Here is a 72,089-nt window from a genome sequence, read left to right on the forward strand (position 1 = left end):
ATCAAAAGGGGGACGAGTCAAGGGTGTCCTTTTTCACTTATTATTTTTGAACTTTATATTGGGCCATTTGTGCAGAGCTTAAGACTGAATGAGAGAATAAAGAACTTTAAGGTAGACACATTCTCTAGGAAGATTGGGCTGTATGCGGACGATTTTATGCTCTTTACCTCAGATGTCCACTCTGCCCTCCCACAACTTGTAGCGGAGGTGAGATGGTTTGGCGCCTTAATCCAGGTTTAAAATTAATGAAGACAAACCGAAATAATAATCTGGAATCAAAACGGAAGGGGAAATAAAGAGCATTACAGAAATGAGATACCTGGGGATAAATATAATTTGGGATATAAAGAAACGTGTTGCATCAAACTTTGAGAAAACCAGCCTAGAAGTGGGAAAATTGTTTAAAAAAATGCTGAATCTTCCATTGTCCATTTATGGGCGTGTTAATTTGGTGAGAATGTTTATTTTACCTAAAGTTACCTTTCTGGCTGACAATATCCCCCTAAAATTCGATAAAAAAATATTTTAGCATTACAGGGGAAAATGACAACCTTTATTTGGGCCAATAAGGGCGTGCGTCTCTCATGGTAGAAATTGAGGCCAAAGGTGGGAGGTGGAGGAGTTGGGGCTCCCAGATTATCAAATATATTGTTGGGTCTTTCAGCTTAAAAATAGAAGAATGTTACTATCAAACCCTGATAAAACCATAGTGGGTGGAATGTACAGAGTAATGCTGGAAGGATTATCTAAGGAAGGCTTTCTTTATAAATGTGGGGCTCCCAAATACTTCAAGAAGATCAGATTAAAATGCCTTCAAGCAACGACCAGAACTTGGTTTGAGGTTAGATCCCTTCTAGGTCATGCGTACCACAGCAACCTGTCTCCTATAAGGGACTTTCCGGGTATTCTGGAATTCAAGTTTGACACTCCTATAGATCCCCTAAGACAGAGTGGAATAAGTAGATGGGGACAGATGCCAGATGGCGGACAGAACCTGACATGGGAGTTTTGGAATATGAAGACAAGAGGGAAAATCTCCAGATTTTAAATAATTCAAGTAAACTCATGACTAAGGACCCATAGACTGGTCAAAAGTGCAATCGAATCAAATGGAAATTGATCTCCAACATGCATGGCCCAAGAAGAAGGAGGTAGCATTATGGTACCGATATCTCCTCACAGCAGCCAATGTAAAGTTGAGAGCACCTTCTTCCACATGCGAGGGATACTTGCCAGATGCAGAGATGGAAGAGTTATGGCAATTATCTCTATCTACACTATCCACAATAGTTAAATCTGCTGCATTAAGGAAGAACCACTTTTATACCCTTTATAGTCTACTTGACCCCGAAAAGACTGGCGAAAATAAGGGGAATTTGGTGACTACAAATGTAAGTGGTGCGAAAGTAAGAGGCAGATGATATTAAAATTTTTGCTACTTGCCCGATGCTAGAGGAATTCTCTTTAGCTGTGGGTTAGAGCATTTCCGACATCTTGGGTTCGCCATCCTATGAATCCAATGAAAAGTGCACATTTAACAAATGTGGAGAAAATGTTCTGTACTGATTAACCTTTTTTCCTTATAAAAGATACAAAATTAAATGCAATAAAATATCTAGGTCCCTACTGAAACTCCTGGCCCCATACCATAATCAAAGTTATATTGGGAAAATTTAGCAGTCCTACAATAAGGTTGTGTTATATAATTTAACATTATTTTCCCTACTCATCGTATACCTTTGTGGAAGTAGGCAGCACTTCTTCTTGACTGTAGAACAGCGGTTCTTAACCTGAGATGCACAAACACCAATCAGTCCATGGCGCATACCCGTGACTGTTTAGCATATTAAAAAATGTTAGCAGATTAATAATATATATATATATATATATATACTACTATTATAAAGAGAGAACTTGCACCTTTTTGCCAGATAAACTTGGGAACCAAAGCGCCAATCTACACACCCGATACATCTATGAAAATGTCAGGGTGTGTAGATGGACATAGGCTATATAAATTTAAAAAAAAAAGTAAATTAAAAAAATTAAGTTTGTAAACAAAGTAGTCCCATGAAAGTAGCGCCGGCCGGGACCTAGCGCTGGCCGCGACGCGACGTGCGTGATGACGACGAAGGAGGAGGGCGGTGCAGTGACGAGCGTCTGTGCAGTGAGGAGCGGCGGCACAGGTAAGGAAAGGGAAAGTATGACTGTGTGAAGCAGGGGGAGGCAACAAGGAGGCAGCAGTAAATGAAAATGTCGGAGCGCGAGTGAGTCGGGGCGGGAGGGGGGCGCGAGTGAGTCGGGCGGGAGGGGGGCGTGAGTGAGTCGGGTTAGGAGGGGGGTGCGAGTGAGTCGGGGCGGGAGTGGGGCGCGAGTGAGTCGGGCGGGAGGGAGTTGGTGCGGGAGGGGGTCGGGCGGGAGCGGGTGTACTGCCCCCAGCCCCTTTCTGCCCCAGGCAACGCTGGGGCGGGCTGCTAGTATATATATACATAACAAAGCAAAATGTGAAATTAGATTCTCAAGTTGGGATGAAGTTGAGTCTTTTACTTTAGGGCAAGTACATGTTTAACCATATACAAAGGAGACAGTCACTTGAAGAAGATGCATCTCAACACATACTTTCCCTTATGTTTCATCACCTTTTGTGCACCTTTACTACTCTATACACTTGGAAAATGAAAATTAAGTTGGTATCCTTAGTTTTATTTGTGCAAGCACCTCAAACAGAATCTAGTATGGACAATAGGTGGCTTTGTTTGAAACATAGGTAGGCACCAAACAATTGAAAGAATGCATTTGGAGCAAACGAGCCAAAGTGATGTGCATATCACTTTGTCTTTTAGAAATAATACCACATTTTCAAAAGGTCTCCATTAAAACCTTTCCATTATGTTTACAATTATCCTTTTTGTACATTTTTGTTTGTGAATTTAATAAAACACTTCAAACACTTGATATATATATGTTTGTTGGATGTATATTCGTCCCTGTGTTTTATGTATTGTTTTGAGATGGAAATCATGAAAATTGCTTATTCTGGAGTACCTGGCTTCCAGTAGTGATTCAGTGCACAGAAGAACAAAAGTTAAGAAATGTTGCTGTAGAATAGTCTGCACTCTTGGCAGGAACTTCTGCAGCTGCAGGAGGCATCTCAGCATGGAAAAAGCTGCTGATCCTGCGTTTTTTAATCAGGGCTAGAATTGTGTTTGCAGAGCTCACATTGTTTTAACCCTCTTGGGTGGGAAGGTTTTTTGAAGGTAGTATATAATAAAGGAGGAAACATTCTGAGTGACAAGTCTAGACAGGTAAAGGAAGCTTCCGGTAGGCCCAGAATTACAACTTTTGAAGGATTACACAGTTTGCAGCAAAAAAGAGGACTTATTATTTGAATAGGCATTGCAAGAACTGATTTTTGCTGCAAATTGTGATTTCTCACAGATTAACTTGCAAACTTTCCTGTACCTTGCAATTATTGATCCTCCTGGTAATTCAAGATGTGGAAATAATAATGTAGTTCCCCTTAGCCACATAGAATAGCACGCATTGCATTTTACCACTCAAGGCATCCTTGACAACCTTACCCCACATGCTAAAATGAGTCGCACCATTTTCCAATTGTACTTGGCTCCGAGTGACCTTCATACACACTTGCCAGCATTACATGAACTTTGATAATGATGACCAGGCTACCAATTAAACAAGCATTTGAAAAGACTTTTGGCAATTCTTGTTTCGTTTTGTTTTGTGTTATCATGGTTTTTACAAAGCTTTATTATTTGTGAATCTATTGGGTGTTCATCAATCTGAATATATACATTGACTAAAGCCCCAAAAATGTTTATGGTCTCAACAAAGAACACGATACCATAGTACTCCCTGAAGGAAATACTTTGTATATAGATGTGCTTCTTGTGATAGGGAAGCATACAGTAACTTGACGTAAGCCATTGGCTGAAGTGGGCATTCTACCTTGATGCATGCTCGAGTGGGTTGGAGAAAAATGTGAATTACACTACCACAGACTCTCAATTAAGTTTGCCAGACTTGCACTGGAGCAGAGTGACAACAGTTCCCAATGCCCCTCCTGGAACACCACCTGTCCTCTATGTAGCGCTATTACTAAGCACAGAGGCGTCTCAAAGGGGGAAAGAGGATGGGGAGAGAAAGAAGAGACAGCCTGTTAACAGTGGTTTTTTCTCTGGAAAGGATTTTTCTTTCTTCTATTTACAAGAGTTCTGTAAAAATCACCCTTTCTTGAGGAGGTTCGGAACTGCAAGAAAATACAAACACAGGTTATGTATTCTTCCTACTTTACTCTAAGTTTAACTCTATTACTATTAGATTTAATTATTACTGTTAACTTGAAAACATACACAATCTGCCTAAGGCTATTGCTCCTCTTCTATACAGTGTGAAATGTACCTTCTTTCTAATTTCTCACTGAACTTCTGCACACTTTGAATAATTCATTTACAGTTGTTTTACTTCCAGTCCAGTAATAAAATGCAACTTACATTATTTGTCTTTCCCTTTCGAAGGAAGTACTTGAGTGACTCTGAATATTCGCCCCAAGCTGGGACTGGAAATCTTCTGCTCTCTCAGATAAAGCGTTGGTGACTGGATTCATATTGGTTTCTGTATTTGATATTTTGCTCAAAGAAAGAAAAGCAGGTGAGTAAATATTATCTTTTGTTCATTTTCTTGCACTTTGACGTAATGCAATGACATCTTAATTAACTCGCTTTACTCAAGTCATTTTCAGCAATTGCGACATTATCTACTGCAGTGTCTCTAAAACTCGCGTCAAAAGTACAATTCTGCGGCATAACGAAATGAGTAAATGCTCAGACTCAGAAAATGTAACATTACACTCTAACAGTAGAGCTCACTCTGAGTTGAGACACTACCTCCCATTGGACCGACTCCTTACCGAGACACTACTGAAGGAAGTAGACGTTGGTGAATACAACGCCTCTACCCTAACTAAACTTCTGTGGCATAGGACTTCAAAAGGGCTGCTTCTTCAGGAATTCACTCGGGGGAAGTGCTCATGCTTTTCCTAGCGCTCGCTTCACATTCCAATCTTAGTTGAGGGAAAGCTACAAGTCTGCTGTAGGGAAAGATGAGCTGGCAGACATCTTAAGTTTCCAGCGCTGCTACCTCAGTTTCCAATTATTGCTCCTAGTTATCTTTTACCTCCTTCTTTTAGGTTTATAGTTAATAATACTGGCCAGTATTGAGTTTTTACATAAAAGGTACCCTGAAAACTGAAATAGGGGGAAGACAACAGCAGGGGAAAAAACACAATTTCAAGCAAGAAAAGCAGCTTTCTAACATTCCTATAAAAGGTTTAATTCAACAATAGTCACTCTCAAAAAACATCTCTTGAAAAATATTATTATATTTTTTAAATACATATTTATTTTTATAAGACAATTTTATATAAAAGTATCTTGCGCTCTTCATCCTTGAATGCTTCCTTGCATTGGGGACCTTTCTCAATATATATATATGCCATAACTCCGTATTTAGAACCATAACTAAAATGGACTTGGGCTCCTTGAGTATATCTGTATTTGTGCTGAATGGCTTATGCCGCCATCATCATATTACACCTAATGCCCTGACGAAGGTGTCTTGATAAATCGGAGCCCTCTGTCACCAAAACGCGCATCGGCATATTTTCTTGAATTTTCTTTACGTCTGTCAGTAATTCTATGCTTATGAAGTTGATATATGTATAGGATGTATATTGGATGATATTAATGTAGTTCACTATGTGACACATACCAACACATAAACAGGTGTATATAATGTTATTTTGGAGTCTGAATTTTTTTTTTTTTTTTTTTAAACAAATTTTATTGATAGATCGCACACAAGACACAGCACTCCGCTCTCCGGAGAAAACTGCAAACAAGTAGACAGCATCAAATGAGTGGCAATCTATACATTATGTAAAACAGAACATTTACCCCACCTCCCACGACCCCGCCCCCCACACCCCTCACTGCCAACTCCCCCCGCCCGGATCCCACCCTAACCCTCTGCACAATATCGTCTCATTCTTGAAAAAAAAAATCACATGAATAGAACAGTATACACAATTCCTCAACTGTGGCCCCCTCACATCATTCCCGTGCAATCCTCTTATTCCACTGGTGGCTCTAACCATAGACCCCTGTAATCTGCCCATCTCTTCCATATTTTATAATGTTCCCTAGGGCAGCCCCTGGCCTCAAAGATAGGACGCTCCAGCACCATACAAAAATCTAGTCCCTTCTTCCACACCACAACCGGAGGAGCCCGTGGATCTTTACAGGCTCGAGCCACGTCTCTCTTGGCAACGGTAAGGCCCAACAACAACAGTTGCCTTTTATAAAAATTATCTCCCACCCCTTCCAATACATGCAGGAGGCCTAATTGTACAGTACGAGGAAGGTCCCAACCCAACACCTCAGACAAACAGTCCCATACCCCTTTCCAGAAGCTGACCAAAGCACTGCAGTTCCATACCGTGTGAAGTAAGGTGCCCACCTCTTGGTCGCATCTCAGACAGTCTGGAGACTCAATCAGACCAGCCGGCCACAGTCTCTCTCTAGTGTAATAGGCTCTATGTAGGTATTTGAATTGAATGAGTCTTAGGCGCATTGCAATAGCTGCACCTCTTGGGGCTTCAAGGGCTTCCCACCAATCTTCCTCTTCCAGCACTCCAACATCCCTTTCCCAGGATTCCTGCAATTTGTGAAGAGAGGAGGCACAGTGTGTAACCAGGGTCTGGTATATGCGGGATATTTTCTTTTCTTCCAGATCGCCCATAAAAACCTTTGCTTCTAGCGGGCTAAATTCAGGTAAGGAGTCCAGTCCCTCCAAGCTAGGCGCAATGACGTGGCAGAATTGCAAATATTTAAAGAACTGGGTTTGAGGCATGCTATACTCCTCGCTAAGCTCCTGAAACAATTTAAGGGCCGTGTCAGTCATAACATTTCCCAACGTTGAAATTCCTATACTATCCCAGCCTCGGAAGCCCTGCAAGGACGCCAGTGCTGGCAGATGACCATTATGCCATAAAGGGGTCTCCTCAGTTAGCGTACCCCACCATCCCATGCGACGTAGCGCCTGCCTCCAGATCTGGAAGACTACCTGGGTAACCTTTGGCAAACTCTTCCTTAACCTTGCAGAGTATAAAATTGTGTGCAGAGTATCGGACCCCATAAGGTATCTTCAAGAGCATACGCCCGGTCCCCCCTATCCCCATACCACCATTCGTTCAAGGAGATGAGACGCCTGATAGTACGACAGAATATCGGACGTTGCCAACCCTCCGCAATATGTTGATAAAAAGCAGGTGCGCAGAGCTACCCGCACGGCACCCCCCGCCCAAAGGAATTGTCCCAGCACCGAATTAACTTGCCAAAACCACTGCGGTGAAATCGGGTAAGGGTGGTTCTGCAATTGGTATAGCAGACGTAGGAGGGCAACCATCTTGAAAATAGCCGACCGGCCATAGATAGTGAGGGGCATACAGGACCACGTCTTTATCTCTGTCCGAACCCAGTCCCAGACTGGCACTATGTTGCGTTTCCAGGAGACCGTGGATGAGTCAGTTAAAAACACTCCCAGATACTTAAGGCCCCGGTCGCCACCTGCAACGTAGACGCCCATGATCCGAGTCCTGTGCGGTCTCGCAGTACCCATAGAGTCGATTTACGCAGGTTCAGGTAAAGCCCCGATGTTTCGCCAAAGATTTGCATTATCTCCAATACCATCGGCCCGACCTATTCAGAATAGTAAGGAAAAACAGGACATCATCTGCGTACAGCGCGATTCTATCCAACGGTCCTGTCTCCCATTCAAAGCCTCGCAATTGTGCGTCTATGCACACCCACGCCACCAGCGGCTCCATGGCAAGGGCAAACAAATACGGTGAGAGGGGGCACCCCTGTCGAGTACCTCGCCCAATGGGAAATGCAGTAGATGTGGCCCCTGCCATCCTCACCGAGGCTGTCAGATCTGTGTATAATAGTTTTAGGTACGACATAAAGCGGGGCCCAAAGTTAAGACGAGGGAGGAGTGCAAACAGGTAGACCCAACTCAATGAGTCAAAAGCCCTGTCTATATCCGCCAACAGGAGCGCCGCCTGTTCCCCGGTACCCCTGATCGCCTCCACCGCGATATGTGTGCGTCTAATATTGTGTCTCCTCGCCCTACGGGGCATAAACCCAGCCTGATCCGGGTGGATCAGCTCTGCTATATGGGGAAGGAGGCAGTTTGCCAACGCCTTGGCTAGTATCTTAGCTTCGACATTTAGAAGAGAAATGGGTCGATAGGACTCATGCCTGTCCGGGGGCCTGCCGGGCTTGTGGAACACCACTATTTCGGCATGCCTCCAGTCCGCCGGTAGGCGACCCTGCTGCCTAGCGGCCTTCAACGCTACCCTATAGTGTGTACCTAATTGAAGGTGGTATTTCTTAAAAAATTCACTTGGGAACCCATTAGGCCCGGGGGCCTTTCCGGTATTAAGCTCCCCGAGGGCCGTACCCAACTCCTCAGCCGACAGGGGAAGTTCGAGGCGCTCACGTATCTCCTCCAAAACTGCGAGGGCAGTAGGTCTGCGATAAATTTATCTACCACTGCCGCAGGGAGGCACTCCCGCTGGGCATACTGAGCTATAGTATAGTGCGAAGCTGTCCACTAGCTCCTTCGGAGCCGAGATCGAGACCCCGCCCTCATCTCTGATCCCCGGCAGTGTCTGCGCCTGAAACGTGTTTTGGCAGAGCCTATGAAGCATCGTGCCCGATTTGTCACCCCATTGATATATTCTGCTCCGCGTCGCCAGCCACACCTGCCTAGCCTCATCAAGTAGCAAGGACGCATAGGACTGCTGTGCTAATAGAAGCTGCCCCACCTCTACCCTCCCTAGTTCCACCGCAGCGTTCCTCTAGTGTCTCTACATGCGCCGCAGCCTTCACTAAATCCTCTCTACGCTTCCTATGGGCAGCCGCACACCAGGCGATATCCACCCCATGAAGTGTGGGCTTCAGAGCCTCCCAGAGTGTCACGATATCTGCCACCGAGCCAACATTGTCTTCCCAGTAGTGAGCTATGGCCTCCCCCATGTGCTTCCTATAGTCTTCCTGCTGCAGATGCCACGTGGAAAGGCGCCATCTGAAAGGCTGCCGCCCTTTATCTATCAAGAGGTCTACCGCAACTAAAGAATGGTCCGAAAGCCCTCTTGGCAATATACACGCTGATTCCACTCTTCCTACAGCTGCGCGGGAGACGAATATGTAGTCCAGACTAGAAAATAACTTATGGACCGCCGAAATATATGTATATTACCGGCTATGTGTGTGTAGGTATCGCCACGTGTCCACCCAGCCCATCCCCCGAAACATATCACCAAGTTTAGTGGGCGTGTCTGCAACGTGTCCTCCCACGGGTCTACAACGATCCATCCGGCCATTCATGACATCACTCCAATTGCCCACAACCACTGCCAGCACCTCTGGAATTTCCGCCCACACCGCAAACAACCTTTCCACCAGCGACCACTGTAGTGGGGGTGGGGCATACACACTCCCAAACACCAGGGGTTCCTCACCAATCATCCCCTTGATAAACATATAGCGGCCTTGCGGATCAACCCACTGTGTCGAGTGAACATAGGACAATCTGCGATGCACCAGTATGGCCACCCCCCGGGACTCCCGTGCAAACCCAGCATGATAGACCTGTTGGTACCCGTAGCGCTGCAGACTAGGTGTTTTGTTGCCTAGCAGATGCGTTTCCTGCAGTAGCAGGACATCCGCTCTTTCCCTTTTCCCCAACCGCAGGACTGCACCCCTCTTTATCTTGTCGAGCAATCCCCTTACATTCCAGCTTAGAATCCGTATGGACGTCCTGGAAGTCATCGGCCTGGTACCTTCAACCGCCATCCAAGGGCATGCAAATCAAGGGCCCAAAAGACGGGCATAACGGACGTGTACACACCAACTGTTGAGACCTCATTATCATTGTGCAGTTCAAACTAAACACTTCCCCCCAACTCCCGCTCCACCCCCCACGCCCCTCAAACACCCACCCCCATACCTCAAAAAGCTGAAGTACCTGTCGGGCATGGGCAGCCCCGGTCCCCAAACGCAGGACCCGAGGTCTTCCAAACCAATGGATCTCCATGAAACAACCCAATCACCTAACTCCCCCGCCAAATCAACGAGCCTGAAGCCCAGAGAAGTGGTCCGCCCCTCAACTAACCCCCCATCCTCCCGTTGCCCCACATCATCACAAGCACTGTCATTTAAGTGGCACATCTGCCCCTCTCGGCCCTACGGCCACTCCGGCGGAGTGCCCCCGCCATCTACACCCTGCAAGGATACATGTATATCAATGTCTCATCTCTCGCAGGTAGAAGTACTGTAGTGTAAATGTTTCAATCGCTCCTCTCGGACCCCTGGCCCCACCAGTAGATTGCCCCCATCCTCCCCACCCTGTAGGGGTACATGTAAACCAAAAATTCACCTCTCACAGGCCAACTATTCAAGGATCCGTTATTGGTTGTTCAGAGGCAATCATACTACCGTCCGCAGCGCCGCCCGGGGAAGAGCGCCTCCTGGACCTGGACCTCCAATTCCCTCTGCTCCTAGAGCTTTTGGCTGTCTGTGAATATGCTCCGTTTGTGGAGGAGTCCGAGTCATGACCCGGCGGCGTATGTGGCCTCAACTTCACCGTCTCATCTGTCCAGCGGAAGACTTCCTCTGGGGAGTTGAAGAAGTGGGTGCGAGATTGAAACACAACCCGCAGGCAGGCCGGATAGAGTAAAGCATATGGAAGTTTAAGGTCACAGAGGCGCGCCTTGGCAGCTGTGAACGACTGCCTCTGCTGCTGGACAAGCCTGGTGTAGTCCGGAAAGATCAGTATTCTCTTGTTTTCAAACAGGGGGGGTCCTTTGCCATCGCTTCACGCAGGATAGTATCACGGTCATGGTAGTTCAAGAGCTTAGCTATCACGGGACGAGGACAGGCCCCCACCGTACCAGGGCTCTATGCGCCCGTTCGATCACGAAGCATCGTGACAAGGAGTCAGGAGGAAGCCAGCTTTCTAGCCACTGGGCCAGGAAGCGTTCCATGTTGCCCTTCTCACAGACCTCCGGAAACCCCACAAAGCGAAGGTTGTTTCTCCGGGCCCGCCCTTCCGCGTCCTCCACTCTAAGTGCTAGCCCCTTCTGGACACTCTCCATATCGGCCGCTTTACACTTTAGGGTCGCCACATCATCTTCCACCCCCGATATTCTGGTTTCCGCCTCCGTGATGCGGGCCACGGCATTCCGCAGATCCTGGCGCAACAGTGTGACATCCGCGCCTACCGCTCTTATTTTGGCGTCCAGCATATCCCTTGACTGGGTAATGGCCGCCATCCAAGTTGCATTGTCGGACCCCGTGCTTTGATGGCCCACGGCGACCCCTGCGCCTCCACTCGGCCCCGTGTATTTATCAATGGGCCCTTGCTTCGCAGCTCCTCCGCCACTCCCGCCTATGGTCATTGTAGGCCTCGACCGAGGACACTCACCACGATAATCCGTCGGCTGTATGCTGTGATCCTGTCTTCAGTGTTGCAGACGGGCGCTATATATTTGGACCCACAGCGGTCACCGTAGCCCTCCACCAATGTCCTTGCACAAGTGTGACCCAGCTGCGCACCGATGATGTTCTGCGGGAGTGTTTCTTACTAGGCCCATGCCCTTCTGGGCAGTAGACCCACACTGCAGTGTCTTGCACAGGCTACACACTCCCCAATGGCTCACAGAGAGGCCGACCCACCTCTCAATCTCCTGCCAATAAGAGCCGTCCTGATGGCTTATGTCCCGAGCGGCATCAGACTCTGGGCCCCAGTTGCACCACAGTTCACCCGGCCACGCCAAGCAGTAGCCCTTCTACCACTGGCCAAAAAGGGAAGTCGTCACTGTTCAGAATGTCCCAGTGGCCCTTCATCAACCACCAACAGCCTCGTCCACGGAGCACTGAGCACCCCAAGGGGAGAGGCTCACTCCGAAGCTACTGACCACTATAGCCGGGCCTCACTGTCTGCCGTGACACTCCACGGTGCCCTCTGAAGGCGGATATTTCCCCCGAGCACCTGCCGGTGTAGTCCACTGCCAGGGGCACGTTCACCCCACCGATGCCAAAATCGAGATCCCGGTTGTGTCCCGGCCTCTAGGCCACGTCGCAGTACTTCTCCGACCCCACTCACCAAGGATCTATGCCGGGCCCCCAGCGGTGGCCCTCTGTCCATTGAAGTTGTCCAGGGGGGGCCCTCCGATGTCACCGGGCGCAGCCCCGCTTTCCGGTGTCCTCCAGCCAAACTCCACTGCTCGCTAGCGCTCCCCCGCACGTCTGGGTCGGGGAGTGCGAAACTCGAGGTGCCGGCTGCACTCCGCCGGGCCAGGCCGCAGACTGTCACTCCGCCTCCTCTGGCCTCCGGGACCATCTGCGCTCCACCGGTGACACTGGAGCTCAGCTATTCCACTCGGGCCACTGGTCCGTCCTTCTGGGTAGCGGAGGGAACGAGTGAAGACAGGATAAATTGGCAGAATAGTTACGGGCTGGACGGAGCTCTTCTAGGCGACGTCCGCCATTGTAGCCCGCTAAGCCACGCCCCTGAATATTGTTTTTAATGTGTGGATTGGATGTTTCCCTTGAATGATTGTGCATGAGTCATTTTCCGTAAGAGTCTGGTGTTTGATATGGGTTTAGATGATAAGGAGCCAGAAATTGCATTACAAAAATAAATATCTATTAAAAAAAATAAAAGTGTTTTTTTTTTCAAGAGGTCTGTCTCATAAGAGTGACTATTGTTTAAGTCACATAAAATGCGAGACGGCCGTTTTTCTTGCTTGATATCAGTCTGGATTTTTTAACAGGATCCTCAGAAGGATCCAGAGAAGATGCAGTGTGGCTGAAAACACGTATAAGTAACTATGTTCTTCACATAATTTTACTAAATTAAAAGGTCATTGCTAACACATAGGTAGAGATTAAAAGAAAGAAGGAAGGAAGGAGCGAACACGAAGAAAGAAAGAAAGAAAGAAAGAAAGAAAGAAAGAAAGAAAGAAAGAAAGAAAGAAAGAAAGAAAGAAAGAAAGAAAGAAATTAGAAAGTGAGAGAGAAAAAATGATAGAAAAAGAAAGAAATAAGGAAAGGAAGGAAGAATAGAAGAAAGGAAGGAAGGAAAGTAAGAAAGAAACGATAGAAGGAAGGAAGGAGGGAAGACAATAGAGAAGGAAGAAAGGAAAGAAAGAAAAAACAGACAAAGAAAGTAACTTAAGAAAAATATAAAGTAAGGCAAGAAAGAAATATAGAATGCAGTAAGGAAGGAACAAACAAAAAAAATGAAAGAAAGAAAGAGAAATAAAACAATTAAGGAAAGAAAGATAGAAATAGTGAAGTAAAGAAAGAAAAAGGAAAATAAAGAAAGATAGCAGACAGAAGGAAGGAAGGACAGAAAGGAATATGAAGAAGGAAGAAGAAAAGAAGGAACAAAAGAAGGAAAATAAAAAGAGAGCAAGAAAGAAAAATCATAGATAAAGAAAAGAAGGAAATACCATTTTGAAAAGTGTTCGAAATGTTGCAATTTAAGCACAATTAAGGCTGGGTTTCTTCCTAGGCAACGTTTAATAAAGCACTATTGGGGAAATTCAGTTCAGAATAAACCTGTTCTGAATAATTATCTGCTTATGAATTCACATCTGTAGTATTGAAGCTTTCGGTTGGTGTACTGCATGCATAGTAAAAAAAGAGGATACGTTAAAAAAAAAGAGCAGTTTCAAATGGACGCAATCTGTTATGCTGTAATACCAGCAGATAAACAAAGGACACATTCGAAGAGGAGTTTGCAACAATATTGACACGAGACTGGGACTGTGGACTGTGCTCACATCTGATATAAAGTGCCCTGCTTTCACCTCAGAATCAAATCACAAAGACAATTCTAAATGAAATATTGTGTAAAGACAAAAACACTAGCACTGAAGGGAACTACCCTGGATGCGGCCATTGTGAGAGAGCAAAATGCAGTCTCTCAAAGTGAAGTTAACCAATGGCTTAAGGAGGCTGATCCACTGCCACAGGCTGTATATTATTTTGGATGGAAGCAAAATGTAAATTCCACATCAGACCAATGGATGAAGAGAGGTGGCTGAAAGCACCTTTATGTTAGTATACTAAAAATAAAGGTTAGGCAAATCAAAAGATTTTGGCTGATTGCAAACCTACAAATGTGAGACTAGTGGGAAAAAATACACCAAAAGGCTACCTATATATTTTTTATAAAAAGTGTGATACCCTGCATCGAACAATGCTGTATTATTTCAGTTTTCTGCTGGCTACCCATCCTAAAATTCATGGACATCTGAAAGGAAGATAATTACTCAATTCATCTAACACAATCTCTTGCTAAGTCAGTTGCCCGTTGTTGCACCTCAGACTATTAATTTACAGCTAACAATATGTATGGCGCCTGCACATGCGATAAAACATATTTACAGTTCTATGACTAAAGAGTCATTTTAGCATGTGTAAGGTATAATGCTGCTCAACGCGAACATGTAACTTACAGTGCACACATCAATGAACCCATACACAGTAATAAACACTGCCAACCTCAGGGCTGCTTCAGAGTGCGATAATCAGGGCCATGTTGCCAGCTACAAACCTGTGATTTGTCCACTGATGAAGTGAGAAGTCTGGCGGAATGAACTCGATACACTAATTCGGGAATTTAAAAAACAGACTTATTGGGCAAAATATGTAAAATTGATGCTGAACGTGTTTGTGTTGTTAGTTCAGACTTCAACGAAGAGCATTGAACCCAAATTTAATTTGAGCCACAATAGTGGGTCATTATAGCATAATTTGTCTGAGCAGATAATGGTAATAACCCATCAACAATGAGACTATACTCAGTTTTACAAACCTGTTATGCATTTATTCTTTGCTAATTTATCATCAGATTAAGCCAAGACTCCAATTCCTTCTTTTTTGTCAGCAGATGAACAAGTATAACTTTTTTTGAGTGGTGTATAATTAAATAATGTATTTTACAATTTGTTGGTAGTTGTCATCGCTGCTACTAAAGGCCAAGCAACCTTAGATTTAGATTTACTATAACATCCAAACAACACACCTTTGACGTGTGGAAGAACCACATTGCATCAGAATTAGGGGCAATGAGTGTTCAGCAGTGCAATATAAGCAAAGTAGTCTGTTGTGACTTTGGGAGTGAGCTGTACTGTAGGAGGTTTTATTATTTATTACTGACAGACATCTCCATACTGGACTCGTCTAATTTATTCTCTGATCACAGTCATTTTTCCTGACTCCTTGTTGTTCAGAGGCGTAGCTTCATAGGGGTGTATGGGGTGGAACACCCTCCCCTCCAAATAATTGCTCTGCTGGTCACCAGGCAGCATAATCAGTTCTGCTGCCAGTAATCGTGTTTATTTTATGAGGATTACTGGGTCCAGAAGGTGGGAGTAGGTGAGAGTACAGGCAAGGCCCTGGGCTCAAAGAGTACACATCGGAATGAAACTGGCACAATCGCACAAGTGCAATGGGCCTCTCTTTACCTGTCTCTCACTCCACTGTGCTGCTGATGTGATCCCTCAGTGACCTAACGCTCATCCCTTTGTGCCTTTGTCAGGGCGTGGCGCTGCATTCAGAGCCCAGTGCTCGGACAGCATGGTAACATAGCTGTCTCATAATGCCCGTGTTTTTACCTCCAATTGGAATTCTGCTCGTGTGTGCTGTGCTCACTCATTTGAAGGCGGATGGACCAGGCAGGTGGGGGAGACTGATGTCTTCAGGTGTGCATTTTTTAAAAAAATGTTGGCGTACCATGCATGTGCACCTGCTAATGTATATGTACTCGACTTGTTAGAAAATTCTGATGTATGAGTTTCATGTATGTATGTATTGTCCTGAGAATAAGTGCTTTAAAGCGGCTGTCAATTATCAGCAGCACTGTAGGGAACTCAGACAACAAAAACTGGCTTCGTACATGTTTCTGGAAACGTGCATATTAAGTTTAATAATACCAGTGTAACCTATGAACTGTCATCAAAGAGCTGCATGCAAACTGCATGGTATAGGTTACAACATTATGGTTTTTCTACCCAGTCTTTCATTACCCGTATGTTGTTAAAAAAGGGTTGGTTTGGATAGAAATACAATCTCATTAGTATAGTCAACCCCAACCACTGTGCTATATTTTAAATCCTAAATTTGTGTTTCTTCAGACCAATCACTCTTAAAATATACTGTCTATTGGTATGGATGTATAGGATATCAATATCTCAATTGGATTCACTAAAGCGGCAGATATATTTTCATGTACTAGACATTACAAAAAATCTGGGCGACAAAGGAAGAGAGAATCAGACTGTACATTTTTAGAAGTGCATATAGCGTCATATATTTAAAGACATATTTTATACAAAACAGTTAAAAGAACAGCACTGGAGGCATTAAAAGCGGTGGCAACCCAAGGGGCTTTGTGCACTAAGTGATAGTGAAACAAAAAGTGATGGCGCAAGTGACATGTGGGTGAACACGGCGAGGGGCGCAAGGTGACACAGTGAAAAACAATATATACACAAATGATGGTTCGCCCTCAATAAATGAGCGATTGATGTTCGATTGGGAACTAAAGTAGGTGATGCGCCATGAGTTGCGCTGTATTGATGGTCGACGGCTCTGCGATCCTATTGATTTAGTATCTTCATCAGGACCGGTTTGACGAATAGAGTAAGTGAAGATAGTGAAGTCACAATAACGGAGCCCCGTTTTGGCTTGAAAGGAAGCTGATGCTGGTAGGGTAACAAGTAACCAACACACAGTGCCCACACCACTAATTACTCAATACCTGTTTTTAAAGGGTAAGAAACCAATTTATTGTCACTTCCCTAGACAGCATTACTTTGTGTCCATTATTTGATATTTTTTATATATTTACAAAAACTCATAACAGAAAAGGAAACAATGAATTCAAATATTTACGACGCGTTTCAAAACCAGGCGCAAAGTCACAGGTCTTTCATCAGGGCTGTGGATTCTTTGTATCTGCAAGATGCAAAGACATTGTTTTACTTAACCTAACATGTGAATTCCTTATTTCCATACAGTGGCTGCAAACAGTTCTAGGCTACATACCAATTCTGTTTAAAGCAAGACCTCGTGGAAAGTCTTATGTTGGTCCTCTTGATAATTAAAGTGGCCATGCAGAGATGCCTGAAAAGATTTTTTAAGAGTGTGTGTAAGTTGCGGTTTTTATTGTTAATTCATTTCTCTACTTACGAGAACAAATCAAGCATTCAGGGCGAAGCATACCTTATTCATTCAGAACTGTCGGATTACGGTGGGTTCAATTGTACGGCGTGACCATCAAGTTTGAATCTACAATGTGAGGTGAAATTTGCGTTACTAGCGGGGCAATATGCAGGCAGTTTATCACGGTAGTCGAAATCTACCAGTCAAAGAAACTAGCCTACCTTCATTCGTTTTCTTCTTTTCTAAGGAAAGGAGTGCCACTCTCACCGTCCTGTTAGAAAAGAAACGCGACCTTAGCGGTGTATTCAAGAATTAATGCTTAATAAAACAAACCAAAGCGAATTACCTGCTGCTCTGTCACTGCTCGATAAGGCTGGGGTCTGGTTTCTCTCAATAAAGATGGCCGCCGCTATTTCCTGTTTGTTTTATGCTCGAACTTGAGCAAGTGCATTCTGGGACTTGTAGTCCCTGTCATTAAAAACAGCCAGCAAATGCATCAAGAAGGCGCGCAAAAAAGTGTCAAGTTTGTGGCACGTTGGCACGATCAAACTCGTGTTTAATTAAAGGCAAAGTGTGCTTCATCCTGTATTTGTTGGAACTGGTATAGATAATAATGCAGAGTGTGACTCTAGCAACCTATAGTTGTTACAGCATTCAAGAGGGGCATCTCAAGGCAAAGGACCAAATATAATATCGGTTTCATGAAATAGATCACAAAAAACCAAAGGACCAACCAGGGATGTCAAACCGATGCAGATCAGGACAACATAGGTCACAAAAATGTAATTATATGTGCGCTATCTCAGACAGATTATTGAGGCCAGTCTGTGCGCTGTTGAACTTATGAATCAGATATGCCTCTTTCTGTAACAGAACTCGCTCGACGTCATGGCATCTAGACTTAGAATTTATTGTATGCCGTACAGACCATTTAAGCTCTTGTTCATTGTGGCCTTTTTCACAAAAATGATCGACCATTGGAGCAGACATGACTTGTTTCTTAATACGTGAACGGTGCTGGCTGATTCTTTGGTTCACTTGTTGGCTAGTTTTTCCAATATAAATAAGCTGGCACGGACATAATACCACATACACGACGTTCTTGGTTCTACAATTAGAGAAATCTTTATGTCTCCACTTGGTCCCTTGATGGACGAACTTGTTGCCTTCAATTGTGCTGGAACAAGCGACACAGTTGCCACACTTGTGGTGGCCCTCAATCGGCTTCAGATTCCATTGCGCCAATAGGTCGCTTTTGGGCTTAGGGATGACTATGTCAGCCCGAATGAGTTCTTGGCCAATACTGCGATTCTTTCTGTAGGCAAAAATGGGTTTGGGGAACGGGCAGTTCAACCCCTCCAAAAGATGGCAGTTATTTAATACAGCTTTTCGGAGTTTATGTGTGTCAGGACAGAAGGTTGTGACGCACACAAGTTTATTCAAGGGTGTGCGCTGTTTGGTCTGTAACAGGCATTCTCTAGGCGTATATTTCGCCCGCTTTAGGGAGTGTTTGAGGAGCTTCCTAGGGTAGCCCCGATCTTGCATATCACAGCACAACGCTCGTGCGTGTCGCTCGTAGTCTTGTACATCAGAGCAATTGCGTCTAATTCTTAGTAATTGCCCATAAGGCAAATTTGCTTTTAGACTGCGCGGGTGTGAACTCCTGTGGTGCAAGATCGTATTCCTGTCAGTATCTTTCTTAAACAACGATGTTACCAACCATCTGTCCTCGCATCTTAGCTCAATGTCCAAAAAGGTCATACGGCTAGAGCTATTCTCTATTGAAAATGTTATGTCTCTGTGCCTTGTGTTAAGCCATCCGTGAAAGGCCATTAGATCGGTCTGGTTCCCCTGCCACCGGTACCACTGTACAATTTGTTGCCTGAAAGGATTGTTGGTTTCAACAAACCTTTCCTCATACTGCGCCATGAAGAGCACCACCATTTCTGGGGCATAAGGACATCCCATGGCGGTGCCCTTCACTTGCATGTAAAACTGGCCGTTGAAGGTAAAATAGTTTCTCTTCAATGCTATTGCTGCCAGTTCCAAAATAAAAGTAGTAGGAACCCTATGTGGTCTTTCTCTTAGGTCCAGATATAGCTGCATTACCTCTAGGGCTTCTTCCTGGGGTATTTGGGTGTACAGGGACGTAACGTCCATCGTCACCATAATTTGTGTTTGGGGTCAAAGCTGGTACCTTCGACTTTAAGCAAAAAGTCGGTTGTGTCTCGCAAATACGATTTGACTTGACACAAAAACGGCTTTAGGAAAAAATATACATATTGATCTATCGGCTCTAAACAGGAATCACAGCCCGAAACGATAGGGCGTCCGGGGGGCTCCAGCAGGCTCTTATGTATCTTCGGAAGAAGATAAAGGACAGGGGTCCTCAGGCATTTCTTAGAGAGATAGTCGAATTCTTTATTGCCCAGGAAGCCACTTTCTCTTCCGAATTCCAAAACATTCGCAATTTGGCCCTGGATCTCCTTAGTGGGATCCTGTGTTAGTGCACGATACCAAATAGTATTGTTTACTTGCTTCTCACCCTCTGCCAGATACTTAGAGCGGGGCCAGATGACTATCGCCCCGCCCTTGTCAGCTGGCTTGATCACTATTGAAGGGTCATTCTTAAGCGAACCAATTATATCTCTCTGATGTTTACTCAGATTTTGTTGAGTAAAGGTCTTGGCTCTCTCCATCTTGGTGATGGAAGACAGTAGTACCTGTTCAAAGGCTTGGACCTGTTTTGGAATATTAGTGTGAGGAACAAAATTTGATTTGTTCCTCAGGCCAGTAGTTTCTGCACTTGCAATTAATGGGGTATTGGCGAAAAACGCCTTCAGTCTAACCTTGCGGCAAAACTCTATTGCCTCCATTTTCAATTTAGTGAAATCGGTGTTTCTACTAGGCCCAAATTTTAAGCCAAGATTGAGTACTGTTTCTTCCTCCACAGACAAAATTCTAGATGACAAATTAACTACAGTTGTTGAATTGCCTATGACTTGTAGTTGCTGCTGCGGGTTCGCATTTCCCATGGTATCTTGTACCTGGGTTTTGTTTGTTTGTTTGCCCTTTTCTAAAAAAGACACCCCCTTCTTTTGATTACTATTCTCAGACCCCACAGAATCAGAAGAAGACGTACTTGAAAAGGTACTGAATCTATTTCTGGATCTACCTTGATAAGTTGACAAGGCCTGACGGGAGTCTAATTGTGAATAATAGTCCTCTCGTAAAAATGGGTATACTAGCTCTATTTTAAAAGCCTTGACGTCGCACTCGTATCTGTTATTCTTGTCAGTAATGGTGAAAGACCAGTGACTTTGCGCCTGGTTTTGAAACGCGTCGTAAATATTTGAATTCATTGTTTCCTTTTCTGTTATGAATTTTTGTAAATATATAAAAAATATCAAATAATGGACACAAAGTAATGCTGTCTAGGGAAGTGACAATAAATTGGTTTCTTACCCTTTAAAAACAGGTATTGAGTAATTAGTGGTGTGGGCACTGTGTGTTGGTTACAATTTAATAGGGTCTAGCCCCCACCACGCATTTATGGTCCTAACCCCTATTGTTCACAATAGGTAGGGTAACAAGGGCGCTTGGTCCAGGAAGAATGTCCGCTCGGAGGTTCGTGTGATTGAGGTAAAGGCGCAGGAACGGAGCCCCGTTCTGGCCATAAAGGCGATTAAAAATTATTGTAATGGTGCTGCATGGTCGAAGGATCTGCAATTTTTTTTTGCGATTGACACCCCGACTGGGACTGGTATGCCTAGATGTGGGTTCCGTGCTCTCCATGCCACTGGAGTCAAGCTATCCTGGCTGATGAGGGGTGAAACCCCAAAACTGGTCCTAGAATGCTTGTTTCCAGTCCAGGGAGGACCTGGCCTGGCAGTTCGGGCTGGACTTTTCCCATTGGGTGCAGTGTCAAGACGGATTTGAACATGGCTGAGTTTAAACTGGAATGGCATGGAGAACAAAATAACAATGAATGTAGGCCCAGCTATCTGTACTGGGGTGAATGCATGACATTGTTCTGCATTCTGTCCATCAATTGTTCTTTTTGCAACTGTCACCCTATGTGGGACGTGTATGCCCAGACGTGTGTCCCGTACTCTCCATGCCACTGGAGTCAAGCTATTCTGGCTGGTGAGGGGTGAAACCCTGAAACCTTTCCTAGGGATCTTGTTTCCAGTCCAGGGAGGACTTGGCCTGGCAGTTCAGACTGGACTGTCCCCACTGGGTGCAGGGTCTAGACTGATTTGCATATTGCTGGGTTTAAACCCATTGTTCAGGGAGGAAATGTCCGACGCCGGTGAGACCTTTTTTGCTACAAATATTGGCTCAGTCGATGACTTCCAGACGATTTGGGAGAAATTTAAGGTATATATCAGAGGCATCGCGATGTCCAAGCACTTGGGTGTCCTAAAAGCCTTACGGAAGAGTATCCTGCCTGCAGAGCATATCCAAATGGATGGGCGACTTCCGACTAAAACTCAGCGGTGAGAAATCGGAGATTATGCTCCTAGGTGACCCGCACAAACTCCCCAAGTCCCTTGCCTGGCCACCCAGCATGGGCTCCCCCCCATCACCAAAAAATGAAATTAAGAGCTTAGGGTTCTGGCTCGACCAGGCTCTTAGCTTCAGATCCCAAGCGAGAAAGACAGCCGACACATGCTTTGGGCTCATGCGAACTGCCCGGAAGATCCTCCCTCTTATCCCACCCCAGTCTAGAAAAATTCTTATCCAGGGCCTTATTATCTCTAGATTGGATTACGGAAACGCCCTGTACCTGGGCGCCCCAGTAGCTGTCTTCAAAAACCTTCAGCACGCTCAGAATGCCGCCGCAAGACTCCTCACGGGGACAAAACCCAGATGCTCGGCTAAACCCTCCCTCAAAGCTCTTCACTGGCTCCCCATTCAGGAGCGCATCGCCTTTAAAACCCTGTGCATCTCTCATAAAATCCTACAGGTTAAAGGCCCTCCCATACTAAAACCACTCATCAAACCCCACAAATCCTCTAGACAGCTTAGGTCAGACTCCCTTTTCCTTGCCAGCATCCCCAGAATAAGAAGAGTGCGCACGGGTGGGCGCCGCTTCGCATACAACGCCCCAAAGCTCTGGAATAGTCTCCCCCTCAGCATCCATAAAGAAACCAACCTGCTGCCATTCCGCAGGCTATTGAAGACCTGGCTCTTCCCCCAATAATTCCCCCCCAGGAGCACTTCATGCTGATACTATAGCGCTGGGACGCCCTTGGGTAGCTACGCGCTCTACAAATCCAAAATCAAATCAAATCAAATCAAGAGACTATCGGACTTAGAACAAAAACTTAAGGTCCTGAAACAGCAGCAGGTAGCTAGGGGGGATGTAACAATAGAAAACGAGATCAAGGGACTCCTTGAAGAGTTCACGATGCCACGGACAGTGAAGTGAAACACATGAGCAAATACGTGGCGACAAGAACCTACGGTGAAGGGAACAGGCCGGGCTCGGTGCTGGCCCGGATGATGAAAGCAAGACAAAATAAGATACAGATCTCAGAGGTTAGGTCAGCGGATGGAGACTTATTGACAGAGGAGGCGGATACGGATATAGCAGAGCGTTTTAAACAATACTACTCAGACTTGTATACATCTCGCTCCGAGAACATGCACAAGCAAATACTTGAGTACCTAGAGTACTTTAAGTTACCGTTCCTCTCTAACATGCATAGGGAGCTACTTATGCATCCGATCGAGAAGGATGAGAATATAGACGCCCTAGCGGGGATGAGGGCCAACAGTGCCCCGGGGACGGATGGCCTAACGGTCTCCCTCTATAAAGCATTCATAGATCTATTACTCCCGCACCCAGCTACCCTGTTTGATGATATGTGCGCAATGGGCACTATGCCGCATTCCATGAGGGAGGCCCTTCTGGTGGCTATACCTAAACCAGGGAAATCACCGGAAGAATGCAGCTCGTATCAACCTCTCTCATTGCTCAATGTGGATACCCAAATATTCGCCAATATTTTAGCTACCAGACTGGCTCTACTATCCACTACTCTGGTCGCTCCGGAGCAGGCGGGATTCATTCCGAGCAGGAACCTCATATACAATATTCGCACAGTGTTTGGGACTATGCAGCATATGAGACAAGACGCCAAGGCGGTGGCAGTTTTTCTCGATATGGAAAAAGCCTTCGACTCGCTAGACTGGGCGTTTATGCGGCAAGTGCTGACGAGAATAGGGTTGGGGCCAGTCTTCCTGCAGCTGATAGGCATATTATATCATAGGCCAATGGCGAGTGTTCGCTTAGCCGACCTGGTTACTCACTAATTTCCCATTTCCAAGGGGACCAGGCAGGGCTGGACCCTGTCGCCATTATTGTACGCCCTGGTGGCAGAACCATTGGCATGCGCATTGCGGGAGTACCATGGTAGCGAGGGGATTGGCTTCCCACCCTACAGGATAGTGGTGTCAACCTATGCAGATGACACGCTGCTGTATGTCAGAGACACTGAGAACAATTTGTCTTTTGTTATCAGGGAGGTGGCACACTTTGGTGCTCTATCAGGACTGAAAGTTAACTGGGCTAATTCACTTTTGTTCCCCCTTACCCCTGCTATGGCGGAATTTGCTATGGAATACCCGCTACAGTGGACTACTGACTCCGTCAGATATTATGTTACATACTGATTCGGAGATTGTATTTCGGGAAAATTATGGGACTGCTATAGCTAGACTTGAGGATGATGTTGAGCTTTGGTCCTGACTTTCACTGTCGCTGATGGGGCGCATATCGATTATTAAAATGGTGGTCCTTCCCCTATTGTTTCTATTTACAAACATACCAATAGTTCTCCTGCGCTCTTCCTTTCACAGACTTCGGCAATCCATGATCAAATTGGCTTGGGTGGGTAAGCAAGCGTGGGTACAGTTGAATATCCTTATGCTCGCGCACCATATAGGGGGCCTCGGGCCCCAGATTTTTAATTATACTATAGGGTGGCGCAGGGGGCGCACCTTCATGCTTGGATACACGGGGAAGCGAATATACCATACTTACGAATGGGGAGCCTATTTGGCGAACCTACCCCACTCCTGGCCACTGTATTCGACGTTGATGATCGCTGAACTGGCTTCCTGGGCTCCATTAACACCATGCCTGGCATTGGCTATTACAACAGCAGGCCGAAGCATTATTGTATTTTCCCGCAATGCCACTCGAGTGGGCGCGATAGCTGGAGTCGTGTAGGGATACGGGCGTGGTGCAGGTGCTGCTTCGGCTATCAATTGAGGTGGCCGGAGATCTCTTTCACGAGGAAGTGGTGAAAACTTGGGAACAGGTAGAGGGTGCTGTGGCTGGAAGCACACTGCTGAGTAGATTCCAGTTTCACAGAGTGCGCGGGGCCTTGCGTGACTTCCTGGGGATGACTTAGAGGAATCCCAGAGGTACCTGAGCTGTCTCATGTCCTTAAGACAAAGTCCCCCCGCAAGATGGTTACAGCCTTGTACAAACTTGCCATTGCGCATAGGGAAAACAAATACACGGTGGCTCGACTGGCATGGCAGCGGGATTTAGAGATACAAAGAGACGACCCAATGTGGACCCATTGTTGCATGAGCACCAGGAAGATCTCGCTACACGGCAAGCACAGACTCATCCATTTCAAGTTCATCAATAGGGCCTATTACACACCAGAACGACTCTACAGTTACGCCTTCGGGGCGAGGCGTCATGCAAGAGATGCCGAGCACCAAATGCTGATTTTCTGCATCTAGCCTGGCAGTGTCCAGGTATACATTCCTATTGGGTGGAGATATTTAGAGAACTGGGGAGAGTGGTAGAGACAGACTTGATGCCTGCCCCAATGTTGGCACTGCTGGGGTACTCTAGGAAATTACCCAAGGCAATCTGCAGAATGGTGGATATGGGGCTCTTGATAGTCAAGCTTAGGGTTGCAATATGCTGGAAGAGGGGCCCGCCCGGACGTTACGGCAATGAGCACATGACATGATGTACTGCTGTATGCAGTCCGAAAATTACAGCGAAATGCTCCCCCAAAGGAGCTGATCGAAAAGTTTATAGGGACTATACACTGCATTTAAGCTCAACACAACTCAAGAGGGGGAGTGCGAGGGAGTAGAGGATGCAGGTAGGTAGGGAGGTGGGGTCTAATGTAGTTATGGAAGTCACATAGGGGTACGCCCAGGGGCCGACTACAAAAACTCTATAGAGCGCTATTCCTGCTTCTGAGCATGGGCGGTGGCGAAGGGGGGGACAGGGAGGGAGTGGGACACTGTGAAAAATAGTAGAAATCTGAAGAGATTGAGCCCGTCCGGATAAGTGTGGGTTATATATTCATGCTGGGACTTAGGAGATACAGAGCTAAGTGAACAACTGTCTGAAAAGTGGCTCCTTAATGCGACTGCCGCCTGCCTGATCCGGGTTTTTGGCATGAAGGCTGTGTTCTTTTTTCAAACAAATGACTTGCAGGCCGTGACGCCGATTATGTATGAAGTTGTACCAAACAAGTAGTGGCATATGTTGTGATGCACCTTAATAAAAATAAATAAATTTAAAAAAGAGTATTAGGTGGTACCAATTTGCCAGTTTGTCACATGGCGGCACCAACTTATAGTTTGGACTTTGGGAATTCACTACATTGGCCACATGAAGGACACTACTACTTTTGCGAAGGGGGAAAAGTGACAGGTAACAATCTGTCTTTACAGCTGAAGCAACAGGGAGTTAAATAGTCTTAAGTTGAAGCTAAAAATAACCTCCATCCCCTTATAGCTTTTCATAATCCAGATATGGCTGTTAGAGACCACAGAACTGACAGTGTTAATATTTACAAAATGCTATTGCTTGGAGTCATTTAATCACAGACATTTTAAGTACTTTTCTAGCCTTTGAAACTGAGTGTTTCTTTATAACACCATACCTGCATGGAGTCTTATAACAAAGAATAACTTTGGCTAATACTGTATGCTGACTGAGAATAAATTTTTCACGTCCTTGGTGGGCAGCTGGCCCGAGGGAGCCTGAATAGGTGGCAGGTGGCCCACAGCATCACAGCAAACTTGATTTAATCTTTTTTGGCAGTTGTCATTATTTTCATATTGTATAATATTATCACTATTCATGCTGGGCCTGGGTCAATTGGAATGGCTTTTTCCATGATATGCCTCTGTTTCCACTGTGAAAAGAAATCTTTAATTCTAGAAAAAAAAAACAATTTACAGGAAGCTGCTTTTTTGTAGAATAAATAGTGCCATGCAATTGCCTTGTTTACTTTTTTTTAACCTTCTATTGAAACATTTGGCGTCAGTGACTCCTACAAAGCACATTTTACAAATTGGGACAATAATAGTTTTTTAACCGCATGCGTGCGGGCGGAATTCCGCCCGTACGCTGGGTTTTTCAAAAACGCACTTTACGTGACGAGCTGGGCTCGTCATGAGCGTGCGAGGAGGCTACCTCATGACGAGCCCAGCTCGTCATCAGTGTCGAAGGGGTTAAAAACTTTACCCGATGAAATCATAGTTTAATAGTCCTATGTTTATTTGCAGAGAAAGGACATTTAAACCAATCTATATTTCCATGACAATGAATAAGTTAGATGTATGGCTATAAGACCCAGAACCATCATGAGGAGAACCCTTCAGAGATTACCCATAGCATAATTCTCCCCCACATGTGTTAGGGTAGAAGGCCACAAGAGTTATCCCTGCCCTGTCAAAAAATCCACATTTCATTTGGTCAAGAGAATGATGATTGTCGCAAACCCTTATTCTCAGACATCAGTTTGCCTCCATGTACCGAAGGGGCTAATAGGTTAAAACAGCTGTGCTGTCCAAGAATACAAAAATGTATAGTAATAAGATACTATAACACAATCAAAACAAGGTCAAATGATTTTAAACCTCATGTAATTTTTGTTGGAAATTGGGTTATTAATTTGGGAAAGGGTATCACAACCAATTTAATAAATGTAATCAGGTTAGGCCACAACACAGATCTAAGAGAAGATCAACCCAGCTCCTGGTACCAATGACAAAAGTGGCAAACAATTCCATAGAGAAGTATGTGTTATATTCATGGAGTACCACATTTTAAAATCAAGGACAGAAAGACAACACAAGTCCTAGAATAATCAAGAACTTAGATGAGAATTCAGACTGATTGCAATGGAGCAGAAGTCAAATAAACCTAGATCATCACAGAGCTCTCTTGAGACTTGGAAGATCATTCAAACGTCAAAGTCTTCCAAGGAGTGGGGGTGAGGCAGGATGCTAGAGTCAGCAGGGGTCCCTCAAAGCCTAACATGTCGTCATCAAGATCTGGCAGAAGCCTTCAATTTTGGCACAAAAAGGTCAGAGAGATAACAAACAGGATTTTATAGCTGCTGTGGTTACTTTGCTCCAGCTTTAGATTTGTCTTCATGCATGTCCAAAGTTTTTCTTTTAGAATTACTCACTTTTGTTTCCTGGAAATCCTTCAGTGGGACAAGGCTAAAAGCTGTGGCTTGGCAGAGTGCCACAACGCCAGATACCATTGCCATAAGGTATTTTTCTCTTTATGACAAACATGAAGGAAGTACACTCTTTGTGGGAATTCCTCAGCATATTGTCCTTGTCCTCAGGAGGTAGAAAAATTGTCTAATTCCCAACATCTTATTATTGTTGGTAACGTTCCACCGGGTCACTCCTACTGCCCTTGGGTCATCAGGGCAGGTCCCAAGCACCAAGTCTCTTTCTAGCAAGAGCTCTCGCTGGGTCCATTTCACAGTGATCAGCTAGGCATTTTTGGAGTCAGAAGTCATTCTGCCTTTTCTGCCCTTGTAAACCAATCAAGCAATCAATCAATCATAACACTTATAAAGCGCACTACATACCCGAGAGGGTCTCAAGGCGCTGGGGGGGGGGGCTGCTAGTGATCGAAGAGCTAGGGCTTGAGGAGTCTTCTGAAGGCCAGTAGAACTTGTGTCTGCCGTAGGTTGGTGTGGAGGGTGTTCCAGGTCTTGGCCACGAGGTGGAAGAAGGATATGCCGCCGGCGGTCGTTCTTCGGATGCGGGGGACTGTGGTGAGGGAGAGGCTGGCGGAGCGGAGCTGACGGGTGGGGGTGTAGAAGTTGAGTCGTCCGTTGAGGTATGCTGGGCCGGTCTTGTGGAGAGCTTTGTGTGCATGGCTGAGGAGTTTGAAGGTTATCCTCTTGTTGATGGGGAGCCAGAGCAGGTCTCTCAGGTGGGGTGTGATGTGGCTGCGGCGGGGGATGTCGAGGATCAGACGTGCCGACACGTTCTGGATGCAATGCAATCGTCTCAGGAGCTTAGCTGACGTTCCTGCGTAGAGGGTCTTTCCGTTGTCCAGTCTGCTGTGGACGAGGGCATGGGTGACTGTTCTTTTCGTCTCGGTGGGGATCCACTTGAAGATCCTGCGGAGCATTTGAATGGTGTTGAAGCAGGATGAGGAGACGGCGTTGACCTGCTTAGTCATGGAGAGGTTAGAGTTGAGGATGACCCTTAGGTTGCGTGCGTGGTCAGTGGATGTCGGGGCTGTTCCTAGTGTTGTTGGCCACCAGGACTCATCCCAGGCTGAAGGGTTGGAGCCGAGGATGACGACCTCCATCTTGTCCGAGTTCAGCTGCAGTCGGCTGTTCCTCATCCATTCTGTGACGGCCTTCATTCCTTCGTGGAGACTTGTTTTGGCGGTGTGAGTGTCTTTGGTGAGGGAGATGATCAGTAACCCTGGGCAGAGTGCTTCGCTCCGCCCACGGAGTGCACGTAGTGTTGCCTACTTTGCGATTCGCAAAGTAGGCGTAGTAGGCAACACTACGCACACCCGTGGATGCAGCGAAGTTGCCCGCCATCCGCCTCCCTCCCGCCCTCTTCTACATCCCTAATTTAGTTTTAAAATAGCATAAAAATAAAATACAAGCACTTACCTGATAAGCGGCATCCCGGGGCTCAATCTACTATTTTAAAACTAAATTAAGGATGTAGAAGAGGGCGGGAGTGGGGCGGGAGGGAGGCGGCCTGCGCGTAGTGGGGCTACGCGAAGCGCGTGGGTGGGCGTAGTTTCCTGCCCACTTCACGAAGCTTTGCGAAGCCCCACTACGCCCACTACGCCCACCCTTAATGATTAGCTGGGAGTTGTCGGCATAGGAGATGATGTAGAGGTCGTGCTGTTGGGCGACGTGGGCGAGGGGTGCCATGTAGTTGAACAGCGTCCGGCTGAGGGAAGAGCTCTGGGATACGCCGCAGATGATTTTGGTGGCAGTGGAGCGGAAGGGGGTGGGCGGACGCTCTGAGTTCTGACGGAGAGGAAGGATGTGATCCAGTCCAGGGCCTTCTCTTGTATCCCGGCGTCATGTAGGCGTCTTTCTAGTGTGCGGTGGCAGACCGTGTCGAAGGCGGCTGACAGGTCCAGGAGGATGAGGGCTGCTGTTTCTTTGTTGTCAAGCAGGGTCCTGATGTCATGGGTGGTGCCGATGAGGGCGGTTTCTGTGCTGTGGTTGCTGCGGAACCCGGACTGGGACAGGTCCAGGGTGCTGTTCTCCTCGAAGAATCGGGTCAGTTGTTGGTTGACGATTTTCTCGGTAACCTTCCCCGGGAATGGGAGCAGGGAGATGGTTCGGAAGTTCTTGGGGTCAGCCTTGGGTTTCTTGTAGCAGCAACAGTAGGCCAAATACTTTACCTTAAGAGAGTAGACCAGTTCCTTGGTTCAGCAATCATTGGGTCTTCTTTCTGGCTGTTCTTTCGTTCATCATTCAGACATAGTCTCCTTTTCTTCAGATGTTTGCACTCCCAGGTACAGGAATGTCTACAAGAGGTGGTGTTGACGGACCAGTCATTCTGTTCACTATCCAGACATTAAAGAATTCCCTACATTCAATCCTGGAAAAGGTTACACAAAATGAAAATCTCCTATTGGAGTGCTTCCTTTGTCAAGTTACTTCTTTTGCCTATAATCACAGGTGCATGAATGAACAGAGGAGGTGGTGATGGTGAGGTGCCAGTTTTATCCTGGACACTAGTAAGTGATTATAGAATTCAGCATGCCCAATCCTGCCAATGTTTCCACAAAATCAAAACCTCCATATTTTAACATGCCCTTTCTCAAATTACTAAAAACCTTTCAAGAGTGCCTCAAACAAAATTTCTATAGCAATCTTCCAGCTCCAGCATCCCGGTCCTTATTACTTGCCCTCCCTTCTTTCAGTTTTAGAACTTGTCTTCCCTCCAGGTGGTAACAGAGATAGGAGGTCTAGGGAGCTTCTGGGCATGAATGCCATCCATTATTGCAACTTCAGAGGAAGAGCTGTCCATTGTTTCTGCCACCTCCATATGGCAAATCCCTGCCAGGTGACCACTGTTAACACTACTTCAGCCTTCTTGCTGCCAAGCCATTGTCCTTCAAGAGGAGCGTCATTAATTGCAAACAAGCAATTCATCTGAGTCAGCACAACGTACACCTATATAAAGTTACTTTTCCATTACAGTCATAAAAATTCTACTTTTACCACTCAATTAGATTTGCAATACTATTTGGAAAATAACGTGGAATGAGGGTGCTATCATTTTCCAAAACCAAGATAGCAATGAAGTGACTTTTATTGAAATTCATGGAAAATGAAACTTTCCCTGCAGAATACATTCTTTTTTGTGTGAAACATTTCAGTTTGGGACATACTTTCCATTAATAACTAGCATGACACTCCTTTATATATTTATCACTCAGCCCTTTGAGTTTAACAGGTACATTTTAGATGTGTCTTAGCTAATATATAGAAGTAAGATTTTGAACATATTTAAAACTTTTCCTTGTGCTTTGCTTTTAAACACCTTTTAAACAACAAGTGTAGCCTTTATAACCTTGTAAACAACCAGGGGTTCACATTGTATCATTTGAATACATTCTGTGATAATTGGTAAAATCACTATAAGCAATCATTGTTCATGACAAGTAGTTGTTATCAAAAATTACTTTAGAAACTAATATTTTCACAATTCAGAAAAAAAGTTGTAGCATGTCCCAAGTGAAGAATAAAGAACCATAACAAGATGGCAGTAGAGAAAAGTGAGAAGAACTAAGGGCCATATGTATCAAGCAAATTTGCATTTGCAAACGCCGAAATTCGCAGAAGTTTGGCGTTTGCGAATGCAATTTTGCCAAATGGTATGTATTGAGGCAAAATAAGGAATCGCAAAATTTGCGATTCGTTATTTTGCAATTGCATTTAAGGAATCTCAAATTTTGCGATTCCTTACATGCAATGTAAAAAGCACCAAAAAAGTGCAATTTGGCCTTAAGGAATCCCAAATTACCACCAACTTCAAGTTGGTGGTAATTTGCGATTTCTTTGAAAAATGCACTTTTTTGCATGTTTCAAAGTGCAATGTGAAGCACATACCTGCCCTTAGGGCATGTATGTGTGCCACAGGTGCATCCATGCTTATTTCAGGGGTGCAACAGGGTGTCCTTTTGACACCCCTGCACCCTTGAAATTGCATTCTCAATTTGCGATTCGCTAATTGCTAATCAGAAATTGAGAATGTCTTCCCAGTCATTCCTATGGGCCTCTAAGACCATAGGAATGAATGGGGAGGTATTCCTTAATTGCGAATCGCAATTTGCGATTCGCAATTCGCAATTAAGGAATATGTAGGATTCGCATAATTTATTGCAATTCCTACATACATAGCATTTTGCGATTCGCAAAAAATCGCTATTTGAGAATCGCAAAATTACTTTTTGATACATATGGCCCATAGACCTTTTGTGTTTATTAAAAACATGTTTTACATTTGTGTGAGCCCATTGGCAGTATATGCCTTTGCCTGGCCATAATTCAGGCATCATGCAGTTTGTTTGTTGTTTTATGCTGCTGACAATGTTTCAACCCTTTCCAATATGCAAGGGTTACATAAGAACTTTAATGTTGTAGAGATATCAGAAATGATTAAATAACTCAGCTAGAATGTATGTTGTGTGGCCAACTGGCTATTATGGTAATATTCAACGTAGAGAGTGAGTATCATATGTGTAATAGTGAACATAACTCAAAACTATAGAGTTTATGGCTTCAGCTTATTGTACAGTAAACACTGGAATATATATATATTATCTACTGGCGGTCACCTGTAGGTAGTTATAGTTAGGACCTATTTTCCACAGGAAAAACATTTTTTCTTTTCCCAATAACTTTGGCGCCACTTGATGAATCTTCGCGAAACTTTCAAAACTAGTGGCCCTCTCCGGTCAGCTCCTGCCTTGAAAGTTTCAGGGTGATTTGTCAAACGGGGGCCGAGAAAAAAGAGGGGTCCCAAAACGCATTTTCCCCATTTTATTTTCCATAGGAAACTTTAGACAAAGCAACAGGCCGAACTGCTGAGAGGAACTTTACCACATTTGGAAAAAAAGTAGGTCTTGGTTCAGAAAGAGCCCTTTTTGTTAAATGGTGCAAATCCGTTCAGTAGTTTCTGAGAAATTATAAAAAAAAAGTTTTGATAACTAGGGCAGCGGTGTATTCGCGAACCCTCCCAACCATAAGCTTCATTCCATTTGGCTGCCAACACCCCAAACCAGGAAGTGTTGGCAGTCATCTTGTGACTTGGTAGATCCGAGTCACAAGAAAACAGTAGAAAAAACATTAAAAAAACAAGAAAAGAGGGCAGGGTAGAAACACCCTGAACCTCTAGACCTGCTTAGGGGGTCCCACAAGGACACCCAGGGCAAACAAAAACATTTTGTTTTTATAATTTCAGTGAAATCGTGATGGGGTTGTGTATCCGACCGAAATTATTCAAAGAAACTAAGCACGGGCTCTCGCGCTTTGTTTAAAAAAAGCCCCCGAGTGGGCCAGGTCCCGGGGCCACTGCTAATTTATTAGCGGGGGTTCGCTGGGGCCCCTGCAGCTCTGGGGACCACCACCCACCGGGGTTGTGAAAAAGAAATTCATGGGGGTCCCAATCCCCCCATGCTGCCCTGGGGACCGCCACCTCCCCCAGGGCTTCAACAAACAACCCCCTCCCTGGGGCACTAAGTATGTAAATGCAGGGGTCCGATATGGACCCCCTAACCCTGGGGACCACCACCTCCCTGGGGCTTTGTAATGGTAGGGAGGGGGGCCACGCAGCCCCCCTCCTTGAGCCCTTGATGGCCCTGGGGACTACCACCCACTAGGGCCGGCTCCTGCAGTGTCCCTGGGTGCCCACCCCAGGGACACTGCTGTTTGCTATGGCAGGGCGAGATTGGTTTGGATTTCAAAATCCAAACCAGATTGCTTTTCCACAAGAGTAGCTGCATGCTAGCAGGTCTCCTTGTGGAAAAGCAATGCCGCCCCCGCAGGTGGCGGGAAGCCGGCCCGACCGTGGGGGAATTGGCGCTCCCCCCACGGTCCCCAATGGAGAGGCCAGGCCCCGGGAGATGGGATCCCCGGGGCCAGAAGTGGCCTTGGAGAGTGGCCACATGGTACCCCTCCCCTGAGATTATTTTTTTTAAGGAAAGGCCGGGTCCCCGGGGCCAGAATAGGCCTTTAGAGGGGGCCCCCTCCAAATAAAAAAAAACTTTTCTGGTCAGGCCAAGGGGGGATGTGGTCCCTGGGGCCATAGTAGGACTCTGGAGGGGGGCCAAGCGACCCCCCCCCACATTGTAAGTTGCGGAATTAATTCCCTTTGAATACTGAGGGTCCCTGGGGGCCAACTAGACCACCAGGTACCTCCAGTAAGCACCAGAGAGGTGGTCTGAGGCCATGCCCCCTTTTTACACAGCTCTGTGGCACTTATCAAAGGTAAATGGTGGGCTAGTTAGCCCCCAGGGACTGACAGGATTGAAGGGGACTTAGTCCCCCAACTTAGAATGCACTAGGGGGTGCATTTCCACAGAGGTGTAGTGGGGTGGGGCCTGATATGTGAAGTGTGCAAACACAGCCCCTGGCACGTTGTTAGTTGGGGAATTAATTCCCCTTGAATCCTGAGAGTCCCTGGGGGCCAAATAACCCACCAAGTACCTCCAGTATGCGCCAGTGAGCTGCGTTGCAGAGAGGTGGTCCAAGGCCATGCCCAGTTTTACACCACTTTGTAACGCAGCTCTGTGGCACTTACAGGAGGTACCTGGTGGGCTAGTTGGCCCCCAGGAACCCACAGGATACAGGGATTGGGGACCCCCCATTGTCCCCAACGAAGAGGGACAGCCTGGGGAAAGGGGTCCCCGGGGCTACAAGTGGCCTGGGAGGGGGACCACGCGGCCCCCCTCCCCTTACAATAAAAAAACAATAAGGCAGGCCGGCCCCGGGGGTTGGGGTCCCCGGGGCCAGAAGTGGCCAGGGAGGGGGGCCACACGACCCCCTCCCAAACTATATATACAATTTTTTTTTTTAAAGAGAAAGGCCAGCCCCTGGGGAAGGGGTCCCCGGGGCCATGAATGGCCTGAGGAGGGGGGACACGCAGCCCCATGAGGTCCCCGGGACAAAAGAAATTGAAAAAGAAAGGGGCTACACAGCCCTCCTTCTTAAAAAAAAAAGACCGGCATCGCGACGGAGGCCACGCCCCCTTCTTGCAGCACTCTGCAAACGCGCCCCCTGGTGCGTTTGCAGATGGGGAACGAATACCCCTAGAATACTGGGGGTCCCTGGGGTCAAAATAACCCTCCAGGAACCTCCAGAATGCACCAGGGGGCTGCATTGCAGAGAGGTGTCCTGAGGCCACGTCCCTTTTCACAACTCTCTGCAACTCAGCTCTGTGGCGCTTAATGGAGGTAGCTGGTGGGCTAATTGCACCCCAGGGACTCTCAGTATTCAAGGGAAGTTTATCCCCCAACTTAAAACACACCACAGGGCACGTTTGCACAGTGGTGCAGGGAGGGGGTGAGGCCTGAGATGACATGTGTGCAAACACGCCCTGTGGCGCGTTGTAAGTTGAGGAATTATTACCTCTTCAATCCTGAGGGTCCCTGGGGGCCAACTAGCTCACCAGGTGCTTCCAATAAGTGCCACTGCGCTGCGTTGCAGAGGGGTGGTGCAGGCCGTGCCCCTTTTTATATCTCTCTGCAATGGCGCTTACTAGAGGTACCTAGTGAGTAATTTGCCCCTCGGGACCCTCAGGATTCAAGGGGAGTTATTCTCCCAACTTAAAACGGCCACAGGGCGTATTTACTCAGTGGGGAAGGGAGGAGACAGGGATGGAGCATGAGGAGACGATTGCAAACACGCACTGTGGCACGTTTTAAGTTGGGGAAATAATTCCCCTTGAATCCTGAGGGCCCATGGGTACTAACTAGCACACCAAGTGCTTCCTGTAAGCGCCACTGCACTGTGTTGCAGAGAGGTGGTCAAGTCTGTGCCACTTTTTACACCTTTATGCAACGCAGCTATGTGGTGCTTACTGGAGGTACGTAGTGGGCTAGTTGGAACCTAGGGATCTTCAGGATTCAAGAGGATGTATACTCCCAAATTAAAATGGGCACAGGGCGTGTTTACACAGTGGGGAAGGGAGGGGACGGGGCCTGAGGTGACGTGTGCAAACACGTCCTGTGGCACGTTTTAAGGTGGGGAAATAATTCCCCTTGAATTCTGAGGGACCCTGGGGTCTAACTAGCCCACCAGGTGCTTCCAGTAAGCACCACTGCGCTGCGTTGCAGAGAGGTGGACTAGGCTGTGCCTCTTTTTACACCTCTATGCAATGCAGCTCTGTGGCACTGACTGGAGGTACCTAGTGGGCTAGTTGGACCCTAGGGACCCTCAAGATTCAAGGGGACTTAATCTCCCAACTTAAAATGGCCACAGAGTGTGTTTGCACAGTGGTGAAGGGAGGGGAACAGGGCCTGAGGTGACAGGTGCAAACATGCCCTGTGACGCATTTTAAGAGGTAGTTTTAACCCCCCTGCCCTATTATATACTAGGGGCTTACCGAAGAGGTCATGCTAATCACATGGGGACCCCACCGCATAGTGTTCCCTAATGTATGTAGGTGTTTTCACAGCATTAAGTGTTTTTTAACATAGCACTGGCTGTAGGACTAGTTAGTCAGACTCCGTTACTACCAGTATCCGTAGCAAAAAGTTGAGGGTATAGGATGATTTGGAAAAAAGGCTTCTTTCTGCTCTTCTGTTTGTTCTATCTGCACATTTTCCTTCTTTCTGCACTTTACTTCATCTGAGGACTTCTGTTGCTTCTTTCTGCATTTATTTTTTTTCTTTCTGTGCATTTTCTCTTCTTTCTTCACATGTCCTATCTCTGTAGGCATAGTTAGAAATTAGCATTTAAAAAACCTTTGAAATTCACTGAAAAAAACATATGTTTCAGGCACGTTATAGTTAGGAATTAGCATTTAAAAAACCTTTGAAATTCACTGAAATAAACATAGGTTTCCGACATGTTATAGTTCGGAATTAGCATTTAAAAAACCTTTGAAATATATATATGTGAGCAAGGCGGTACAGCCGTCGAAACGCGTCTACCTTTTCTTCTGTAAAAATAAAAACTTTTTCCTGAAGTAAGATCCCACTGAGTCAGCGCCTGTTTTGTACCAGCAAAACCTCAGGCTTGGACTGTATATATATATATATATATATATATATATATATATATATATATATATATATATATATATATATGACATGTGCGGTGAGGGCTCTTCCGGTGTCTACCCCTTCGTCGGGTGGCACACAGCCGGCAGAACCCGATAACCCGGTATTTAGTACCGAGATCCAAAAGAAAGTAATATGCGCACTCAGGAAAGGTGTTCACCAGAATGTATTCTTTCGTACCGTTACGCGTTTCGGCACATAAAGGTGCCTTGATCACACGATAACCACAGTAGAAAAAAACGTGCTTTAAATAAAATTATAATAAGCTACATAAATGAGGCACTGGGATATTGCTTGCAATGAACTGATTTGACAAGCGCCACATCTTGGAACAGTAAACTGAGGTAGATATAACATAAAATCTCCACATTACTTGCATTCCAATGGAACCACACAATGTACATGGAGCAATTTAGTCCTAAAAACAATGTTGGATTAGATCTGTGAGTTACTAGAATGAAAATACATAAGTAAAATACTACATTCAACATCTCGTGCTTTTTTTAAAAACGCACCGTATTTGTCAACACGAATCGGCGAAACTTGTCTCATTGCATCCTAATATATAGGAACATGATTGGAGCAATAGTAGAGTACAACTTTTAATACCTCGTTTTTTTACCGCCCCAAGGTTATTAACACAAAACTCATCTCAATGTATCCTTGTTTATTGGAACAGGAATAGAGCAAGAATGTGCTTCTGGGGATTTAATTTCATGCGGTCTAGTGCCGTAGTCAAACCCCCAAGCGTATAAGTGTCATATATACGGACTAGTGCCCATACTGTGCCTTCACAAATAACAGTGCAAGACGATTGATGTTACCAGTTGAAATATTTCCACAGGCCTCAATTGTCATAAACAACAATCTGTACCGCACATACTGTATAAGTTCAATCAATGTTAATTTTCACTACGAGAAAAAGAAAATTAAAGAAATAAATAACGTGTAAAAAGTGCCCTTCCCAAAATCGGTAAGTCTCTTATCTTATGGGTGCATTGTGTCTACCACATGAAGAAAAGGGTAGGGAACCCGTGATGTTTTCTCACAAACGTGCAGGTGATGTGTCCCTTCCTTTCCTCCTGTAAACAACCAGATAAAAAAACATTGGTTAAAACCATATTAAATAAAGCATACACTTTACAATTTCAAATTTTCATACTTATAACGCACTATACATCATGCTGAATAGCTATATATACATATTGTTTTAATTTTCATGAAGATGGGTTGCCAGTTGCTCATCCAAATTGTGTCCTCCCGGGAACCGAGTCTCTAATACCATAATCCATTTGGACTCTATCTTTCTAAGCCCCAGTTCCCTGTTGCCACCCCTTCTCCCTATGTTCACTTGTTCGATGGCATAATATCGGTGGAGTGCATTATTGGGCTGGTGTTTGATTTGGAAATGGCGAGCAATGGGATAATGCAGATCTATGTTGGCAATAGCACGAAGATGTTCCTGTACACGTTTTTTAGCCATACACACAGTGCTGCCCACATACCGTAATTTACAGGGACATTCAAGCACGTAAACAACATAATTAGTGCTGCAGGTGAGGAATTGTTTAAGAGTGTGGTTTTTTTCTCCCTGGGACTTCTACCTCGTTCACCATACTGCTGGTCTTACAAGCCCTGCAGTGTCCACACGGGTAAAACCCTTTTAAATTGTGAACATTGCGGTTTGTTGGTTTGGAGTTGTCCCCTTTGACCAGGATGTCTCTCAAACTTCTGCCTCTGCGGTATGTGATTTGAGGCCTATCTTTGATATGTGTACCAATGATGATATCAGTTTTGAGTACTTTCCAATTATCAAACAGAACTTTGCGAACTTTGTCGGAGTCCTGATTGAAAGTTGTGATGACCCTGGTCACTACTGCCTCATTTGGAGGGCTAGGTTTGTCTTCCAGAGTGCTGGACCTGGTTGTCAGTTTTACTTTGTTCACTGCTTAGTTCAACACCCACTCTGGATACCCTCTCTCTCTGAATCTAGCCAACAGTATTTTTTCTTCTGTCTAATACAGTGTATCCGTGCTACAATTTCTTCTCGCCCTCAGTAACTCTCCATATGATATACTCCATTTTAATGGCTCTGGATGAGTACTGAGGGCGTGAAGAAGGCTATTACCTGCCATGAGCTTTCTGTGGAGACGGGTGGTAAGCTTACCCTCACATACTGTAACTTGTGTATCGAGAAACTCAATACTTCTGGAACCCATGGTGGACGTAAGTTTGATATTATACGGATTCCTGTTCAATTTTGCAATGAAATTTCTCACCTCTTGTTCTGATCCCCTCCATATAACGAAGAGGTCGTCAATATAACAAATCCATACCTTGACCAGGCTAAGTTCCATATTGAGACTTTTATCTCCAAAAATCTCCTCCTCCCATTTACCGAGGAAGAGATTCGCAAAACTCGGCGCGAAGCTTGAACCCATCGCGGTTCCATGCACCTGACTGTAGAGATCGTTGTTAAACATGAAGATATTATTTGTCAAACATATCCACATCATCTCTACAAGCATGTGCGTCTGTTCCGAGTACGCTATATCCCTGGTTTTCAAATAATGGAAACATGCATCTATTCCCTGGTCATGATCGATTATAGTGTACAGTGAGCTCACATCCATAGTGATGAGTGTAAGCCCTTCCTCCCTTGTAATGTTCTCTATTTTGTTCAGAAAATCTTTTGTATCCCTGATGTGTGAAGGTAATTTTGATACATATTCACCTAGGAAATTATCTATGTATTTAGATATACATTCATGCACACTCCCAATAGAAGAATCAATAGGTCTGCCTGGAGGTACACTAGGATTTTTATGCACCTATGGCAAAAGATATATTATTGGCAGTTTTCGATAATCTTTTTTGAGATAACAGTTTTCTTGCCATGTGATGAGTCCTGCCTTCTGCCACTCAGCCAGTCTCTCCCATGTGTCAGTTATACTCTGATTGTATGCCCAGGTGTTGCTTTTGTCAAAGAAAGTTCTATCATCTAATTGGGTATTTGCCTCCTCAATGTAAAGGTCTCTCCCCCATAGGACGATGTTGCTCCCTTCATCTGAAGGTCTAATAACAACACTAGTGTCATCTGCGAGTGGGAAAATAAAATCACATTGTTTTTTAGATAGATTAAACTTTGCATAGTTATTTCTGGCTTGCTGATGTTTGTGTTTGACCAGCTCCTTGGTTACTACCTCATGAAATGTGTTGATCGCATCATGGGGCATCATAGGCAAGAAAATTGATTTGGGTCTAAAATGAGTACATACAGCCCTGTCCAGAGCAATCTCATTCTGTTCCTGTACACCAATTTCTGTCTCTCTAATCTTTGTTGCCATCCCCAGATCATAAACTGTTTCTAATGTTTCTACATCTCCTACAGTTAATCTTGGGGTAATCATCCCTGTTTCAATTTGTGTTTCATCATCAACCTGTTTCCTATTGTACAAAGTGTGCCATTTTCTTAACTTAAGCATACGTATGACCTTAAAAATATCCACTCTAGTATTGGAATAATTAAAAAGTTCCGTAGGGCAAAATGTCAATCCTAGACATAAAGTTGTTTTCTCTTCTTCATTAAGAGTTCTTGTAGATAGATTTAAAATAGTTCTACTTACCATTTCCATGTCCATCATTGTTTGGTTTTTCTGAAGCCTCCCCTTCTGGTTCCCATGGGCTTTTGATTTGTTAATTCTTTGTCTTGCTTTGAGATGTCTTCTCTTTGAGCGCCCCTGCCTTTTGGTCTTCCTCGTGTTCGACCTTGGCCCCGAGCCCTCTGTGGTGTCATGTTCTTGTTTTGAGTCTCTTCTTTGTCCCTGCGTGATAGTAGGGCCCGGAACTCGTCTAAAAAAGTTGCAGGCTTTTTTTGTTATTTCGACATCTGACATACTGCTTGTTGTGTGAGTCGAGTCATCAGTGTCAGAGTCACTGACTTGTACCTCCTCCTGTTGTTCCTCTTGTCTCACAGTTTCACTCGTTTGTTTCTCTTTTGGATTTTGTTGTTTATATAAATGGTCATATTTTGGACTGTATTTCAAGATCCGACCACTTTAGTCGTCCCCACAGTCTCTGTGCAGTTTTCTTTGTTTGCAATATTTTATATCATCTTCTTATTTTTTTAGTCTTCCTTTTAGATCTTCTTTACATTTTTTAATGCTTTCCTGTTCTGAGCTTTTTTTGAATTATTCTTCTAGTTCCTGCAATTCTTTTATTATGCCCTCACGATCTTCCCAAGCATATTTAATTAATATGCATAACATATTTTTAGAGCTGCTTGCAGAGCTAGCCGCCCACTCTTGCAGCATATGTGGATTCAGGGACTCATGAGATGGCGTAGTATAAATCCGTAATCCACGTGGAACTATATCCTTTTCCCCATAATCCTGCAGGGAAGTCGCCTCCCACCACTTTGAAGATTCTTGTTTCTTCAATTTTTCATAGTGTCTTAATTTGAAATTTAACACATTACCTTCTGGTTTTTCAACAATGGGTCTTGTCTCTTTGCCTTTGCCCGGTGCTCGAGCAAAGAGAGCCTGGGCTTTCTTTCGCCTCTCACCATCCTCATCCATGATTTAATTTAGTGTGTTGAAGGTGTGCTTGTGTTGATTGTCACAAACATGCACGTCTTTGAGGTATTGCGGAAAAAATACTCTTCCTTTTCCCCCACCTAAAATAAGGCAGTTCCCGATGCCACTTGCTGTTTGTAGAAATTGAGCTTAATAACTGATTTAGCTTCGGAAACAGGTATTTTCTAAGTGGGGCGCCCCTGAAACCTATGGTTTTTTCAGTGAATTTCTAAGGTTTTTTAAATGCTTGTTCCTAACTATAACATGCCTGAAGCCTATGGGTTTTTCAGTGAATTTCAAAGGTTTGTTAAATGATAATTTCTAAATTTAACGTGAGTGAAACCTATGGTTTTTTAAGTGAATTTCAAAGGTTTTTTAAAGGCTAGTTTCAAACTATGCCTACAGAGGTAGGACATATGAAAAAAGAAAAGCAGAGAGAAGCAACAGAAGTCCTGAAAGATGAATAAAAATGCAAAAGAAAACGTGCAGAAAGTACAAATAGAGGAGCAGAAACAAGTCTGGTTGCAAAATTATCCTGTACCCTCAACTTTTTCAGACGGGTACTGGTTGTAACTGAGTCTGACTAACCAGTCCGAGAGCCAGTGCTATGTTAAAAGACACTTAGAATGGAGTGAAAACACCTACATACACTAGGGAACACTATGTGTTGGGGTCTCCCTGTGATTAGCATGACCCCCTCTGTAAGCCCCTAGTATATAATAGGGCAGGGGGATCAAAACTACCTCTTAAAACCTGCGTTGGGGTTCATTTCCACACTGATGAAGGGATGGGGGGCCTGAGATCAATGTTCCCTCTAACTTGTTTCCTCTGTGTGCGGCAGTGTAGGGTCTCTGTGCGCTTCAGCCGTGGCTATGTGCGCCAGGAACTACACCGCACGTGTGTGCAGCACCAAATATCACTACAAACGTTTGCTTAAAACCCTAGCAGCCCAGTACTGTTAAGAAGAGACATTTTATTCCTCTGTCTGATGTAACATTTCCTATACATTGATTTACACACTATGATTCAGTGTCTGTGTAATGTGTATGCAATGTAAAGTGCTTAACACCTTACACTGGCTATGAGTGGTGCTATTAAACAAAATAAATATGAAAGAGAGAGGGGTTTTGGAGACTTGAGGGTCACTGTTAAAGGTTGATAATGAGAGTATCCGTGGCTGTGGTGGTCATTGGGGCGCCAACAAACATTGTCACAGTAGGCGCCACCAGCACTAAAGACGGCCCTGCTCAAATGGCACTAATAATTACAGTGAAATTATGAAAACATCCCACATTTCAATTTGAAACCTTGGCAGCTATGTTGCTGCATTTCTTTTCTTAGTAGGGTTGGGCTGCGGGGTGATTGTGTGCATTTGTTAAGGTTTTCGTGTTAATTGCAGCTCATGATGGGTGCTGCGATTAACATGAAAACTTTAACAAATGCACAGGGACATCTTAAGGATTTTGAGTGCCAGGGCCAAACTTATTTCCGGGGCCGCTGATTTGAACAGCTTTGGATTTATGATCCAATTTGAGCTTTTTCATGTCCTTTTTGGCCAGGTCACCGATACTGCAGAGGCACACTCGTCCAAATTCTAACTGTTCTTCCTTTTTATATTCAGGGATAGTTGGATGTGTTTTCAAAATTGTAATATAGACTGAAGGAAAAGGAGAGGAGACTAGTGAGAAATAGGATTTAGTGGCAGAGACAGGGAGAGTGAGGAACAAAGTAGAAAAAAAGTCAGGGCGCAAAGACGAGAAATGGGTAAGGGGTAAGGGAGAAATTGGTAAGAGAGGGACAGAAAGAAAGGCAGCCAGAGGCTTTCGAAAACTGGGAGGGAGAACAGAGAATGGAAAACCGGTAAGAGAGAAACCAAAGAACAGGCAGTGAGAGGGAAATGGAGACAAGAGTGGTATGGGGAGAAGGGGAAAGTGGGTAAACGTGGAGCGGGGCTGATATGAAGAAGAAGAAAAAGAAGAGAAGGAGACGGCGAGAGCAGCTGGGGAGTGGAAGAAAAAAGGGCAAAAGATATGTCATAGAAGACAGCATGTGCGATATGGCAATGCTTCAGAAGTAGAGTCTCTGCTTATCGACGTTGGGGTGTTCTATAAGGAGCCTTTTTCGCCATCTTGTCATTTCTAAATACTTGCTCTATGTAACCGTGCTCACCTGAACAAACTAAGAAGGGTGGAAGATTGGTTAGGCCTTGCCAAGATTTTTAATCTTGCCAAGATGCAGGTCTGAGCAGATGGCAGCTGCAAGTGTGTAAATGACTGATCCATCTGTCGGGAGTATTCTCTTCACTAACACTTGCTTCCCTTCTCTTTTTGAAATTCAGGGACAGCAACATTGTTGTGGTGCCACCAGGGCTTTAAGTGGAAGCTTTTTCAATATTATAAGAAAGCCATAGTTGCTGCTTATTTATCACATGCAACTAACAACCACTGACAAAGCCAATAGTCCGACTTGTTGTAGGTATGATGTTACTTGTTGTATCACATATCTGGATGCAATGACAGAAACAGGAAAATACAAGTTGGTGGCACACAATGTGAAGCACAGAAATGTTTAAAAAGTCACACAATCCCCCTCACCCCACCTCTATTAAGAAGAGAAATACAGCAAGTCTACAAACACGGCCTGTGCTTTACACACCATGTTTGTAGAATTATGCTATAGTAAGGAAAGACAGAGTGAATCAATGTGGAGGCGGTATAGGGATAGTTTATAAAAAAAATTACCAATGCAAGTGGGTAGACTTGGACTTGGCCAACTGCGAAGCTGGCCTTTTCAAACTTACCTTAACCTCCCAAATTACACTCTCCGGTCTTCTGATCTATAGGCCACCTGGGGCAGCTGGGGGTTGGGCAGCTGCTCTATCGGAGCAGATTTCTCCATTTTTAATGGAAGCTTCTATGTTCTCCATTCTTGGGGATCTTAATCTGCACCTGGAGGATCGTAGTTGCCCTACAATCCTTAACTTCCTATCGGACCTAGAAGATCTTAACCTTCACTTGAGGAACACTGGTCCGACGCATTCAGCGGGCCACCTACTAGATCCGATCCTCACTAACTTTGATCGCATAATTTGTAAACCCGCTTCCCCGTTTCTATGGTCGGATCATTTTCTCACCCATTTTTATATCTGGGCTCCCAGTTCTAAGAACTTGGTCAGATCAGAAGTATGGTTTAGAAACTGGCAAAAATTGAGTATTGGTGACCTCAATACACAGTTATTACACTCTAGCCCGGACATTCCTCCTACTGAACTAAGAATTAGTGATTATAAAACTATCAACACTTGGCTAGCTACCGCTGTACAGACCATAGCCCCGCTTACACTTAGTAAACGTACATCCTGTAACCCCCCTGCCCCTTGGTTTACTGAAAAATTGAGTGAGGAAAAAAGTAACTGTAAAAAAATAGAGAGTTTATGGAGAAGTAACTACAACCCGGCCCATAAGGAAACTTATAAGCATGCCCTTAATGCCTACCATTTGTCCTGCAAAATAGCTAAGGGCAATTTTACTAAAGCTACTATTCTAGCCGCAGAGAGCAATTCGGGCACTCTTTTTAAAGTTTTAAAAAATTTGGCAGGGGCCGCCCATCAACCTGAACCACCGATTTTATCCACTACGCAATGTAACCATATAGCCCAAGTTTTTTAATGAGAAATTAACCAAGATCTATTCCCATTTTAGCAAACACGAGGAGACCACAACTCCTGTAGCTAATACTTCTCCCCCTAATGAGAAAGTTGACAGGGAAATCTCGCGGGAGAATGTATTAACTAGTTGGCAATCCATGGATATGGTGACCTTTGTAGATAGTAAAACACAAACAATTGAAGAAGGGTCTGAGGGAAATTTAAAGACCTGCCCAGTTCGTATCCCCCTAACTGTAATCCTAACAACAAAAGAACCGGGGGTCTATACGGAGCTTCAAGTACTCCGAGCTGCTGCAAAACTCCTACATAAGTGAGTTAGGCGCTAATAGAGCTACATAAGTCTCTATATCTGAATGTGTGCCAGGACAAACATGTCGAAGGACCTACTGAGATTGTTGGTAAGACCCGTACAGAGATGTGTTGGATTCCCATCAAATAGGTATGTAGATCAAATGTTCTCATTTGGTCATCCAAAAATGGGGTGGTATGTCTCTTGATCAATGAGACCCATCCATCGCCCTTACTCAATTGGGTCGCACCATCAATCGCTAAGGTACCCATGAACAAATGATAAAGATGGGATCGAGTGCAGTGCAAAAATCAAAAGATGTGTGAGTTTAAAACAAGGGGTAAAAGGATCAATAGGCAAAAAACTCTAATGTAATTTGTCCTTTCCCTCAAACAAACAAGAACAATGCAGAGGAAGCAGTCTAAACATATAACTGCATTTACAAGGCCAACATGTTTCAGCCGGTAGGGACAAGATCCCATGGCTTTCTTCAGGGCCAGAGTTCTAAGCATTAGCTACTGCATACATAAAGTGAACGTAACGACAATCTGTAAAGGATATACATAAATAGTCCAAAATCGTGTTCCTCTGTACCAAACGGTGTCTCCTACATCTGAATAGTACAGGGAGTGTACCTCACCTCTCCTGGAACCCAGCTCAGGAAGAAGGAGGCCCCGCTCTGTCCGGCGTTGTCTCATCGCAGGACCCGAGCTTGGTGGAAGGCTCCCACCAAGCTCGGGTCCTGCGATGAGACAACGCCGGACAGAGCGGGGCCTCCTTCTTCCTGAGCTGGGTTCCAGGAGAGGTGAGGTACACTCCCTGTACTATTCAGATGTAAGAGACACCGTTTGGTACAGAGGAACACGATTTTGGACTATTTATGTATATCCTTTACAGATTGTCGTTACGTTCACTTTATGTATGCAGTAGCTAATGCTTAGAACTCTGGCCCTGAAGAAAGCCATGGGATCTTGTCCCTACCGGCTGAAACATGTTGGCCTTGTAAATGCAGTTATATGTTTAGACTGCTTCCTCTGCATTGTTCTTGTTTGTTTGAGGGAAAGGACAAATTACATTAGAGTTTTTTGCCTATTGATCCTTTTACCCCTTGTTTTAAACTCACACATCTTTTGATTTTTGCACTGCACTCGATCCCATCTTTATCATTTGTTCATGGGTACCTTAGCGATTGATGGTGCGACCCAATTGAGTAAGGGCGATGGATGGGTCTCATTGATCAAGAGACATACCACCCCATTTTTGGATGACCAAATGAGAACATTTGATCTACATACCTATTTGATGGGAATCCAACACATCTCTGTACGGGTCTTACCAACAATCTCAGTAGGTCCTTCGACATGTTTGTCCTGGCACACATTCAGATATAGAGACTTATGTAGCTCTATTAGCGCCTAACTCACTTATGTAAGAGTTTTGCAGCAGCTCGGAGTACTTGAAGCTCCGTATAGACCCCCGGTTCTTTTGTTGTTAGGACCTTTGTAGATATACTTAACAGCATTAGGTCAGGCTCACCTCAGGACCCAATCCCTGCGTCCATCCTAAAGCAGTTGGATTCCTCGATCCTGGGCATAATTAGATCCTTCGCTAGAGGAAGCTGTGATACCCGATGACTGCAAGCATGCAATGATAGTCCCTCTGCTAAAAAAGGCAGATGGTGACCCAGAGATTTTATCTAATTTTCGACCAATATCACTACTACCTATCTGCTCGAAAATTCTAGAAAAGCATGTAAATAATCAGTTATCGGATTTTGTCATTAATAATAATCTGCTGCATTCCTCACAGTCAGGATTTAGAAAGGGACACTCTACGGAATCAACCCTACTAGGGGTCACGGAAGCTATCCGAAAGGAATTAGATGGTGGGGGCACGGCGGCACTCATTCTTTTAGATTTGAGTGCCGCATTTGACACCATCTCCCACAATACCCTGATTCAGACTTTGGAGGACATAGGAGTCAAAGGGAAAGCCTTGAGATGGCTAGAACAATTCCTTTCACACCGGACCTTTCAGGTCTTCTCCAAAAATAACTCATCTGATATTATGAATTCCCTGTATGGGGTACCTCAAGGCTCTATATTGAGCCCACTTCTATTTAATATTAATGTTACCCCACTAGCTAAAATTGCGGAAGACATGGGTCTCATTATTTATTCCTATGCGGACGATACACAAGTAGAGTTCTCTCTAGCATCCACTGATAAATCCGATATTTCCCCTCTCCGCTCTGGTCTCCTGAGAATGGCCGATTGGCTTTACTCCAATAAACTAAAACTTAATGGAGAAAAAACAGAGCTACTTATCTTTGGTGATCATAAGGATCTCTGGGGTCCCGCTCATTGGCCAACTGAAATGGGCCCAACCCCGGTCGCGGTACCATCTGCTCGCAATCTCGGAATTATACTTGATGACAAATTATCAATGCGTGCACACACCGCAAAAACGGCCTCTACCTGCTTTGGAATCCTTAAATGGCTAAGGAAGATACTTAAGCAACTTCCCGAAGGGGCACAGAGGACTGTAATACAGGCCCTAATAGGATCTCGACTTGATTATGGAAATATCTTACTCCTAGGTTCTAATAAAAACACTATCAACCGTCTGCAGATTGTGCAGAATGCTGCTGCTAGGCTGCTTCTCCAACTCCCAGGGCGCACTAGTATTTCACAACATCTCAAGAAACTGCATTGGCTGAAAATCGCAAACAGAGTGAAATTCAAAGCACTCTGTTACATGTTCAGGATCAATGCGAATGAGGCACCTTCCTATTTATGTAGGCTAGTTCAGAAATATTTACCCTCACGCACACTTCGGTCCATGACACAAGCCAAATTTGTTGTCCCCAGATTCAAGCGAGTACGTCTGGACGCTCGTTTTCTTATTTGGCCCCAGTCCTGTGGAACTCTCTACCACTTAAACTTCGTCTGGAAGTAAGCTACCTCCAATTCCGGAAGGGAGTCAAAGCTTGGCTTTTTAATCAGTAGCACTTACAATATTTCAGTTCATTCTCACAGATCCAAGGTGCCGGGAAACCCTCCGGGTAGCTGTTGCGCCATACAAATGTAATAAATAAATAAATAAATAAAATTGCTGCATTTCTTTTCTTAATAAAGCGCAGCGGCAGGGTGATTGTGTGTCTTTGTTAAAGTTTTCGGGTTAATCATAGCACCCGTCTGGAGCTGCAATTAACAAAATAACTTTCAGAGGAAGTGAAACGGGATGACTAGGAGTGGGCAGTACGCTTAGAGGCTTTTATAGGAGAGAAAAGTGATCACTGAACTGCTCTCCGATTTTCATATCCTTGAAAAAATACAAACTTAGACCAACATTACAACGCTGACAAGAGATCTGTGAAAACGTGCACCATCACTGCACTGGTACATCACCTGGTCCGGTGGAATGCTCAGGTCACAGATCATCATGCATAAAAAACATACTCGTTTAGATGTAAGTTTCTCAAGACAATAATAGAACAATAATTAAGACCCTAAAAAAGACCCTGCTCCTCCACTGCTCAAGACTACTGTTACCATCATCAGTGTCTCACTGGGTCAAGGTTTATGTAGCCTATTCTTCAGACTTGCCATAATAAGCACCTTCATTAGAAAAATAGAGAAATACCACAAACATTTCCCCTTTCTTCCTTCCTCTGACCCCATCAAACCCGGAAGGAATAAGCACCCTACAATTTGAAAAATACTTAGAAGCAAGCCAATTGTTAAATTCCCATCATTAGTCACTTTTCTGTCCCAACCACAGTATGGAAGCTGCACTACTAGATGTAGGGCAAGCTCCTATCACAAGACAGTCTGCTTAACCTGATGAATTTCAGAGCTGAGTTTTGTACAGCAGATCACCCCCTTTCGCCCTAATGTAAGCAAGTACAAAAAATCTAATCTCATTAACAGTCAAACTGCTTCTTGTTAAAATGTCACATTTTGTCAAAAGGGGTTGTTAAAACTGCACTACCAGCATGACCATAACAGACACTCAAGCAAGTCTCTGTCATTGGCAGTCTAATCACAACTAGAAAGATGGCTGGAGAGTTTCGCTGCTTTCATATTCAGATGGATTTAATTTATACTAGCCATTGTTACTGCGTATATATCTTATGCAACTAGCAACCAATTACAAAGTCAATAGTCCAACTTGTAGGCATGATCAGGGCTTTAAGAGGGCAGGGTCTCACCGGTGCTGAGCACTTACAGTTTTTTTAAGGGGGCCTCGAAACTGGTCTCTAACGGGCTCTGTTTTATGCCCTGGCACAGATAGTCCGTTTTTTTCCAGACTGCAGTGACAGCAGGCACATCGATATGTGCTTGCTCACACTACTCACTTCTCACTAGTAGAGAAGTTAGGGCATGACGCCATGCCTGGTGAGCCTTGTAGGTAGGGTGACCAGGAGTCCCAGATTTGTCTCGACCGTCCCGGTTTTCCAACAGTTGTCCCAGCAGATTTCGAGAAAAGTGGCTCATATCCCGTTTTATTGAGAGGGTGAACTAAAAACAGTGAGAGGCATGTTTTTTGGTGTTCCAACGCAGGGCTAGTAAGCAACTGTTATAAATAAGCAGTTTAATTAAGTCATGATGCTGGTTTTAAAAATTACATTTTATTTATTTTCTTAGTGCCTGTTCTGTGTTTCTATGAGGATGAGGACTGTCATTATTTGCCACTTTATTGATATAAATTTGTGGTCCTTCCTCTATTTTTGCGAAATGTCCAGTTTTTTGGGCCGCACGCTCTAGTCACCCTACTTGTAGGTGAGGGGAAATCCTTTAAAGAGAGTCATTTTCTCTCTGGATTTCCCTTCTCTTTGTGAAACTCAGGAGCAGCAACATTGTTGTGGTGCCACCAGGGCTTTAAGTTGAAGCCTTTTCAATATTACACACAAGCCATAGTTGCTGCTTAGTTACCTTATGCAACTAACAGGCACGGCCCTTGCCGGGCGTTATACTGGGGCGGTGACGTCAGGCAGGGGAGGGTCAGGGTGGGGGGTTGTAAAATGCGGGATATGGACCATTAGAGGTAAGTACCGATAAAAATAAAACGAATTTCGTTGCCCACGCTGTATCACATTTGGCGATGCAGCGTGGGCAACGAAATTCGTTGTATTTATTTTTATCGGTACTTACCTCTAATGGTCCATATCCCGCATTTTACAACCCCCCCAACCTGACCCTCCCCTGCCTGATGTCACCGCCCCAGTATAACGTCCGGCACGGGCCGTACCTGGCAACTAACAACCATTGACAAAGCCGATAGTCCTGAATTGTAGGTATGATGTTATTTGTTGTACCATATGTCTGGATGCAGTCACAGAAACAGCAAAATACAAGTCGGGCGGTACACTATGCGAAGTTCAGACTTTTAGCTTATGTGGCTTAAGCCAGGGCCAGAATTACACTGGCCACGCACCTTTGCGAGACCCGCAAGTTTTTTCATCCCACTTAAAGCCCTGGGTATGATGTTACTTGTTGTATCATATATCTGGAAGCAATGACAGAAACAGTAAAATACAAGTAGGGCGGCACACTATGCAAAACACAGAAAGGTTTAAATCACCCCACAGCTGCGCTCTATTAATTAGAGAAATTTAGCAAGTGTACAAACACGACGTGTGCTTTTCACGCCGTGTTTGTAGAGTTGCTGCATTTCTTTTCTCAACAGAGCTGGGCAGCGGGGTGATTGTGGGGCTTTGTTAAAGATGTCAGGTTAATCACAGCACCCGTCTGGAGCTGTAAGTAACCTGACAACTTTAACAAAGTCACACAATCCGCCCGCAGCCCAGCTCAGGCAAGAAAAGAAATGCATCAAATCTACAAACACGACGTGTACTTTTCACGTCGTGTTTGTAGAGTTGCTGCATTTCTTTTCTTAACCGAACTGGGCGATTGTGGGGCTTTGTTAAAGATTTCATGTTAATCACAGCACCCGCCTGGAGCTGTAATTAAAATGACAACTTTAACAAAGTCACACAATCACCCCGTAGCCCAGCTCTGTGAAGAAGAGGAATTCAGCAAGTTTACAAACACGACCTGTGTTTTTCACGCCCTGTTTGTAGACTTGCTGAATTTCTTTTCATAATAGAGCGCAGCTGCAGGGTGATGGGCACATTGTGTGCTTTTGTTTGAAGTATTCATGTTAATTGCAGCTCGTGACAGGGCTGCAATTAATATGAATACTTTAAACAAAAGCACACAGTAAGGCACCGCTGCCAGGCTCTACAAGAAACACCGGGTTTTCGCGCCGCTCGCTTTTTACAAGCAGCGGCGCGAATGTAGTTGATTGATGTGCTGTGTGTGTGTGCTCCACACACAGCACAGCGCGCTTCATGCCACAGAGGTGCGCGCCTGCCCAGCCGCGCACGTTATTGGGAACAGTGCCTGAGATGACATTTGTGCAAACACGCTCTGCGGCCGTTTTAATTTGGGAGATTAAGGTCCCTTGAATCCTTAGGGTCCTTAGGGTCCAACAAGCTCACTAGGTACCTCCAGTAAGCGCCACAGAGCTACGTTGCAGAGAGGAGTAAAAAGGCTCACACTCTGGACCACCTCTTTGCAATGCAGCACAGTGGTGCATACTGGAAGCACCTGGTAGGCTAGTTGGCCCCCAGGGGCCCTCAGGATGGAAGGGGAATTATTTCCCCAACTTTAAAAGCTACCCAGGGCATGTTTGCATACGTCACCTCAGGCCCCGTCCCCTCCCTTCCCCACTGTGTAAACACACTCTGTGGCCATTTTAAGTTGGGAGATTAAGTCCCTTTGAATCCTGAGTGTCCCTAAGGTCCAACTAGCCCACTAGGTACCTCCAGTAAGCGCCACAGAGCTGCGATGCAGAGAGGTGTAAAAAGGGGCACGGCCTGGGCTACCTCTCTGCAACGCAGAGCATTGGCGCTTACTGGAAGGACATGGTGGACTAGTTGGCCCCCAGGGGCCCTCAGGATTGAATGGGAATTATTTCCCCAACGTAAAACGTGCCAAAGGGTGTGTATGCACACTTGGAATATCAGGCCACGCCCCCTCCCTGAACCACTGCACAAACCTGGTGCATTGTAAATTGGGGTGTTAAGTCCCCTTGAGTCCTGAGGGTGCCTGGGGGCCAACTAGCCCACCACTTACCTCCAGTAAGCGCCAGAGAGCTACGTTGCAGAGTGGTGTAAAAAGGGGCATGGCCTGGGCTACCTCTCTGCAACGCAGCACAGTGCTGCTTACTGGAGGTAAGTGGTGGGCTAGTTGGTCCCCAGGGACCCTCATTATTGGAGAGTAATTAATTCTCAAACTTAAAACGCACCACAGGGTGTGTTTGTACACATGTCACCTCAGGCCACGACCCCTCCCATCACCACTGTGCAAACATGCACCGCTGCACATTTTAAGTTGGGGGATTAAGTCCCTTAAATCCTGAAGGTCCCTAGGTTCCAGCTAGCTCACCAAGTACCTCCAGTAAGCGCCACAGAGCTGTGTTGCAGAGAGGTGTAAAAAAGTGGGGCATGGCCTCTGAATACCGTTCTGCAACGCAGCTTCCTGGTGCATACTGGAGGTACCTGAAAGGTTAGTTGGCCCCGAGGGACTCTCAGTATTCAAGGGGATTTAATTCCCCAACTTACAACTTGCCAGGGGTGCATTTACATAGTGGTAAAGGAAGGGGGCGGGGCCTAAGGTGATATGTGTGCAATAACACCCTGTGGCGTTTTAATTTGGGGAATGAACTCCTCTTCAATCCTGGGGGTCCCTGGGGTCCAACTAGCCCACCCGGTACCCCCAGTATGCGCCACAGAGCTGCATTGCAGAGAGTTGTAAAAAGAGCATGGCCTCTGAACACCTCTCTGCAACGCAGCTCCCTGGCGCATACTGGAGGTACCTGGTGGGCTTTTTGTCCCTCAGGGACCCTCAGTATTGAAGGGGAATTAATTCTCCAACTTACAACTCACCAGGGGGCGTGTTTGCACAATGGTGAAGGAAGGGGGTGGGCCTGAGATGACATGTGTGCAAACATGCCCTGTGGTGCGTTTTAAGTTGGGGAATTAATTCCTCTTCAATCCTGAAGGTCCCTGGGGGCCAACTAGTCCTCCAGGTACCTCCAGAATGTGCCAGAGTGCTACGTTGCAGTGAGGTGTTCAGAGGCCATGCTCAATTTTACAACACTCTGCAACACAGCTCCGTGGAGTTTACTGGAGGTACCTGGTGGACTAGTTGGACCCCAGGGACCCCCAGGATTGAAGAGGAATTAATTCCCCAACGTAAAACACACCACAGGGCATGTTTTCTCACATATCACCTCAAGCCCTGCCCCCTCCCTTCACCTCTGTGCAAACGCACCTCGTGGCACATTTTAAATTGGGAGATTAACTCCCCTTGAATCCTGAGGGTCCCTGGGGTGCAACTTGCCCACTAGATACCTCCATTAAGCGCCACAGAGCTGCGTTGCAGAGAGGTGTCAAAAGGGGGGTGGCCTCAGAACACCTCTCTGCAAAGCAGCTCCCTGGTGCATACTGGAGGTCCCTGGGGGGCTAGTTGGCCCCCATGGATCCCCAGTTTTCAAGGGGAATTAGGTCCCAATCTCCAAACGCGCCAGGGGGCGCATTTGCAGAGTGCTGCAGGGAGGGGGCAGAGCCTCCGGCACAATGCCGCTCTTTTTTTTCCTTTTTTTAACAAAGGGGGCTGTGTGGCCCCCTTCTTTTCCTAATTTATTGGCCCTGGGGACCCCATCCCCCAGGGCCTGTTCCGTATATATATATTTTTTTTAATTTGGAAGAGGGCAGCGTGGCCCCACTCCCGAGGCCATAATCTGCCCCAGGGACCCCATCCCTCCGGGGCCGGCCTTTCCTTCTTTTTTTAGTTTATTTTTTTCTTCCTCTCCATTGGGGACTTGGAGGGGTTCCCAATCCCCCCCAAGGTCCCGCCGGCTTTCTGCCTCCTGCGGGAGCCGGCATTGCTTTTCCACATGGGGAGCTTCTAAGATGCAGCTCCCCATGTGGAAAAGCAATCTGCTTTAGTATTTGGAAGAGAGAACAGGTTTCCTGCTCTCTCTTTCAAATACCAAAGCAGAGTTTGCTATGGCAGGGCAGGAGCTGCGAGGCTCCTACCCTGCCATAGCAAACTACAATGTCCCGAGGTGGGCAACCCGGGACACTGCAGGAGCCGGCCCTGGGGGTTGTCGGTCCCCAAGGCCATGACAGGGCTCCAGGAGGGGGGCTGCGCTTCCCCCTCCCACAATTTACAAAGCCCCAGGGGTTTGTGGTCCCCAGGGCTTGGGGGTTTGTCACAAACCCCCTAATTTTAATATTCAGAGCCTCGGGGAGGTGGCGGTCCCTGGGGCATGTGGGGTTCCAAGTCCCCCACACTGTTTTAAAAAAAAAGAAAAACAAGCCCTGGGGGTGGCGGTCCCCGGGGCTGTGGAGGGCGTGAGCCCCCCACAAATATTTTAGATAAGCCCCGGGGTGTGGCGGTCCCTAGAGCTTGGGGGGACCTTTGAACCCCCCACACATTTCATTAAAAAGCCCCGGGGGTTGTGGTGCCCAGGGCTGGGTGGGCTGTGAGCCCCCCGCAATTATGTTTGAAAAGCCTCGGGGGGTGGCGGTCCCTGGGGCAGGAGAGCCCCTTTGGGCCCCTCATCCCAATACAAATATTGCCCCCAGATTTGGCCCTCCCAGGGGCTAAATATTAATGAAGCGTTGGAGTCCGCACTTCGGTTTTAATTTTTTCAGCCCCTAAGCAGGCGTAGGGGGTCAGGGTGTTTCTACCCTGCCCCCTTTTTGTGTTTTGCGCATTTGTTTTACTGATTTCTTATGCCTCAGTTCAGATGGCTGCCAACACTTCCTAGTTTGAAGTATTGACAGCCAATTAGCATGCAGCTCGTGATGGGAAGGTCCGCGGCCATAGATATAAAAACTTTTTTAATTTTGATTTTCTCAGCAACTACTGAACGGATTTACACCATTTAACAAAAAAGGGATCTTTCTGAACCAAGGGCTACCTTTTTGCCAAATTTGGTGAAATTCCGTTCAGCAGTTTGGGCTGTAGCCGTGTTTAAAGTTTCCTAGGGGAATTTGCTGGGGGAAAACGCGTTTTGGGACCCCCTTTTTTCTCGGCCCCCGTTTGACGAATCACCCCGAAACGTTCAAGATATGAGCAGACCGGAGCGTGCCACGAGTTTTGAAAAGTTTGCGAAGTTTTGTCAACCGGCGCCAAAGTTATTGGGAATAAAATGTTGCAAATATCCTATGGAAAATTGGTCCTAACTATAACTCTCTCTCTCTATATATATATATATACACATATATATATATATATATTTACTGAAAAACACAGAGGTTTCAGGGACGTTATAGTTAGGAATTTGCATTTTAGAAAACCTTGGAAATTCATAGAAAAAAAACAAAGGTTACAGAGACGTTATAGTTAGGGTGAGATTTCACTCTCACAAAACCAGAGAAATTCATCTGTTATAGTTAGCTGAGCTAACTATAACTCGCGCCCCCGCAGTTTTTTTTATTTAGGAAGTTTTATATAGCACAGGCCTGATCCGGGGGTATCGGAGCGCTTTACATAAGATACAATGCAGATAATCACATAAAACAATAATAGGGAGGTCGGCGGCGGAGAGTTCTGCTTCGAGGTCCTGCTGACATAGGGCCTGTTTCCGGGCTCCGACTGCCCAGTTCCCTAGGAAGGTGTCGATGAACAAGGCTTTGAGTTGACTCTTGAAGTTTACAAAGGAGGGGGAAGTTCTGATGTGGGGGGAATGGAGTTCCAGATTTTGGGCGCACTCCCGGCGAAGGATCGAGCTGCAGTTTTTTGTTTTTGAGTTTTCATCGGGATGAGTAGAAGAGAGTTTGAGCTTGTGAGGTTTCTGGCCTGACCGGCTTTCTGGAGTTTGGACGCCAAATATTCTGGTTTGTCTGTGTGCAAGGCTTTGTGAGTGAGATAGGCTGTTCTGAAACTAGCCCTCATTTCCACTGGGAGCCACTTGAGTTCTCTGGGTGCAGGAGAGATGTGGTCGAATTTCTTGATTTCGGTGACCATTCTGGCTGCCACGTTGAGCGTTGTTTTGAGTGGAGCAAGATGTGATTTTGCTATTCCTGAGATGACTGCATTTCCGTGGTCCAGTCTTGATAATACCAATGCTTGGGTGGCCTGTTTGAGATCATTGGGTGGGAATGAAATGTTTTATTTTGTTCAGTAGTTTTAGGTGAAGGAAGGCGCTCTTAGCTGAGTTCCTGATGTGTATGGACATGTCGAGTTTCGGGTCTAGTGTGATGCCTAGTGATTTGACTGGGCCGGTCAGGGTGAGGTTGCCGTTGAGCACATCAATAGCTTGTAGCCATTCAGCAATTTGGGGGTTCTCCTCTTTGTTCGAGATGAGGAGTACTTCGGTTTTGTCGGGATTTAGTTTAAGGTGGTTACTTGACAGCCACTGTTGGACACCTCTTAGTACGTCATTGAATGTCCCTTATGGAGGCGGTTTTCAAGTAAATCTGAGTATCGTCTGCATAAAGATGGAAGCAGATGTTGGCTTTTTTAAGTAGTTTGGTGAGGGGTCCCATGTAGATGTTGAAAAGTTGTGGAGAGAGCACTGAGCCTTGGGGGACTTCCTTATTGACTGGATGCAGGTCGGACGTAAAGCTTTTGATTTAGATTTTTTGGATGCGGATGTGTAGGAAAGAGGAGAACGATTGGAGGACCACCTCGCCAGGACCGGCTCTTTCTTGGAGAGTTCTAATGAGAAGTTTATGGTCTACTGTGTCGAATGCTGCCGATAGGTCAAGGAGAATGAGAAGGCAGCATTGGTCTGAGTCGGGGGAATTGTGGATGTCGTCAATGATGTTAAGGATCACAGTTTCCGTGCTGCAGCTTTTCTGATGCCAGACTGATGGGCGTCGAGGAGTTTTGTATTGTCCAAGTGTTGGGTTAGTTGTTGGAGTTTGCATCTTTCTAGGGTTTTGGACAGAAGAGGGAGGTTAGAGACCGGTCTAAAGTTATTAGGATCCTCTGTGTCAAGGCCTGGTTTTTCCAACAGAGGCATGACTTGCCCAACTTTAAGGCAATCTGGCACGACTCCATTTTTTATGGAGCTGTTTATAATCGTGCACCAGAGCGGTGCAAGGGAGAGCTTCAGCTTTTTGGTCAGTTGGGGTGGGATGGGGTCTATAATATGAGATGAGGGTTTGACGGTGGAGATGAGATTGATTATCTCAGTTTCCTGCATGGTGCAATGCACTGCTGATGATGTCACATATTACATCACTCATGACGTGGTCAGTGACATCGCTGATGACATCTCAAATGACATCACTGATGACATCATCCAGTGAGTGAGTGTTTCTTAAAAGTTGAAGAATGTTACATATAAATATACATCAAGGTGTATTGAAGAATGAGTGGGTGTATGCGTATCTGTGTGGATGATTTAGTGCGTATGTGACTAATTGTATAAGTGAGTGATTAAATGAATCAGTGAATGTATCGCTGAGTGACTAAACTGTGTGAATGTTTGTATCAGTCTGTCAGTTGCTGTGTAAGTGGCTGCATGGGTTGGTGAATAGATGCATGAGCGTCCTTTATGGTTTAATGATTGGTTTTCTGAGTAGCTGAATAGGTGCCTGAGTGTCTGTGTGGGTGGGTGGGAGGTGTGACTCCCTGCATGGATATGTGCATGGATGATTTACTGGGTGTATCAGTTCATGAGTGTATCTCCGAGGGGCTGCATGGGTGAGTGAGTGTGCGTATGGCTGTATTGGAGAGTGAATGGATGTCTCAGTTTTATATGTGTGAGTAACTACATATGCAAAAGGCAGTATATGTCAGTGTTGGAGTATATAAGTGCCTATAAGTGAGAGTGAGTGTTTGTGAGAGTGGTTGTATGGATGAGTGTGTGCTTGTGTCAGTGATTGAAGAAGAGAGTAAGTATGTGTATAAATAAGTGAGGTGGTGTGTGTATAACTCTATAGATGAGTAAATGGCAGTGTGATTGTTTCTTTGGGTGACTGATTAGGTGTGTGAGTAACTCTATGGGTGAGTGGCGGTGTGTGAGTGTCTGTATGGGTGTATGAGTACATATATCAGTGGCTGTATTGATGAGTGACTGTATCTGTGAGTGAGTGGATGTGTATGTAGACCTATGAATCAGTGAGTGGGCATATACTAACTGTTATTGGTGTGTCTGTATTTTAGAGTAAGAGTATGAAAAGTTATTTTATGGTGTGAGATGGTGCATCAGATAATAAGTAGAAGATGTCATCAGTGATGTCATCTGTGATGTCATTTGAGATTAAATCGGTGATGTCATCAGTGATGTCACTGACCGTGTCATGAGTGATGTAATATGTGACATCATCAGCAGTGCATTGCAGAGACATGAGTTATAATTAGCTCAGCTAACCATAACGGCTGAATTTCTCTGTTTTTTTACAAGTGAAATGTCAGCCTAAATATAACATTCCTGAAACCTGTAGTGCTGCAACAAACAAGAGAAGTGCAGAAAGAAGCAGCAAGGGTGCAGAAAGAGGCCTGCTTCATATGTACCTTTCCACCGACTCATACAAAGTAGCCTAATCACTAATCCTCCCAAGATGTCTTAAACCTCACTTTTCTCTTGAAGGCCTACATAATGTAAAACAGCAATCCTAACCATATCACTGTTGTAAGTCTGACTAAGTTTGAGAAGGTATTCATGTGTGTGTCTCTGCTTTTACCTAGTGACATGTTACATACAAATAAACATAGAAATACTTTAATACCTATGTTTCAAATAGCATACTCTGTAAATGTGTGTACAAAAAGGTGTATGTATTACTTACTGCTAATAATCTAGTGAACATGGGTTTTCCATAGTATATTTGAGGGGCTCTATAACCATAAGACATATCTGCATGTGCAAACAAATGACGGAGCAGAACTGAGAAGATCTGACCGCCTATAGGAGAAGCTACCCACTTTTTAAGCTACCATCTTCAGATGCATAACACATGTAAGAATACATGTAAAAGTAGACATATACCTCACGAGAGCAGGCAGACCTTTAAGCTTGACAGCTTGCACTTCTCATTTGAGTACAGAAAGAGGCAAGAGAAGTGCAGAAGAGGCAAGAGAGATGCAGAAAGAAGCAAGAGAGATGCAGAAAGAGGGAAGAGGGGTGCGGAAAAAGGAAAGAGGGGTGCAAAAAAAAGCAAGAGAAATGCAGAAACAATAAAAAAAAAGTGAAGAAAGAAGCAAAAGAGGTGCAGGGAGAGCCAAAAGGGTTGCAGAAAGAAGCAAGAGAAGTGCAGAAAAATCAAGTGAAGTGCAGAATGAAGCAACAGATGTGTCAAAAGAGGCAAGAGAACTGCAGAAAGAGGAAAGAGAGGTACAGAAAGAGGGAAGAGGGGTGCAGAAAGAGGGAAGAGGGATGCAGAAAAAGGTAAGAGAGGTACAGAAAGAGGCAAGAAGGGTGAAAAAGAGGAAAGAGGGCTGCAGAAAGAGGCAAGAGGGATGTAGAAAGAAGAAATAAGGGTACAGAAAGAAGCAATCGAAGTACAGAATATAGGAACAGAGGTTCAGAAAGAGGTAAGAGGGGTACAGAAAGAAGCAAGAGAAGTAAAAAAAGAACCAACAGAGGTGCAGAGAGAGGCAAGAGGGGTGCAGCAAGAGGCAAGAGAAGTGCAAAAAGAAGCAACAGATGTGCAGAAAGAGGCCAGAGAGCTGCAGAAAGAGGGAAGAGGGGTACAGAAAGAAGCTAACCAGGTTCAGAAAGAAGCAAGAGCAGTGTAGAAAGAAGCTACAGAGGTGCAGAAAAAAGTAAGAGGAGTGCAGAAAGAAGCAACAGAAGTGCAGAAATATACAAGAGAAGTGTGGAAAGATGTGAGAGAGGTGCATAAATAGCCAAGAGAGGTGCAGAAAGAGGGATCATGGGTGCAGAATGAGGCAAGAGACGTACAGAAAGAAGGAAGAGGGGTGCATAAAGAGGCAAGAGGGGTGTATGAAGAGGCAAGAGGGGTGCGGAAAGAAGCAACAGAGGTGCAGAAAGAGGCAAGAAAGGTACAGAAACAAGCAAAAGAAGTACAGAAAGAGGCAAGAGAAGTGCTAAAAGAAGCAACAGAGGTGCAGAAAGAGGCAAGTGTAGTGATGAAAGAGACAAGACAAGAGGGTTGTAGAAAAAACAAGAGAGGTGCAGAAAAAAGCAAGAGAAGTGCATAGAGAGGCACGTGAGGTGCAGGAAGATGCAAGAGGGATACAGAAAAGCAAGAGAGGTGCAGAAAAAAAGCAAGAAATGTACGGAAAGAAGCAAGAGAAGGGCAGAATAAAGGAACAGAGGTGTAGAAAGAGGGAAGTGAGGTGCAGAACGAGACCACAGAGGTGCAGCAAGAGGGGTGCAGAAAAAAGAAAGAAATGTGCAGAAAGAAGCAAGAGAAGTGCAGAATAAAGGAACAGAGGTCTAGAAAGAGGCAAGAGGGGCGCAGAAAGAGGAAAGAGGGGTGGAGTAAGAGTCAAGAGGGGTACAGAAAGAAGCAACTGAGGTGCAGAAATAGGGAAGAGGGGTGCAAAAAGAAGCAAGAGAGGTACATAAAGAAGCAAGACAAGTGTAGAAAGAACTAACAGAGGTGCAAAAAGAGACAAGAGGGTTGCAGAAAGAGGCAATGGAAGTGCAGAAAGAAGCAACAGAGGTGCAGAAAGAGGCCAGAGATCTGCAGAAAGCGGCAAGAGAGGTACATAAAGAGACATGTAAAAAGAAGCAAGAGAGGTGCAGAAAGAAGCAAGAGAAGTACAGAAAGAATCAACAGAGGTTCAGAAAGAGACAAGAGGGGTGCAGAAAGAGGCAAAAGAAGTGCAGAAAGAGGCAAGAGAAGTGTAATAGGCAAGAGGGGTGCAGAAAGTTGGAACCAGGATACAGAAAGAGGCCAGAGAACTGTAGAAAGAGGCAAGAGAGATACAGAAAGAGGCATGAGAAGTGCAGAAAGAAGCAACAGAGTTGCAGAAAGAGACCAGAGAACTGCAGAACGAGGCAAGAGAGGAACATAAAGAGGGAAGAGAGGTACAGAAAGAGGGAAGAGTGGTACAAAAATAAACAAGAGAGGTACAGAAAAAACGGAAGAGAAGTGCAGAAAGAAGCAACAGAGGTTCAGAAAGAGGCAAGAGGGGTGCAGAAAAAGGGAAGAAAAGTGCAGAAAGAGGCAACAGAAATGTAGATAGAGGCAGAGAAGTGCTGAAAGAAGCAACCGAAATGCAGAAAGAGGCAAGAGAAGTGCAAGAAAAAGCAACAGATGTGCAGAAAGAAGCAAGGGAAATACAGAAAGATAAAAGAGAGGTGCAGAAATAGGCAAGAAAGGTGCAGAAAGCAGCAAGAGAAATAAAAAAACAGACAAGAGAGTGGCAGAAAGAAACAAGAGAGGTACAGAAAGAAGTGAGTGAGGTTCAGAAAGAGGCAAGAGAGATGCATCAAGAAGTAAGAGGGGTGTAGAAAGAAGGAACAGAAATGCAGAAAGAGGCAACAGAAGTTAGAAAGAAGCAACAGAAATGCAGAAAGAGTTAAGAGAAGTGCAGAAAGGAGCAACCAATATACAGAAAGAGGCAACAGACGTAGAGAAAGGAAAGAGAGGTACACAAAGAGACAAGAGAGGCGCACAAAGAGACAAGAGAGGTGCACAAAGAGGCAAGAGGAGTGCAGAAAGAAGCAGGAGAAATGCAGAAAGAAGCAACAGAGGTGCTGAAAGAGGCAAGAGCGATGCAGAACAAGGCAAGAGAGGTGCAGATACAGGAAAGAGAGGTGCAAAAAGAGGAAAGAGGGGTGCAGAAAGAGGCCAGAGGGGTGTAGAAAGGAGCAAGGGAGGTACAGAAAGAAGCAAGAGAAGTGCAGAAAGAAGCAAGAGGGCTGAAGAAATAGGCAATAGAGGTGCAGAAAAAGGGAACAGGGCTGCAGAAAGAGGCAAGAGAGGTGCAGAAAGAAGGAAGAGGGGTGCAAAAAGAGACTAGAGGGGTGCAAAAAGAAGTGAAGGGTGCAGAAAGAAGCAAGAGAAGTACTGAAAGAAGTAACGGAGATCCCGAAAGTCACAAGAGAGGTGCCGAAAGAAGGAACAGAAAGGCAGTAAGAAGCAAGAGAAGTACAGAAAGAAGCAACAGAAATGCAGAAAGAGGTAAAAGAAGTGCAGATAGAAGCAAGAGGTACAGAAAGAGGTCACAAAAGGCAGAAAGAGGTAAGAGAGGTGCACAAAGAGACAAGAAAGGTGCACAAAGAGACAAGAGTGGAACACAAAGAGGGGGGACGAGTGCAGAAGAGGTAACAGGGGGCAATAAGAATCAAGAGTGGTGCGGAAAGAGGAAAGAGAAGTACAGAAAGAGGCAAGAGAACTGCAGAAAGAGGCAATAGAACTGCAGAAAGAGGCATGAGAGCTGCAGAAGCAGGCAAAAGAGGTACAGAAAGATGGAACCGGGGTGCAGACAGAGGCAAGAGAGGTTCACAAAGAGGGAAGAGGGGTACAGAAAGAGGGAAAAGGGATGCAGAAGGAAGCAACAGAGGTGCAGAAAGAAGCAAGGGGTGTGAAGAAAGAAGCAACAGAGGTGCAGAAAGAGGCAAGAGGGGTACAGAAAGAGTCAAGAGAAGTGCAGAAAGAGGCAAGAGAGGTGCAGAAACAGGCAAGAGAGGTGCAGAAAGAAGCGAGAGAAATGCTGTAATAAGCAACGATGGTGCAGAAAGAAGCAAGAGAAGTGATGGAAGAGACAAGATAGTTGCAGAAAGAAACAAGAGAGGTACAGAAAAAAAGTAAGAGAAGTGCAGAAGCAGGCAAGAGAAGTGAAGAAAGAAGCAACAGAGGTACAGGAGGAGGTAAGAAAACTGCTGAAAGAGTCAGGAGAGTTGGAGAAACAGGCAATAGAGGTCCTGAAAGAGGCAAGAGGGGAGCAGAAAGAGGCAAGAGAAGTGCAGAAATAAGCAACAAAGGTGCAGAAAGAGGCATAAGAACTGCAAAAAGAGGCAAGAGAGGTGCAGAAAGAGGCAAGAGAGGTGCAGGAAGAGAGAAGAGGGGTGCAGAAAGAGGCAAGAGAGGTACAGGAAGAGAGAAGAGGGGTGCAGAAAGATACAAGGGGGTACAGAAGAGGCAAGAGATGTGCAGAAAGAGGTAAGAAAACTGCTGAAAGAGGCAAGAAAGTTGGAGAAACAGGCAATAGAGGTGCAGAAAGAGGCAAGAGGGGAGCAGAAAGAGGCAAGAGAAGTGCAGAAATAAGCAACAAAGGTGCAGAAAGAGGCATGAGAACTGCAAAAAGAGGCAAGAGAGGTACAGAAAGAGGCAAGAGAGGTGCAGGAAGAGAGAAGAGGGGTTCAGAAAGAGACAAGGGGGTACAGAAAGAGGCAAGAGGGGTGCAGAAAGAAGCACTAGATGTGCAGAAAGTGATAAGAGAATCACAGAAAGAAACAACAGAGGTGGAGTAAGGCAAGTGGGGTGCAGAAAAAGGCAAGAGAATTGCAGAAAGAAGCAATAGAAATGCAGAAAGAGGCAAGAGAAGTGCAGAGAGAGGCAAGAGAAGAGGAGAAAGAGGGAAGATTGGTGCAAATTCAGGCAACAGAGGTGCAGAATGAGGGAATAGGGATGCAGAAAGAGGGAATAGTGTTGCAGAAAGAAGCAACAGAGGTGCAGAATGAGGTCAAACTGTAGAGGTGCAGAAAGAGGCAAGAGAGGTGCAGAAAGAGAAAAGAAGGTGCAGTAAGAGGCAAGAGAGGTACAGAAAATAGCTACAGAGGTGCAGAAATGGGCAAGAGAGGTGCAGAAGAAAGGAACAAGAGAGGTGCAGAAAGAAGCAACGGAGGTGCAAAAAGAAGGGAGGTGCAGAAAGCGGAAGAGATGTGCAGAAAGAGGCAAGAGAAGTGCAGAAAACTGAAGAAAGGTGCAGAAAGAAGCAAGTGAAATGCAGAAAGGCAAAGAAAGAAGCAAAAGTTGTTTGCGCACCATTAGTACCAATTTAACAGCTACATTTTGTAATTAGTAACAGTGACCATTCCAGCTTTGCAAAGGGCCTTCCACCACGGTGTAACACTTGTTGCTGCATTTTTGGTAACGGTTGAGCCGTTTGAGCTAGAAACTTAGTGGCCAACTAGCCCACCAGGTACCTCCGGTAAGCCCCACACAGTGGGATTGCTGAGACGTGGTCCAAGGCCATGCACCTTTTTACAACACTCTGCAAACACGCCTCCTGGCACCCTGCTGCTTGGGGGGTGTAGTCCACTTCTGTCCTGCCGTCCTCAGGACACAAGGGCACATCATCGCCCCACCAGACGTGCACCAAGAGGCGTGTTTCCAGAGTGTTGTAAAAAGTAGCATGGCCTCAGACAACCTCCCGCAATCCCACTGTTTGGAGCTTACTGGAGGTACCTGAGAGGCTAGTTGGCCCCTAAGGACCCTCAGCTGCGAAGGGGACTACATCCCCCAACCCAGAGTGCACCAGGTGGCAAGTTTGCAGAGTGGTGCAGGGAGGGGGTGGGGCCTCCTGTGAGTTGTCAGTTTCTTTTATTTATTTTTATTTTATGAAAGGTGGTTGTGTGGCCCCCCTTCCGTTGACCATTTTGGGCCCCGGAGACACCATCCTCCAGGGCCTGAGTCATTTTTTTCTTTTCAATTTAAAGAAAAAAATGAGGCTGATTCCTGAGGCCGATTACGACCCTGGAGACCCCACCCCCCGGGGCTGGTCCTTTGTTTTTTGTTTTTTTTAATGTGGGCGGGGGCCGTGCGGCCTCCCTCCCCAGGCCGATTTCGGCCTGGGGGACGCCATCCCCCCGGGGCATGGTCATTTTTATTTTTTTTAAACTATTTATAGGAGGGGGCCACACGGCCCCCCTCTTGAGGCCAATTGCGGCCCCAGGGACCACATCCCCTGGGGCTTGGCCATTTTTTATATGCTTTTCTCTAAAGGAGGAGGCCCAGCCATTTTTTTAATGAAGAAAAGGAAGGGGGCCATGTTTGGCCCTGCGGACCCCATCCCTGCGGCATGTCCGATTTGTTGGGGACCATGGGGGAGCCCCAATACCCTTGCGATCCCTGCCAGCTCACTGCCTCCTGTGGGAGCCAGAATTGCTTTTGGGCAGAGGGAGCTTCTTCCAAGCAGCTCTCTCTCTGCCCAAATGCAATTCTGCTTCACTTTATGGAGGCAAGATCAGTTTTCCTGCTCTTGCTTTCTGAAGTGAAGCATAAGTTTTCTAAGACATGCCATAGCAAACTGTAATGTCCCGGGGTTGTGCACCCCGGGACATTTCTGGAGCCGCCCCTGGGGGTGGCGGTTCCCAGTGCCATAGAGGGCTCCACGAGGGGGGGCCGGGTGGCCCCCTCCCTTCGAGTACAAAGCCTGAGGGAGGTGGTGGTCCCTGGGGCTTGGGGGGCCTATGAGGCCCCCTCCTTGACAATGAAGAATGCCCCGGGAGGGGGCGGTTCCCAGGGCTTGGGGGGACCTGCAAGGCCCCGCCCACAATTAATGAAAGTCCTGGGGAGATGGCAGTCCACGGGGCTTAGGGGGCCTCAGAGGCCCCCCAATAATAATATAGCCCCAGGGAGGTGGCGGTCCCCGGGACTGTGGGGGGCCGTGTGCTCCCCATGCATAATAAATTAAGCCCCAGGGAGGAGGCGGTCCCCGGGGCTGCTGGTGCCCGCTAGGCTCCTGCACATTAATGAAACATTGCCCCTGGGACCTGGCCCACCCGGGGGCTCAAAGAAACGAAGCATGAGAGACTGCACTTCATTTTTTTAAAAAATTGCCAGGATTCGCTGACCCTACTCAAATCCCACTGAAAATCTTTTTAAAAAAATGCTTTTTTTGGCCCTTGAGCTACCCCCTGAGCAGGCCTAGTTGGTCAGGGCGTTTCTACCAGGCATCCTTTTCAAGTTTTTTTACCTTATTTCTTGTGACTCAGTTGAACAGAGTCTCAAGATGGCTGCCAACACTTCCTGGTCAGAACTGTTGGGAGCCAATCAGAGTTAGGCTCGAGATCTGGAGGGTTCGCGGATCATTCGCGGCCACCAGATAATGATATTTGTAAATATATTCATTTCTCAGGAACTACAGGATGGATTTACACCATTTAATAAAAAGAGTGTACTCTGGACCAAGAGCTACCTTTCTGCAAAATTTGGCAGTTTAGGATGTAGCTGCATTAACAGTTTCCTATGGAAATTAACATGGCGATGATGCGTTTTGGTACTCCGCTTTTTCTCAGCTCCCGCTTGACGAATCACCCCGAAACTTTCAACACAGCAGTTGAATTGAGCAGGCCATTAGTTTTATAACTTTTGCAAAGATTCATCAAACGGCGCCAAAGATATTGGCCAAAGAAAAACGCTTTTTGTATGGAAACAAGGTCCAACTATAACTACTTACTGGCTACTGGCTTCCATTGAAAAAAGACACTGAATAGTTCAGTCTGGGTTTACGGCATTCATAAATGACTAATAGCTAATAACAGTTGAATGGACTTTAATTTGAGCCAAGAAGGATAAATGTGTTTTGCCTACATATATCTATATCTTTGTAATATGGGCGATGGCTAGCTTTGGGTGTTGGGGCAACGCCCCTCCAATTTTCCTGCTTTATGTGCAATCCACATTGGTAATTAAATAATCACATTATTGCAGTGCATTATGATTATTTAAGTATCAGTGTGGATGGGACATAAAGCAGGAAAATATACATGCAGACCCAACACGAAATAGTGCTTGCCCTTTCTGTCAGGGTCAGACTCTGACAATCACGTTATGCAAGGGTCAGGCAGCCAGGTAGGCTCTTTTGACTGAAACATGTGATAGTGCAGATGTGTCAGACATCATGGTGGCCTAAGAGTTTAATTAGCTACAGACCTGGGTTTCGGGGTCCACCACAAGATGACACAAACAATGGTCACTTTTTGTAGCAGCCCGGGTGGCACAAGCATCAGACCTATCACTTCTTCACCACCCTATCCTTTCCCAAGTCATCATAGGGTGGGTGTCAGAAAGCATCATGAACCCCACCCTACCCTATGATGAGTTGGGAAAGGGTGGGGTTATACAGAAGCAGGAAGCTGCCTGTGCAGAAGCAGTGTGAGCAAAATGAGGAAATGAGCCATCATCCTGCCAGCCAGTTTGTGCAGTGATCCTCCAGCTCTTGCTGTTGCACCTTGGGAAGGAGCAGGTGAGAGAGTTGAAGACTGCTCTCAGAGGCCCTGCTTGTCTCGCCCAGGCCCTGTTTATTCTCAATGGTAAGTTCCTGCTGCTACCTGAAAGAAATGTTAATGTGTGCAGTTGGTTTAATGTCAATTTTAAAGGCTAATTGTGAAGCCATCTGAGCTTTAACGCCTTAACCGCTGCGGTTTCTCCGCTGCGGTGCGGGCGTTCTGAAGAGTGGGGGGGCACCACGCAAGGGGTTAATTCATGGCGTCACTTGAAGCATCATGGTGACCAAGATGTATTTTTTCCAGAGGTAATGTAAGGGGTGTTACCTAGTGAATTATTGAGTCTGCTCTTTTAATGAGCTTATAAAAACTTTGTATCAAGAAGAGTCTTTTTGTGTGTTCCTAAAATTTATATTGAAAGCGCTTGTTTTATCTTAAACACTAAGGCACTTATTTACAAGGTGTCCATTTTTATGATGCTCCAGCGGTGTAGAGTGCAGACCTGTTAGAAATGGGGGTCTCTAGTTGGCAGATGTAGGTACCCCTGTCCAAATAGGGACCCTTGCTTCTAGTCAGGGTAAGGAGGAAACCCTCTGAGATAACCCCTGCTCACCCTCTAGGTAGCTTGCCATGAGCAGTCAAGGCTAACCAGAGGCAATGTGTAAAGCATTTGTACCAACACTCACAGTAACACAGTGAAAACACCACAAACTGACTCCACAACAGTTTAGAAAAATAAAGGTATTTAATCTAAACTACACAAGACCAAAACGACAAAAAGACAACATACACAGTTCAAGAATATGGTTGCGATAGATTTCTTAAAGTTGCGATACGATAATTCACAGATGCGTGAAAAGTTCACAGTTGCAACACGTTTAGCCAAAAGTACCTTTAGTTGCGACAAAGTTCCAAAAGCAGAAGTTGGTGTGGTAGAAAACAAGCGATGCATTACTCCTGAGACCCTGGGGAGGCGATGCGACAGCCCTGCTGCAGCAGCGGGCGTTGCGACGAATCCGGTCTGTATGGGGAGGAAGGCCACTTGAATGGATTCTGGTGCGGCGGTTCCGTAGGAAGTTTGTTCTCGCAAAGGTACGGTGTGATGATCTCATAGGGGCTGCGACGATCTCCAGGGCGATGATGCGCGATTCAGTGGTGATCCTCTCTCTCGCAGCTCCTCGATGTGATGGCTCTGCGACGATGCTCGCAGCAACGTGATGCGGTCCGCAAGCAAGCGGTGCGGCGATCTCACCCAGCGGCAACAGGCTCTGCGACGACACTTGCAGCGATGGTAGTCTTCCCGCACCGGCAACAGGCGCTGCGACGATCTCGACCTTCGTAGCGACGGGAATTTCCTCGCACTGTCGGGGATGCGCTCCGCAGCGAGCGATGCAACAACTTTTCTGTAGCAAAGTCTTTACAGCTTAGTTTCCAGCTTCGCAGCACAGGTACAACTTCCAGATGCACCACGCATGGGCCACGCACTTCAGGAAGGACAGAACTCTCTCAGTAGAGCTCAGGGGAAGCTGGGGGTGAAGTCCTTTTGTGCCTGGGACTTCAAAACAGGGAGCCAGCTCTTCTCAGGCCCTTGGAGATTCCTTCGAGACAGGGGACACAGCACAACAGCAAAGTCCTTCCCCTCTCCTTGGCAGCAAAGCAACAGCAGGGCAATCCAGCAGAGCAACAGCTGGACAATCTTCCTTCTTCAGTTTCAGCTTTCTCCTTGGCAGAGGTTCCTTCTTGATTCCAGGATGATCTAATTTTCTGTTGTCAGGGGTCCTGTACTTATACCCCTAAAAGTCTTTGTTCTCTTTGTGCAAGTGGGCCCTGAGCACGGTCTGAACCCGTTCTGGGTGTTTCTTGAGCACTTTGTTTTCCTGGTTTCTCCTTTCCTTTCAGAGTGAGGGGCAGGGTCATCAGCCGCCCAGCAGGAGGTGGAGCCAGCATTGTGGAAGGCAGGCACAGCCCTATTCAGGCCCAGGTGCTATCTCCTCCCACCACTCAAGTTGCAAATGCAGTTATTCAGCCTAGGGCTGACTCAGCCAGCCTCCTGGGGAATCCCCAGCCCCTGTCACTTTCAAACCAGACAGTCAATACACAAACAGGCCCAGGCACACAGAAGGGTCAGACAAGAGAACAGCAACTTTCTAAAAGTGCTGTTCTCAAACACAGGATTTAAAAACAACCTTTCCTAAAAGATGTGTTATTAAATTCTGAGTTCAGGGATACTAGACTCTTATGTCCTATCTTGCTTCTATGGGAAGATATGCTGATAGCCACTGTAGCCAGCATCCCCCATGATAGCCTATGCAGCAAGATAGCCTTGCAGCAGTGAAAAACAAAAATGGCTGTAATTCACTACCAGAGCATGTCACCTGCACCAGCACATGATCTACCTTTCACATACTCTGCACCCTGCCCAAGGTGGTACCTTGGGCCTTCCATAGGGGTGACCAATGTGCACAGAAAGGGAAGGGTTCGGCCCGGTCAGTGGGGAGACTGACCAGGAAGACATGGCAGTTCACAGACTGAGCACAGGCGCCGCGGTGGCAGGCCTGAGACACCATTTTAGGGCTACTCGTGTGGGTGGCACAATCAGTGCTGCCGGCCCCCTAGTAGCATTTGTCATCACCAGCCCTGGCACACCCAGTGCACTTTACTACGGACTTCTTGGTAATACAAATATGCCAATCATGGATAACCAATTACAATACTATTTACACAGAGAGCATATGCACATTAGCACTGATCAGCAGTGTTAAAGTGCCCAGAGTCCTATTGCCAACAGCCACGGGTCAGGAAAAATAAGGGAAGAAGAAGCAAAAAGTTTGAGGATGACCCTGCAAGAAGGGCCAGTTCCAACAAGACCCATATCTACGAGACAACGCAAAGCTACTTTGCATGGCTTTTCATGGCCTCATAGATATGACATAAGGCAACAAAGTGCAAGATTCTGCATTGGCTTGCACTGCACCAGGGAGGTGTTACATGGGCATTGTGATTGCAGTGTGCGTTCCCATGCAACACCCATGGGTTTTGATGCTGCCCCAGATTTACAAACTCACATAAACCTGGGGCAGTGCAAAACCTTACGCCTCCCCTGAGCTGGTGTAACACATAGAAAGAGGATATAAAAGGAGGAATGAAAACACTTCTGGTTTTGTTTTCCTTAATCCATGAGTGTTGCATTCTGCAGCACACATAGAATGAGGAAAACACCTCCATGGATTGTTTTCATGCAGTAAGGTGCGCCTTCCTGCACAATAACAATCCTGCCAGCAACGCAGACATCATTGCACCATGGTGCAACGTTTCCTGGGTTGGAACTAGGCAGCAAATTGTGCTTTGGCACAGGTAGAAAGGACAGAAATGCACTGTATCTCGTAAGTACAATACATTCCTGCCCTTTCAAATTGGCATAGGGCAGCATAGCAAATAGACTTGCAGCTCTGCTCTATGCCAATTTTTTGGTAAATGAGGTCCATAATCTTGTTACATTTTGCGGGACTTCTGTGTAATGCAATTTTAAAATAATTACTAAATATTCACAGTGCTTTCTGTTGCAGGCTGGGACATCATAGCACTATAAATAGACGTCAGTAGTCCCCACTGAACAAACCTGGGTTCTATTATGTGGCCCTCTGGTAACACACACAGACATCTTCAGTGATCACAATCTCCAGTTGAGATTTCTTAATGTAAAAGAGCTTAATTTAATTTACATTTATTTTTCATTTAAGCTGTGTGGGTTATTTTATAAGAAGTTACCTGACAATGAAAAACCAACAAGATATTTACTGACCATTTTGTCCTTTTTTAGGACACACCTTTGACCCGTCCCCCATACTGACTGACTCACTCACCAATGGCACTCGGCTTCACAGTTCGGATATAGGTTTTTATGCACTTCAACCACCGTTCACAAGACAGCTAACATGTATTCCAGAGCCACGTCAGGTAGAGTAGACTATGCACATTGGTCTGAGTGCTACTCTGTAGGCAACCTTATATCTGAGTGAGCAGCTCTTTGCAAGCTCAGTAGACATTTTGCCTAGCCTCCACATTTAAAATAAAAGCTGAGTTCCCCTCACCCATCTGCATAAGAATATGCTGTCAATGGGGGAGAGCAGTAGCGGTCACTTCATCGGGGCATGCCTTTCTGCGTTTTTGGCTAATTCATTAAGAAAATTGTACAGTATAAGCACTACTTTCCACCTATTTTTTAACATTTTCTCGAGGGGAGAACTCCCCGAATCCACTGGGGAAACGTCAAGCTTGTTTGTTACACTTGCTGCACATCAAAATGGAAAATGGATAATTGGTCTAACGCCCCAACAGTTTCAAACGACAACAGCCACCACTTTTTTTGTAAATGTCTTGCATTTGGTATAAATTATCTGTGTTCGTTTAATTGATTGGTTGTTTATGAGAGGTGCGGCGCAGCGACCAGAGCGGCTGACTCTGGAGTGTAGGCTGGAAGGAGAGGTGGAGGGCACTTGCAAATGCGCATGTCAGTTTCGCTGGCCGTCTTAGGCCG

The sequence above is a fragment of the Lissotriton helveticus genome, chromosome 6 (assembly GCF_964261635.1).
Source record: "Lissotriton helveticus chromosome 6, aLisHel1.1, whole genome shotgun sequence".
NCBI lineage: Eukaryota > Metazoa > Chordata > Amphibia > Caudata > Salamandridae > Lissotriton > Lissotriton helveticus.